This window comes from Moschus berezovskii, chromosome 9, assembly GCF_049115385.1.
Source record: "Moschus berezovskii isolate FMDL1 chromosome 9, NW_MosBer_1.0, whole genome shotgun sequence".
NCBI lineage: Eukaryota > Metazoa > Chordata > Mammalia > Artiodactyla > Moschidae > Moschus > Moschus berezovskii.
Window position 1 is genome coordinate 92044889 of NC_142468.1, and position 72089 is coordinate 92116977.

Here is a 72089-nt window from a genome sequence, read left to right on the forward strand (position 1 = left end):
AAAATAAAAAAAAAGGGTAGCAACATTTTGTGACATTTTCTCCCCAGTGAGCAGTTACATGCCTTTACTTACACACACTCTGTTATATGGAGATCTTCCATGTTCTTTTTCATAGCTATTATTACTCCATTGAATTAATTTATGAATTCCCCATAGATCATATTCAGGTATTGTCTGTAACCATGAAAAATTAAACATCACTGCAGCTAGCATCTTAGCAGGCGTAACTCAGTGCCTTTGCATGGTTGTAGGACGCCTTCCTAGAAGTAAAACTGCTAGAGGAAAGGTAAAAATATCTTATATTTAGTCTATGTTGCCCATCTGGTTCTCAAAATGTATTACTTGGAGTCAGCCCTCAGTATCTTTGGGGAGTTGAGGTTCCAGGACCCGCCCCCACAAAGATGCCAAAACCCATGGATGCTCAAGTCCCTCATATAAAATGCTGTCCTACAGTCAGCTCTCACGCCCATGGGCTCTGTATCTGTGGGTTCCCCTCATCTGTGGATTCAACCTGCTGCAGGTTGAAATCAGCTGAATCTGCGTCTGCGCAACACACAGGTAGGAAGTGCTAACCTTACCAACTTATTTTCCCACTATTCTCTAAGTGGCTTTTTCTCCATACATCACTCCCAGCCCCCACCAACTCTAGATACTATTCACTCTTTGCCAAACAGGTAGACGAAAACATCTTTCATTAGTTCCTTTGAAGCACCAGTGGTAAGGAATCCACCTGCCATGCAGGAGACATGGGTTCAATCCCTGGACTGAGAAGATGCAGGAAATGGCAACCCACTCCAGTATTCTTTCCTGAGAAATCCCATGGACAGAGGGGCCTGGAGGGCTACAGTCCATGGGGCCACACAGAGTTGGACGTGACTGATCACACATGTACAATTATTAGTGAGATCTCTCTGTTTGGGACTTAACTTTTCAAGTAGTTTTAGAAAAGAATGTAAGGCATTTGTTGGCATGATTAAAAAATGCAGTGGTGTAATAGGACTTGAAATGAGCATGGGAGCCCCCACCCTGGGCCCGAATCCGTCCCCAGTCTCATGTCTGAACAAATTAGCACATAGCGCTGGCTTTGAGAGGAGTGAAACCTTGAGGAGTGCTGATGTCTGCCTAAACTGAGTTCTGTCTGCCTCGAACTTCCGCCAGGGCTGTCTGTCTCTCCACACAGAAGCACATTCACAGGGTGCCGCCCTCCTGGTGGGCACACTTCTTCCAGGCCCTAACTGTGGCCAGAGCCCCGAGAAGGGGTGACCGTGGGGTATGTGAGCTAGGCAGCAGGGAGGCAGCCGGGGCACGAGTCCCAGTTTCGCAGTCAACTCTCTGTCTGAGTACCTGTGGCTCTTGGCCTACCTGCTTGCAAAAGGAAAGAGTGATATTAACTTCAAGGGCCTCTTGTGAGGCTCAAACCTGCTGCTGCTGCTGCTACTAAGTCGCTTCAGTCATGTCCGACTCTGTGCGACCCCATAGACAGCAGCCCACCAGGCTCCCCCGTCCCTGGGATTCTCCAGGCAGGAACATTGGAGTGGGTTGCCATTTCCTTCTCCAATGCGTGAAAATGAAAAGTGAAAGTGAAGTCGCTCAGTCATGTCTGACTGGTAGCGACCCCATGGACTACAACCTGACTGCACAAATAAAACTGGAGCCTTGCTGTGAGTCCTGGAGGTTGATGACTGAAATTCCGTCTATAGATCACCTTCCCTCACAGCTTGTATACGGCTCAATGCAGATGGCCTAGTGCAGGGGCCACGTTTTGCTAGTTGTTCCATATGTAACACAGTGGTTAGCAACATGGGCCTCGGTATTGAAAAGAGCTGGGATCAGTATGCTTGGCGGCTGTGTGACTTTGGGCAGGTTACTTAACCTCTCTGAGCCACAGTGTCCTATGTCAAGTGGGCATCTCTACTTCTTGGTTTATTGTGAAGAGTTAATCAGCTGTGTTGAAAGGCTAGTAGAAAGTAAGAGTTCAATCAATGTTAGATATGTTATTATCATCCTCAATCAATTATTAACAACCCTGACCTTAACCAAGAGTAGAGCAGACTCACAGAGAACCAGATCTTGCTGACTCCACTCCGCTTTCCCTTTCCTCTATCACTGTCTGGGTTGAGTAGAGTCAAGGTCTCCTGTGCCATCACCTGACTACTCTGCCAGTGTTTTTCCTGCTTTGCTTTCCCTCGGCTCCCTGTGGGCTGGCACAGGTCTGGCTGTGAAGGAGAAGGCAGAAGAGGTCCCTTTCATGGCATGACTTGACTCATTCTACAAAGTCTTGTGTCTCTTCATCTGCTGTCTGTAGTGGTGACAAATCCCGCCATTTATGGACAGCCTTACATTGGGGTTGATGCTTTTGAGATTAGGAAACTGCTCAGGGCTCTGAGCTGTGAGGTGGCCCCTGTACCCACCTGTTTTCTTGCTGGAAGACCTTGGGGGACGTATTTCATCTGTCTCAGTTTCTGCATCTGTGACATGGGACATAGTGACGCTGACCTCAGAGAGGTGAGGGTTCACGAGATAAAGGGGCCAGCATGGCCTTGCACACAGGCACACTCAATGACAGCACTGGGGAGCCTCACCTCCCAGGGGTGGGGTCCACCCTCTCCGGTGGATGCTCAGTCTACAGAAGTCCCTCTCTCTGACTTCTGATGCCTCAGAGCCAACCCCCCATCCTCGATCCCTTGAGGGGGTCAGATGGCCTTAAAACCTCAGCACAGGAACGGGGTGGGGGTGGGCGTGTGCTCAGGTTGGACCTTGGGGAACCACCTTGCAGGGTTGTCTGTGACATCTCTTCAGCAGGCAGTGCTTTGGGGAGGCTAAGAAGCCAGAGGCAGGGCAGCTTCCAGAGGAGAATGTTGGAGTTGGGGCAGCACCAGGAGGGCGAGTGTTCTGGAAGGAAAGGAGAGGAGAGATGGTTGGAAAACCCTGCAGTCACAGAATGGCCTCTCACCCAGCTCTCCCAGCAAAGCTGTGGGCCTCTGGCTTCATGACTTTCTGGACCTCAGTTGCCCAGTCTGTGGAATGGGAACATTGGTGCTAGGAGATGGTTTCTGCTCATAATGGATGAGGGGACTCGCAGGGGAGGTGATGGGACCATGGTGCAAGATGGCTGCAGGGAAGGGAGGCGTTGATGAGCGGGTGGGGGAGACTCTCCACTCCTGCCCACTGCCTCCTAGCTACTCTGTGTCCAAGTCAGGTCCACCCCTGCCTCGGGTCCTTTGCACTGGGCTCTCCCCTCTCCCCACAACTCCCCTCTGTGCATTTTCTTAACACAAAGACTTCTATTATTTATCTCATAGTTTTGAGACATTCAGGCAAGGCTCAGTGGGTGGCTCTTCTGTCTTACAGGCTCTAGGTCTTTAGCAGGTGGCTGGAAGGGGACATCTGAGCCGCCTGCATGCCTGCCAGCTGCTTTGGAACAGCATGCGAAGGCATGCTGCACCTGATGAGCTCATGCATGTGGCCTTGACAGCATGTTTAGAGTTGCACTTTTCCTCTGGAGGCCCAGGGCCCCTGGATTGAGTGCTTTAAGTGGAAGCTGTAAGACCTCTTTAGATCCTGCCTGAGAACATCACTTCTGCCTCACTTTATATCACCAAGGCCAACCTGGATTCCAGGAGGGGAACTGATCCCATCTCTCAGTGGGAGAGGCGTCATCTTCAATCCGGCAGCACATGCTTCCCAAGAGTAGGGTCCATAGGCTGTTTTGTTCACTGCTATACTCCAATAAACTGTGGAAAATTCTGAAAGAGATGGGAATACCAGACCACCTGACCTGCCTCTTGAGAAATCTGTATGCAGGTTGGGAAGCAACAGTTAGAATTGGACATGGAACAACAGACTGGTTCCAAATAGGAAAAGCTGTATGTCAAGGCTGTATATTTTCACCCTGCTTATTTAACTTATGTGCAGAGTACATCATGAGAAATGCTGGGCTGGAGGAAGCACAAGCTGGAATCAAGATTGCCAGGAGAAATATCAATAACCTCAGATATGCAGATGACACCACCCTTATGGCAGAAAGTGAGGAAGAATTAAAGAAGCTCTTGATGAAAGTGAAAGAGGAGAATGAAAAAGTTGGCTTAAAGCTCAACATTCAGAAAATTAAGATCATGGCATTTGGTCCCATTACTTCATGGGAAATAGATGGGGAAACAGAGGAAACAGTGGCTGACTTTATTTTTGGGGGCTCCAAAATCACTGCAGATGGTGACTGCAACCATGAAATTAAAAGACACTTACTCCTTAGACGGAAAGTTATGACAAACCTAGACAGCATATTAAAAAGCAGAGACGTTACTTTGCCAACAAAGGTCCATCTTGTCAAGGCTATGGTTTTTCCAGTAGTCATGTATGGATGTGAGAGTTGGACTATAAAGAAACCTGAGCACCAAAGAATTAATGCCTTTGAACTGTGGTGTTGGAGAAGACTCTTGCGAGTCCCTTGGAGCGCAAGGAGATCCAACCAGTCCATCCTAATAGAGATCAGTCCTGAGTCTTCATTGGAAGAACTGATGTTGAGGCTGAAACTCCAATACTTTAGCCACCTGATGTGAAGAGCTGACTCATTTGAAAAGACCCTGATGCTGGGAAAGATTGAAAGCAGGAGGAGAAGGAGACGACAGAGGTTGAAATGGTTGGATGGCATCACTGACTCAATGGAAATGAGTTTGAGTGAACTCCGGGAGTTGGTAAAGGACAGGGAGGCCTGGTGTGCTGTGGTCCGTGGGGTTGCAAAGAGTCGGACACGACTGAGAGACTGAACACTCCAAGTGCCTGGCACATAGTAGGTACTCAATAATTATGTACCGAGTAAGCGAAAGAAGAGGCAAAATCTTTGTAGTCCAGCCAGGCCTGCCTCTGCCAGGAAGCCCTCTACCCCTTCCCCTTGGACTGTGGTTTCCTCTGCTTCCTCAGCCTCCCTTTCTACCTGCTTTCTGCCCTCCTCTCTCCTCGGTGGATGACCCTACAAACCAGGCGTTGAGCTCCAGAAGGGCAAGCTTGGGCTCCATATCATGCAGAGAGGATTTCAGCAGTTAGGAACTCCTAACTGCACATATGATATACATACATGTTTTCTACACATCGTTTCATGAATCACAACCACTCTTGAGGTGAATGCTGTTATCCCATTTTACAGACGGGAACACTGAGGCCTTGACCAACTGAATCATTTGCCTCAGGGCACACAGCCAGTCTGGCCTGCATCTAGTCTGGTGTCTCCACAAAAGCAGAAGACACACTGCCTCCGTAGACGGATTGGGCCAGCCCCCAAATAGAGATATGAAAATGAGGTGCCCAAGTCTTCTGCTTGGGTTCCAGGGCACTAAAGATGGGGTTTGGGGTCCCCACTCCTCTCTCCCTACCCCGGAGGCTGTGGCTTCCCACCACTGAGATGCTCTGGCAGGGGAGCTGGGTTTAATATTCATGAGTCAGCCAGGCATGAGTGATTAGCGGCTGCGTGCTGGAGGTGGAGGAGGAAGAATAATTGAATAAGGTATTTACATAACAAGTTAATGCTGTCGCCTGCGGGGCTCCTTGGCAGCCCCCTCCCACTCCCAACTCTGCTCTCCCACCCTGAGCTTTTTTCCCTTGCCTCAGCCCCTCTGCACCCCTCAGCAACTGGGCCTGACATCTAAATTATAATATTAGAGGAAGAAAATTCAAGTGTCTGAAAGAGGCCAGTAATAAGCTGGTAGGCAGCCCATGTAGAGGCCTGGACCCCCCAAACAAACAAAACCCTCTGCAGATCCTGAGAGTTGGTAAGGCCCAGAGGCCCACAGGTGGATGGTGAAGTTTTTCTTCCTGGCTTGCCTGCCACAAATCCTTGGGGACCTTGGCCCACCCCATCCCATCTCAGGGCTCGTCTCCTTTTCGGCAACAGGCGGGGCCCCAGTGGGACCCTCTGTGGTCTTGGACTCTTCCAGCCGCTGGTAGTGACAGCAGGCCAGGATAGGAGCCAGGGCACCCTGCCATTAATAAGAGAATTATTCTGTGGCTTCAAAGTCGAGGTGAGTCCCTGGCTCCCACGCCTCCCCGGGACCTGCCTTTGGGGTTACCCTTGGTCAGTGCTCACTTTGGGGTTCTGGAACCAGAGGTTATTAGCTTATAATCACCTTGTTCGAGGCTGACTGGGAGGTGTGAAACGCGTCTGACCCCGGGCAAGGGGATCGCAGCCAAGTTCTCTGACTGCAGTTAAGAGGGTTCACTAGCCTCTCCCTGAAGGTGAGCTGCAAAAGTCAGGGTGGGGATTTTAGAGGCAAAGAGGAGGCATTAACCATTGTGAGAGAAAGCATCCCTACCCCCACCCTGCAAATGCAACAAGCTGGCATCATTCAAAGCCTTGGGTTTGGACGGTGTCCTGTGAGGGCCAGAATAGTCCAGTTTTTCTCAACCCAAGTACAGAAGGGTGGACCTAGGCAAGCTGGCATCTTTTGGTCATGGAACATGGGCATCCTTTGTGACTTCCTGTGCTGAGGCCCTCACCTGCGGAACAGGGAAGACGGCAGTGGTCGCCTCACAGAGCTCAGATAAAGAGTTGCTGCATTAAACCATTACTGGGGTTTCTTCTAGAAAGATTGTGGAGTACAATATTAAGACTTGAATTCTCCTTGGTGACTAAATCATAAGAAACCTCAGGTAACTTTCATGGCTCTGAACTTTCATTTTCCCAACTGTATGATGGGGATACTGAGCCCTGTCTGGTGAGCTGGCTGGGAGGATTATATGGCAGACACACTGTGTAGAGATGTCAGACTCTGTGCCTGGCACATAGTGGGTGCTCAGTAAGCACCCACAGATGCAGTATACAGTCTACCAGGACCTGCTGGAGGCTGGGGCTGTGGGTTCTAGAGAGAGGAAGACCTAGGGGCCCAGGTCAGCTGGGTTCAAATGGTTCAAGGGCCAGCTTCCCAGACGGAGAGAGCCTCGACTTGTGTATCTCAGGAGGGCTGAACTGGGTCCAGGGACTAAGTGTTGCAACTAGAAGTATTTTATAAAATACTAGATGTATTTTAACCCAAAGTGAAGAGGAGCCAGAGTGCTTGATGGTCAGGCAGCTGTGGTGGGCATGAGTGTCCCGTCATAGGATGTATCCAACATGAGGCTCATCACTGTGTTCGAGAGGCTCGGGTACCAGGGAGGGTGGAGGCTCACTGGTTGATTTCTAAGGTTCCTTCTGTGATCACGAGTTGGGAGGAAGTGCCCTTCTAGGAGTCCAACCTGGAGGGTGTGCAGTGGGTTCCTGGCTCCTTTTGCCCTAGGGGTGCTCTGACCTGGGATGCGAGGGGCCGGAGTGGGGAGGGTGTTGCAGATTGGCTTCGCATAGGCTCAGGTATAAGGCAGAGGCAAGGTGGACTTGCAGGAGCCTCCTCCCCTTCATCCCAACGTCCAGACTCAGACTGGAAGTTCCTGCCCAAGACTGCACTGGGGAAGGGCTGCAATTGGCTGGGGTGCTCCCTGTGTGGGGCTCTGGGAAGCTAAGTGGAGTGTTCAGTGGGGTCAAGGCCCCTGCCTCTCCTGTCACACCCCTGCTCTTATGGCAGCGAAGACTCCAGACAGTGCAGAGGTGCAGGCCAGATGGTGAATGCAGGAAGGGCGGAAACCAGGAAGCAGCAACTCTCCTGACTGTCCACCCCTCAGCCCTCCACACCTGCTCTGTGCCAGGGCTGCGCACAGCCTTCTGGTTTTCACACACATCATATTGCTTGCGAGGAAGGGCTGGAGTGTCATCATTCCCATTGTACAGATGAGGAAACTGAGGCTTGGAGAGGAGCAGATTCTTGGGCTACAGGACCCATCCGCGACCTGAGCCCACCTTCAGCCCACTCCAAGCTGCTTTCTCTCACCTTCTTTAGGCTGCCTGTGCATTCCAGCCCCCTTCCAACCCCCTCATGGCTGGCCCCAAACCATCACTGCCACCTTTTTCCCTCCCCTCTTAACTTCCCTGAAGTGAATATCATTATTAATATTATTTGCCTAATTAACACGTTGGCTGAATGACAGAAAACATGCAAACAGGTTTTGCCAAGGAAACTCATTCTGATTAAAACTGCAGCCTGTCTAATTAGATGGAGATTCCTTCATTAGTTTCCCCATTTCAGATGAGCACGCTCCCGCCCCCACCACAGCCGCCTTTCTCTGCTCTAGACCATCGTCTTTCTTCATAGTCTGCTAGCACCCTCTTTTCCTAAGGCAGCTGGTAGCAGGGCTGACCCGATTCAGTCAGAAGCTGGCCAGAGGGCACTGCATGGGTCAGACTGTGCAGATCTTGGAGAAGAAAGGGCTGAGCCTCCGCCTGGGCTGAAGGAGTCATCTGTGCCTGAGATCTGACTTGGGGCTGGGGCTCCTGGGAGGTTTCTGAAACTCCAGGTTAACAAACAAAGCAAAGCCAGACAAGGACCCCAGTTAGAGGCCATGAGCAACAAAATGCATTTAATAAACAATAGGAAAACTATCATAGCAACTGAATAACCACCACCACCAATGCTAAGTCGTGTCTGACTCTGCGACCCCATGGATGGCAGCATGACAGCCTTCCCTGTCCTTCCCCATCTCCCAGAGTTTGCTCAGACTCATGTTTATTGAGCCAGTGATGCCATCCAACCATCTCATCCTCTGTCACCCTCTTCTCCTTCTGCTCTCAATCTTTCTCAGCATTAGAATTTTTTCTGAGTCAGCTCTTCATATCAAGTGGCCAAAGTACTGAAGCTTCAGCAGCGGTCCTCCCAATGAATATTCAGGGTTGATTTCCTTTAGGATTGATTGGTTTGATCTCTTTGCTGTCCAAGGGACTCAAAAGTCCTCTTTCACACCACAGTTCGAAAGCTTCAATTCTTCGGCGCTCAGCCTTATGGTCCAACTCTCACATCTGTACATGACTCCGGTAAAGACTGTAGCTCTGACTAGTTGGACCTACTAAGTGTCAGACCCCTGCAAATGGTCTCCTTAAGAAACCTACAAATGAAGAGTTATCACCACTTTACAGATGAGGAAACCGAGGCCCAGAGCAGGCTGACAAGGAATAGACTGGACTCAAATCCAGCACAGTCTGGCCCCACCCCCTGGTGTCCCCCTCTTGGGGGCTTCCCCCATTTGGTCCCTAAAAGCCCCACCCTTTCATTCTTTTTCCCCAGTACAGTCCTCTAGAAAGCAGCAACGGCTGGCAGGCAGGTCCTGAGTGAGCCAGGGCAGCCCAATGATGCCCTGCATTAGGATGTCTGAGCCTCTGGACTGGCTGGGGAAGAGGGGCCAAGATGAGGAGTGGGCACTGGGCACCGTGACAGTGAGGCCACTCACAAGTGGGGGCTGGGTGTTTGGTTACCTGAAGGAGGCAGTCCATAATGTGCTAAATGGTTGTGTGTACCTGTATCTACCTTTAAAGAAAAAAAAAACCAGCAAGGTGTTGCGACCTCCACGTTTTATAGATGAGAAAACTGAGGCTCAGAGAGGTTGAGAAATGTGGGTGGAATCGCACAACCAGGACGTGGCTGGGCTGTCTCCTGTGGGTACTGGCTCTGTTGACTCTTAGGGTGCAGGGGCACAGAGGGTGATGGCAAAAGGGATGGGATTCAGCTCAGGGTACGAAAAAGGCACTAACCGCTGTGGGTGGGCACCACGGGATTCAGTGAGCTCTTTGTCATTGGAGAGGTGCACGCAGGGGTGGATTTGAGCATCTCTACGGAGTCTGAGGGCTTCTCTTGTGGCTCAGCTGGTAAAGAATCTGTCTGCAATGCGGGAGACCTGGGCTCGATCGCTGGGTTCGGAAGATCTCCTGGAGAAGGGAAAGGCTACCTACTCCAGTATTCTGGCCTGGAGAATTCCATGGACTGTACAGTCCATGGGGTCGCAAAGAGTTGGACACGACTGAATGACTTTCAAGTCAGGCTGCTCTCCTCTGACATGCCAGTCACTCCACTGGTATTTATTGAGCACCCATTTTATGCCAGGTGCTGTGTCAGGCACTGGGGTGAACAGGACAGACATGGTCCCTCCACGTGGAGCTGGCTATGCTTGAGAGCCTCCTATCTCCTTTGGGTTATTCTTCCCTCTCTTCTCCCAGGTGGGCCCATCTGCTCCATGTCCCTCCCTTAGGACCCACTTCCTTGGAACCCAAGACTCCTGACACTGCCTGCCAGAGTCTGCACAACTCCACCTGAATTCCAGGATTCTTACCCTGGGGGCAGAAGAGAGTGTAGGTGGGACGAGGTGCCCCTTCCTCCCTCTCCTCCCCTTAAACCACACCAGCCCTCAAATGATCATCAGGAGTAATTAACCCTGTAGGTGTCTCTGGAAAGTCTCTTCCTGGGCAAGAGCACTGGGAAGGGCAGGAGGCCTGGTGGTCCTGGGGACAGACATGTGGGCACAGCTGATTAGCTAATACAGAAGCCTGACTTGGTGACTCGGGTCCTTGAGAGACTTCTCCAGGATTTGGGGCTTGAGCCCTGTGTCTGTGTGCAAGGAAGGCTGCCTGCCCTCAAGGAGTTTTAGTTTAAGCAGGAAAACAGCTCAATGCCTGGGGGTCCTTTCCACCCCTGTTTCCATAAAGTGTGAATCCCAGCTCTGCTCTTGATAGCTCAGTGACCTTGGGCGCCTTTCCTAACCTCTCTGAACCTTTGTTGCTTTGTCAGTGGGATGTGTAAACAGTAATACTTCAAGATGGTTGCAAAGATTAAATAACTCCATGTGAACAAAGCACCTCTTATAATCCCTGGCACGGGGACAGTTCCATTCCAAGGCTCTTCCAGTAGACGAGTGAAAGTTCATTCACAGATGCAGCAGCAATGTTCTGAGCTCAGAGCAAGGTCTTTATCACCAAGGATGGGAGGATGTCAGCTTTGACCTGTGTTGGCTGAAGTCCCTTCCTAGAACGCCAGTTTCCATCCAGCTCTAACTCGCCTGTCTGCCCCTGGATGGGCCTTCAGGGAATCCCAGAGTCAGCCTCAGCCTACGGGCCCGACAATGCCCCGGGGGCTTCTCTAAGCCCTCAGTAAGTTCCTCTGACAAACGGGCATGGACCCGGCACTTCCAAGGTGGTTCAAGGCCTGTTGCCAATTTCCCCAACAAGCCCAAGACCTGCAGGAAACATGATCAGAGGGCAGGGAAGACACACCTCATTAGACAGGCCCAAGCCTGGCCGCCTCGGGTCCCGTCACCATGGCAGCCAGCCCTCCGAAGACCAGGTGGTTTTTATTACTGAACTTGGAAAAGTTTACGGCGGCGCCAACAATGAATCTTTATTCTGTTGTTAATAGCATGTCTCTTATTAGCATGTATCTTTCCCCCTTCTTAATAACCTTTCCATTTCCAAGCCGCATTTATAATTAAGGCATTAATCCCTTACTGGAACTTCTTGTTTTTCCGAAGCTGCCAACCAGAGGCCCCGTCTGGCTGGCGTGAATCGGAGGGCAGACGCTCCCGCGTGTTGCTCCAGGAATGTCATTCTAATTACTGGATCCTGACCCAGCAGCGCACTGATAAGCTCTGGGTTGGAGACGCCCTATCTCGCAGAAGCTCAAAGCCTGTTCAAGGCCTTTTCTCCCCCTGTAGCATCCCTGCCAAGCAATTAGCCTCTTGGCTGCCTGAGACACGGCACCTGGAAGGGGCGGGTCCCTGCAGGGATGTGGTGGGGAGCGCGGAAGGGTCAGGAATGTCCTCTGGTTGTGGCCCCATCGGAAGCAGCCCCGGCTTGTCTGGATTCCCCTTGGCTTTCCCAGTGGAGGCACCGGGTTCCAGTCTACATAATGGGCCTCAAGGGGTGAGGTATCTACATGTTGATCCCCATCTTCTGTGATGGACTGACTCATGTCTCCCTAAGTTCACACGTTGAAGGCCTAACCCCCAAGACTTCAGGTTGTGACCATAGTTGGAGATAGGGTCTTTAAAGAGGTAATTACATGAAAGCAAATTGATGAGGATGGCCACTGATCCGATGTGATTGCTGTCTTTCTAAGGAGAAATTAGGACCCATGTGCAGAAAGAGGGGGCTCCCAAGGTAGTGCTAGTGGTGAAGAGCCCACCTGCCGATGCAGGAGACATAATAAGAATGCGGGTTCGATCCCTGGGTTGGGAAGTTCTCTTGGAGACCATAGTAACCCATTCCAGGGTTCTTACCTGGAGAATTCCATGGACAGGGGAGACTGGCAGGCTACCATCCATAGGGTCACAAAGGGTCGGACACGACAGCCACTTTCACTTTCACCCTCACGTAAGGGGCTTTGTTATAGCAGCCTGGGTGGCCTAGGACTGGTCAGCCCACTGTAACATGTTCACTGATAGGCCTTGCGAAGCTCCGAGGCTCAGGGGGAGAGGAAGCCAAGCCTCCTGGCTCCTGCTGTGCGCCAGCCACAGTGCTTACCCGGACACACTGAGAAGTGCAGAGAGGTCTCCCTTCCACAATTTCCACTAGTTCCGGCCTCCAGGGTGGGCTTCTGGAGGCAAGGACTGGGCCAAGGCCTTGGAAGTAGGTCCAGGCCGGAACCCTGCAGGCAGAGCCAAAGCCCTGTGCGCCAGCCTAGGGGCCAACATGCAGTTAAGAGCCGGGTAGAGCAGGGCAGGTGCAGGCCAGGCTTGGGCAGGGTCTGTCAGTTTTGGGGGTCTGCCATGCCCCAGTCAGTCACACTCAGCCTGGCATGGGGTGGATGGACAAACACCTGGGGAGCTGCAGTCCACATCGCCTTGCTGTCTCCTGGCCGTCACCTTCCCTCTTGTTGTTTAGTTACGAAGTTGTGTCTGACTCTTTTGCAACTTCATGAACTGGGGCCCACCAGCCTCCTCTGTCCATGGATTTCTCAGGCAAGAATACTGGAGAGGGTTGCCATTTCCTTCTTCAGGGGATCTTCCCGACCCAGGGATCGAACCTTGCGTCTCCTACTTTAGCAGGCAGATTCTTTCCCACTGAGCCACCAGGGAAGCTGCACCTCCTCTCTGCCCCGGTCCTAAATAAACTCATTAATCTCTTCCCTAAGAGCCTTCACAGTGTCTCTGCTCTGCTCTTGGCGTGGCTTTCCGGCCAGTGTCCAGTCTGCCCTACTTTACCCTTCAGGGTCACGTGCCCTTCCCTCCTGTCATGCTGTGCTTCTCACTGTCCCTATCACGACATGTTCTTTCACACCTCATTGATTCAGCCAGCCATTCAAGTATCTGCTCAATCTCTGCCACTGAGTACTGTGCAAGGCTCTGACTATGCAATAGGGAGCCAATATCTGCAGCCTCGCCCTGCAGATAAAGCTCACAGTCTAGTGGGGGGCAGGGGCTAGACAGCAACCCCATTAAATGACTTACACCCAAGGTTATAAACAAGAAGCACCATGAAGGGAAAGACGGGGGAGTGGTGAACCTACAGAACTACGGGGTTGACTGGGTTGGTGTGGAGATGGGCTCTGAGAGGAAGAGGTCTGTGCGCTGAGACCTGGACCTCAAGTGGGAGTCAACCAGGAGGAGGGAAGGGAAAAGCATTCTCATCAGAGGGAGCAGCACTGCAAAGTCCCCGAGGCAGCAGGGAGCTGGAAGAAAGCCCAAGTGAGAGGGGCACAGAGCCAGGGGGAAAGTGGCAAAGCTGAGATTAGAGAGACAGGGGTTGGTGCTGGACCGGGAGCTCCAGAAGGTCAGGTCTGGATGCATAAGTCTTCTTGTTCCTAGGACACTGCCTAGTTCAAGCTGCAAGCCAAGTATCCGAGAAATGCCTGAGGCTGTCACTAGCCATCCCCGGTATGGGGAAGTTCTCGATCTTCTGTTGCACACGACCAGAGCCCTCTCCTACACACTACCTTCAAGGGGTGCTATTTAACCTCATCTGTCTACTGTGGGCTCCAGAATCCTTTCCCCTGCTCTTCCACCATGACTGTTTTGAAAGGTTTTGTCCACATGTACTGGGTCACTCAGATTTCCGCAGGCCACCCCACCTCAAGGAGTCACTTTGTTTCTCTGGCTCTACTTGTCAAATCATACACAGACACTTGTGCACACACACACAGACCACACCCTTCTTGGAATCCCACAGAGGTATCTAGCACATGGTCACAGCCCAGGCTGGCCTGCTACCATCCCGCATCCGCAGTGTAACAGTGCTGCCCTGGGAGAGGCCTCCTTGGGGCCACGGGGCCTCATCCCCGCTCCGACACCTCCAGGTGCTCAGGGAGGCTGCAGCCAGCCGGCACGAAGCTGCCACATGGGTTTCTGCCCAGAGGCAGAGAATGTGCTTGCTCTGTATTCTACATGACAGCACCCGATGTCCCCAACCCATGCAGCTCTCCCTCCTTGGGGCTTAGTCTGCAGAGCAGTTTACTGAAGGCAGGTGATGCTGGGTCCCTGGGGTCCTGCACCGCTGGGGCGCACACACTCACAGGCATGCCTACCTCCCTCCAGCCTTCGTGCATGCCAGCAAGTGCTGATGCAGTCCTGGGCGCCCACCCCCACCAGATGACCAAGCTTGCTTTAAAGTACCTGGATTCTCACGCAGACATGACTCAGGCTCAGGCTTCACTGTAGCATGTAGCTTTTTTTTTTTTTTTTTAAAGATCGCTATCAGCGTGCATTCAATTTCCAGTGTTCCCCACCCCACTCTACATGGTAGGAATGTCCACGTTATCACAGTCCTCATAAGCATAACTCCGAACAGCTGATGGTCCCTTAAAGTGTCCTCCCCCATTACCTGAGCACTCCCCTATTGCTGGGTATTTATCTTGTTCCCAGACTGTTATAAATGTCATAACCCTTGCTATAATGTTATAAATGATATGAATGCAATGTCTCCCTATATTGATTAGTGTATAGTTTTGGAAAAGAATGGCCAGATTAGGAAGTTTGAAAGGCTTTGATCCATGGAGTTCAACTGTAATTCAGCTGGCTCATGGCCACTCACATCTCTGCCACCAGTTTTCATGGGTAAGCACCAAGTTGTGAACTGGAATTGCTGTAGAGTCTGCCTGGTTGGATTCCTGTCCCATGATAATGCCAGGAATGATTGTTGGCTTTCTAGAAAGTAAAAGCAATTGGCCAAGGGCTGAATACAGACTATAGAGTCACTGTGTAGAATTTCTACCAAGGATTTAAGCATAAATATGGATCAAAAATAAGTTATAGGGACTTCCTAGTGGTAAAGTGGTTAAGACTCTGCCTTCTAATGCAGGAGACATGGTTTTGATCGCTGGTCGGGGTGCATCAAAAATAAACAAACAAAGCTATCTTGCATTGAAGGCAGTCTTGCCTCTCAGGTTGCCTGAGTAGGGAGGAACCCCTTATGCAGTTGGGTCAGGTAAGGCCCTGGGTTGTCTTTTGTCATCTAGAGCAAGGGTCATCCCCTACTTCTCTTCTCACCTGGCCCAAGTTTGGACTGTCTACACTGTACCAGTGAATGTACCACAGGGCTGGCCTGAGTGGGGCAGAAGAGTTCTGATGCTAAAATGAGGCAAAACCCATATGTCAAGGGCAGAGTCTTCCTCAGCTGCATATCCAAAGTCTCGCTTATTTTTGCTCCTATTTTAACCTGCTGCAAGAGCTGGAGGTGCGCCTTTCTTCCAGTGTGGTACTTACCTTTCCTATAGGTGTTGGTATAAAATGGTTGTCTCTACTTGCATTGTGGTGGTGGGTGGGGCTTATGAGCCTTCTAGACTTTTCACATGGAAAGAAAATCTACTCCCTATACAGGATCCCTTAATTTATACTTTGGCCATTTTCTAGTTTTGTAAGTAAGTACACTTGCTCTCCCACCCCACCCCATACAGAAGCCATGGTGGAAGTTTCCACTTGTGTCCTTGTGTGTCTGAGGAGGGATGTTTTAACTCTTTCATATAACACTTTCACTATTAAACGAAGTTGATACCTTCTGAGTTAACAAGAGCACCCTTTTCCATGGGGCTATTTGTCTATTTGAATGGGACAATTCTTATAATCTTTAAGAACAAAAAGCAAAGCTATCATGGGAGAATGACAGGCAGAGAGAAAAGGGTCTAAATCACCCTATGGGGTACCCTCCTTTTCGGTCATCCTTGAAGAAACTCCTTCCTATTTGGTTGGAGAAGGAAATGGCAACCCACTCCAGTACTCTTGCCTGGAGAATCCCACGGACGGAGGAGCCTGGTAGGCAACAGTCCACGGGGTCGCAAAGAGTCAGACACGACTGAGTGACTTCACTTCACTTCATCAGAGACAGCAGCTATCTGTCAAAGACTCAGGAACAGGTGGGTATCTTATTATAGTGACCAAGTCAGGCTGCCTGGGCTCAAATCCTGGCTCCTCTGAGTATAGCTGTGTGACTTTTGTAGAGTCACTTAACCTTTCTGGGCTTCAACTTATCTCACATGTAAATCTCAGATAATAGCAATACTTACTCAATAATACTGTAAGAATGAAATGAGATGACTCATGTAAAGTGCCTAACGCCACACCCGGCACAGAGTGGGCCTTAGTGCTGCTTGCTGTTCTTGTAATTCTGAGCTCTTCATTTTCAAAATCCCCTCCTGGGAGACAGATTATGTACAGTGTCTCCCAACTCCGGGATGATGCTCTTTCTATTAACCCTTTGAATTCTCACAATTATTAACAGGGCAGGAGAGTCATTTTTCCTGCTCTAGACATATCATCATCATCACTAAAACGTGAACAATTCCTCCTCCACACCCTCCTTTTACAGGGCTGCAGCGAGAATCCCACAAGAATGTCAGTTAGAAAATGCTGTGATCACCACAAAAAACTGGAAATAGAACTGCCATATGATCCAGCAATCGCACTCCTGGGCATACACACCAAGGAAACCAGAATTGAAAGAGACACATGTACTCCAATGTTCATTGCAGCACTGTTTATAATAGCCAGGACATGGAAGTAACCTAGATGTCCATCTGCAGACGAATGGATAAGAAAGCTTTGGTACATATACACAATGGAGTATTACTCAGCCATTAAAAAGAATGCATTTGAACCAGTTCTAATGAGGTGGATGAAACTAGAGCCTATTATACAGAGTGAAGTAAGCCAGAAAGAAAAACACCAATACAATATACTAATGCATATATATGGAATCTAGAAAGATGCAAATGATAACCATGTATATGAGACAGCAAAAGAGACACAGATGTATAAAACAGTCTTTGGGACTCTGTGGGAGAGGGTGAGGGTGGGATGATTTGGGAGAATGACATTGAAACATGTGTGTTGTCATATGTGAAACGAATCACCAGTTCAGGGTTGATGCATGTTACAGGATGCTTGGGGCTTTTATGCGGGGATGACCCAGAGGGAGGATAAGGGGAGGAGGGAGGTGGGAGGGGGGTTCGGGAAGGGGAACTCATGTACACCCGGGGCGGATTCATGTCAATGTATGGCAAAACCAACCAATATAATATTGTAAAATAATTAGCCTCCAATAAAAATTTAAAGAAAAAATAAAATAAAATAGACTATAAAAAAAAAGAGAAAAGAAAATGCTGTGATCACCACAAGACCACACAAATGGAAGCTCTGTGACCACTTGCGCCTGTGCTTTTGCAAAGCTAAATCTCTTATCTAACCGCGTAATAAGTTTCTCAGACACACTCTGCAGCCCTTTGTCCACGGTCTGCCACTTAAAGGCTGCAAGGCAGACTGGAACAAGGAGGGGCACTGTGGTCAGACAGACTTGGGTTTATTCCTCCGTGACTTTAGGCAAGTTACTAAACCTGAGACTCAGCTTCCTCTGCTTTACAATCAGGTGATTCTGTCTCCCAGAGGTGTAAAAATTCAGTGAAATAATTTAGATAAAACACCATTTATTCAACTAACAGCATGTCTCTGTGCTAGACATGACTGTAGGATGATACGAATAGGTGCTGAGCAGAGACGAAAGACCTGCCCTCTTAGATTGGAGAAAGCGTACCCAAACCACATACAGTCATGGAGCCAGTAATGTAAAATTGGCCTCCAAACAGCTTCAACAAACCAGGTATTGAAACATCCTACATAATGTATCCAAAGACAGGACTATCCCAGAGTACTTATTCACAACCCCTGCATAATCAAGGCTAATTTTTCCTACCTTCCTGCTCTGCCATCCTCAACATACTGACATTTTTCTCCAGTCCCCGGCCCTCATGGTCACAAGATGGCTGCTGAGGCTCCAGATTGGCAACCTCATTTGACACTAGGAAAAGGCCAAGAAGGCAAAAGTTCCTCCTTGGTGTCCTTTTTGACATGAAATCCACATGACAGAATTAACCATTTTGAATTATTCCAGGCAGTAGTATAATACACTCAATATTGTCCAGTATCAGGTTCCAAAACATTTATACTGCCCTAAAAGAGAATCTTTGTGTCCATTTTTAAAGAAACCTTTCTCAGAAGCTCAAAAGATGTGCCTGCAAGTCTCATCAACACAAACTGAGTTACACGATCATTCTTAAACCAGTCATTGGCAAGGAGAGTGGAATTATGCTGCTTAGCCAATCAGAAGGCCCTGCAGTTCAGCAACCCTTAAAACACAGGACCACAACCGTGACATTCCTGAATAAAGGAATAAATGAATAAAATTGTGGGCACAGGGTGGAGTACAGTAAGTAGATGTCCAGCAGTTGCTCCTTTCCCGTATTAGTGGCTGTTGGACGAGTGCACAGAGCACAGCCCAGCACTTCCAACTTGCCAAAATAAAAAGACTAATGACAACAACAAAGAACAATAGACGCAGCCAATACAGGCCTGCCAAGGGGATGCCCAGTTTCTTTTCGGTGCCTGGGGAAGGCATCTTTGCAATCAGAGAGCAGCGCTCTCTGTTTCAGAGATGGCAGAGGAACCGGCATCTGGAGCCTGGATGCCTTGCCAGCCTCTCGTGAATTACCCAATTACACTGCTTTTCTGATCTTTTTCACTACCCCAAACCGACTGCTCTTCTTTTCTTTTTTAAAAATGTTACTCAGAAACAGTAGACCATATTATGCGTTTTTGAGACACCTGTTTGCAATCACATTGCCTTTTATGGGGCTATTTTGAAACTTGTCTTCAGGAGCTACCAACAAACCAGAATGGCATAGCCGACACCTGCGTGGAGCATGCCGCTCTGTGGGGCCTGCTGGAGGGCACGCTTCCCGCTTCTCCTGGCGTCGCAGTGACTCGTCAGGATGGCGGCACCCTTACGCATCTGATAGTGCCTCGGGTTTAGGGAGGATCCCACATCACCCCTTATGGCTCCCACCAGGATGAAGGGCTAGTTAAACTGGCACCTTCTCTCTCTCCCATCTCTTCCAGGGTGAGGCCACCCACCCCTGGTTGTTCCAGCTCACAGGGTGGGCCAGAGATGCCCATCACAGGCAAGCAAAGGGTTGCCAGCACGGATTGGTGACTCATTTCACGTCTCAGAGAGTCAGTCCTTCATTCAAGTAACCAACACTGATGGAGGTCAGATATGGCCCAACGCTGTGATTGACACTTAGATAGCGCAAAGCTGCTGTGTGGACTGTACCTCCGGGGAGCATAAAGGACCAAATAATCTTCCAAATACAGTTACACACTGCAGAAACTCTTCATGTTTGCAACATCCAACTGGCCCAGCCCATTACCAAGAAAAGACATGAGGGTGATAATAGTTTTACTGTCAGGCAATTCCAAACACACATGCAGCCCCAGACAAAGTGAGGAAAGGGACCATTTAACCTTATCTTTGGACTTTTCACATCCCTTCAAGGCCTCCTCAAAGAGTCCAGACATTCCTTCTCAACTTATTCTGCGTATGAATCTTTTGCTAGTATCTGCTTTGCAAATCTTTTTCAATAGCTGGATTCGTAATAAAGCGTGTGCAGTAAAATATGAGTTGTGGAATCTGAGGCAACACTTTCTTAAAGGGCCAGAGTATTTTCCCACATCCCAGATACGGTCTCTTTTGTAAATACTTGGCTCTGCAGTTGTATCATGAAAGCAAATACACACATTTGTAAATGAATGGACCCATTTCCAATAAAGTTTTATTTAGGGATGTTGACAATCTGGATTTTCATGTGTCATAAAAACACTTTTAGTGTTCTTCAGCCATTCTAAAAGCATAAAAATCACTCTTAGATTGAAAGCCGTACAAAAAAGGAGACAGACTAGATTTGGCCTCTGGGCCATAGTTTGCCCTTCCCTAATCTAGGTACTAGAATTTAAGTATTCTTTCAACTTCAAGGGATATTGGAAAGTTTCCACGTAATAAGATAATTTCTCAATATTTTCAGTCAATGGCTTGTCTGTTTTGTTTTGGTGTTTTAATTTAGTTTCGTTGGCCATACTGAAGTAATTTATAACTAGATTAGTCAGTCTTTTGTGGACTGTGATTTTTGTACCTCGTTAAGGAATCATTCCCCACCCTGACATTATATAGATATGCTGTGTGATGACACCGTAGAAGTGTGTGATCTGTCTGGTAGCCTATATTTTCTATCCTTTAACCCAGCTGGACACGGTTGTGTGTGATGAGAGCTGCTTGTGAGGCCGTGGAGCCTCCAGGTGCCCTTGACCACTGCTCATCCCTTCCTGACGACTGGAGGTGACCTCAGTCACCTGCCACGCTCCCCTCATGGCAGGCCAGTTTCTGGCCGTTTCCATTGCCCTTTGCCCGTCCCTGAGACAGGTCTCCTTCCTGTTTCCCCTTCTCCGATGGGCCTCTGAGTGGTGACAATGGCCTTCCTGATTCTGGACAATGGTCCTCACAGTTCACCCTGAGATCCATTTCAGGGAAGGCTCCCCACATCTTTGCTGCAATATTGCTTGGATATTTTCTTTAGCTGACGAAGTGTCTGTCTTCACTTTACTTTGCCTTACCCAGGACCCCTCCCCGCTCACCAGGGCCAAGGAGGAGGAAAAGAAAGGGACTTGAGGTAGGAGGACAAATTTCCAGTCCCTCCCTCGGAAGGAAGCGCGCAAGCAGGGAGGTCCCACCCTTCCCAGCAGCCTCATGAGACCTGGAGGAGGCCCGGCCTCCAGCCTGAGTTTGCCTCCCACAGAGGGATCCCGGGCAGGTTGCTTTCTCAAGGCTCCCGTGTCCTCATCAGTGAGAGGGAGGGACAGGCCTGGGCTTAACTCAGAGCCCACCCCTCACGTTTGCCCTGGACCGATTGAAAATGCCCCCTTCTAGTCACCGGCCTCACTCCATAGCCTCCCCAGGAGTTCCCAGACTTCAGTCTCCCTCTCAAGGGCAGAGAGTCGACCTGACAGGCACCTGCGAAGTGATGGCTTTATTTCCTCTTTTCTGGCTACTCTGCTTCCTCTTTGTCCCCTTGAGTTCCACGTTCCCTGCCTTGCATCCTCACCATACTCCTTGTTTCCTCCAGCAGCACCCAAGTCCTTAAGTTTATAAACTGCTCCCCTCAGTTGGAGGGGTTCTCAGGGGAAACAGCAGGCCCTGGCATTATTAAAGCACCCTATGACCTTGGGCAAGACCCTTTCCCCTCTTTTGGTTAGAGAGGATTTTTCACCCAGATGATGTAAAATTCCAGGTCTCAAATGGTCCTCTTTGCAAACCTGAGCTTGTAGCCACCCAATCTCATATGGAGCCCATTTTGCCTTCAGACAAGCTGACTTCCTGCACCATCACATACTGGGGCGGGGCCCGGGAGTTTCCATGGACCCCTGAGGTTGTATTGCCCAGCCTCCTCCTGACAAGGCTACACATTTCTCCTGGCTTTGTCTCTAAAAGAGGTGCCTCAGCCCCTACGAACATCTGGGCAGCGTCTAGTTGGGGCACAATGAAGGCAGGCAGCCCTTCCTCACCCAGAGGGTCCCCTATGCTGTCTCCTTGGCTCTTCCATTTAATTTGAAGTAGGGTTGCTGCCACCAACCCAGCTCTTCAGAGTTAAGACTCATCAAAACATCTGCTCATTAAGCTGCAAAGAGAATGTAGTGGAGAGAAGCAGTCATAGTCTGGGAGCTCAGGGGAACAGCTTCCTGCCCCGCCCCCCCACCCAGTTTAGCCGAGATCCCAGTGGCTCCCGGACTCACCCCTTACCTGCCTCCCCCTTGGGGCCCCAGCTTGTGCCCACTGCCCCCTCCCAGAGCATCCCTCACATGGGAAGGCCGACCTTCATGTCCTGGAAGCCAGTGGGGCCGGCCTCCGCTACAGCAAGGCTGGGAGCTGGACTCAGGCGACCCTATTTTTCAGTGAAATCAGTGGATTCCAGCTTTTGATGCCACTCTTTCTCAGAGGCAGGAGGGAGACCATGCAGCTGGATGGAACATGGGAGGGAAAGTGGTTTTGGCAGGCCCATACAGATCCCCTGGAGGCAGCCCTGGCCAGAACAGGGGGAGAGGGAAGCCTTCTCTGGGGGGGTTGTACTCAAGGTTAGACAATCTTAAAAAAAGTAGAACCTGGAGGAGTTGTTGAGGTGTGATCAAGACAGACCTGAATTCAGCTCCAGCTCTGCCCTTAACAAGACGGGAGACTTTAACGTTTTAGACTTTAATAGGGGTAAGTCACTTAAGTTTTAAGCTCAGTTTTTTCATCTGTGGAGATGCTGTTCACCTCATAGGGCTTCAGTGGGGGGTTGAAATGGTAACATGTAAGCCACGGTTCTACTAGTGGCTTATTTCCCAGTCTAACCCAGGTTCTCTGCAAGGGACAATGAGAAGAGCTTGATTTTGAGAGTAACAAGGAAACCGAGTGGAGTTGCCCCACTTAGGGATGTGACCCAGGTCATGAACACTTCTTCAAGTCTAAGAGGGTGGACCCAGAAGGTCTAGCCCTGGGCAACACACACAAGGCTGGGCCCTGGGTCAAGGCTTCCTGCCCTGCAAGGACCCCTGCCCTTCACGTAGCCTGGAGGCAGAAAGTGTCTGGGTGCTGGGGTCATAGGAGCTCACCCAGCCTAGAATGTGGGGATGCCTGCCCTGGCCACACAAAACCTCCTGGAACCCAAGGCTCCCTGGTGGGGTGAGGGAAGGGTAGATAAGGATTTCCACCCCCATCCCACCCTGGATGACATATTTCCGACCCACATTTAAGAAGACGGAGAGGAACATGATGTTTCTTGTGTGTCTGCCCTGTGGGCGCAGACCCCACAGTTAACCTGGGTGAATAAGCCAGTAGCTGGTGTGGCACCACTTCCAGCAAATGGGAACTGTCCTCAGTGTTCCTCTCTCAACTGGGGATCATCAGGGTTTTTGGGAGGATTAAGTGAGTGAAGTCGCTCAGTCGTGTCTGACTCTTTGCGATCCTGTGGACTGTAGCCTGCCAGGCTCCTCTGTCTGTGGGATTCTCCAGGCAAGAATACTGGAGCAGGTTGCTATTCCAGTGCTTAGAGCGGCAGGACACAGAAATGAGCACCACCCCATTTAATAGCTGAAGTCTAACTTGCTTTCTCCCGCACGGGGAGGGTCTGAAGATGGAGGACCGGCTTTGTGGAGATCAAAGGCGTATGGCTGAGGGACCCGCAGCACTGTGTCACCACCACAGGGGCAATGCCATCATTCCAGGTTCATCGAGGGGGTGGCGCCGGTGAAGGTCAGCAGGCATCTTTGGCAGCTGCCCACATGCCTGGGAGGCAAGAAAAGTTATAAGCGACTAAGGATAAATTTTTAAACAGGCTGAGTTTGTCTCCCAAAGTGGCCTAACAGTTGATTCTCTTGTTAGGTGAATGAGTTCAGAGAGTGATTAAGTTCATTTGCCCTGCAAGCCGCTGGCTGAGTACTGAACCATTAAGACTTGAACAGAGAAGGGGTTTGCTTAGGAGACACAGAAGCAAGAAGACAGAAGAGCAAATCTCAGGCCGCCTCCCAGAAGGCCAGGGATATTTACGAGATGAGGGAGCGGGGTGGTCTTAGGCATGAGGAGTGCAGGGGCTAGTTGATAGGAAATAAGAAAAAGCTGAGGTAATCGTAGTTCCGTGCAGGTGTAACTACGCTGCAGGTGTCTTCGCGGAATGCACTTTCAGAAGGTGGTGGTGAGCATGATCTGAGGGTGGACGTTTGATCCTCTGATGTCAGAAGGTCACGGAGAGGACTCTTGCACATGCCCAGTTGGAGGGTCCATGGTCACAACCAATCTTAATTGCTCTCGCTCAAACTGGACACAGTTGACTCTGAGTTTCTAAATAAACAACTCAGGCAAGTGTCTGGTTTAGGCTCCGTGCAGCTTGGAGGACACCCAGGTTCTTGTAGTAACAAGTACAGTGGCCTTGATTAGCCGAGGTGCTCCAGGTGCAATGGCCGTGACTGCTGGCTCCCTGGGTTTCGGGAGCGTGGCCTGCCGTTACAGGGGTTCTCATGCCTTGGCCACTCAGTGCCATCTGTCAGTCCACACAGGCACAGGTGGTGCTTGAGTCACACCAGCCAAGATGAGGCCTAGAGTGACAAGGAGACCAGGGGAGCGCAGGGGCCACTTTGACTGTGCAAAGATGCTGAGGAGACACGAAGGGCATTTGGGCGACAGGGAGACACAATGTGAGCCAACAGAAGCCCTGGAGTGTTTGAACCACAACCAGCTGGGAGCCTGGGGGGGAGAGGTGGGAAAGTGGTGGTCAGGGGACTTCCCTGGTGGTCTAGTGGCTAAGAATCTACCTCGCAAGGCAGGGGACACAGGTTCAATCCCTGGTTGGGGAACTAAGATCCCACATGCTGAGGAGCAACTAAATCCACGTGCCACAACTGGAGAGTCTGTGTCCCCAAAAGAAGATCCCGCATGATGCAAGGATGATGCCGTCTGCTGGACTAAGACCTGACACAGCCAAGTAAAACAAATTTTTAAGTTAAAGCTATAGTTCTGAATTGAAGAAAAAGGTCTGTGTAGTCACAGCTATGGCTTTCCCAGTAGTCACGTATGGATGTGAGTTGGACTATAAAGAAAGCTGAGTGCCAAAGAATTGATGCTTTTGAACTGTGGTGTTGGAGAAGACTCTTGAGAGTCCCTTGGACTGCAAGGAGATCAAACCGGTCAGTCCTAAAGGAAATCAGTCCTGATACTCTTTGAAAGGACTGATGCTAAAGCTGAAACTCCAATACTTTGGCCACCTCATGCGAAGAGTTGACTCACTGGAAAAACCCTGATGCTGGGAGGGATTGAAGGCAAACGAGAAGGGAGTGGCAGAGGATGAGATGGTTAGAGAGCATCACTGACTCAATGGACATGAGTTTGAGCAAGCTCTGAGAGACAGTGAAGGACAGGGAGCCTGGCGTGCTGCAGCCCATGGGGTCGCAAAGAGTCAGACACGACTGAGAGACTGAACAGCAAAAATAAAAGAAAGTGAGGATTAGGCCTGCTGCGGAAGACATCAGTCCAGGGGTCATGAAGAATGGGAACCCAGAGACAGGCAGAGCCAGCCTTTGGGAAACAGTCCTGAGTCCGTCCCAGTTCTCAGCTCCGGGCCCCTCCACGGCTCAGCTGAGTCTCCGGCTCTTCTTAGAGTCAGCTCTCTCCCCAGCCCTTCTGTCCCAGGACGCTTTTGCAGGTCTCATTCCTGGGGAGTCCTGCCAGTCACCACATTGCCCAGCCTTGGCTTGAGGTTTCACAGACCAGTGGCTTTCCAAATGTAGATGTAACAGAAAGTCAACATAAGGGGCAGGATGCTTCCTTGGCTATGCAAAAACTCAGTTATTCTCACCATTCCAGAAAGTAAGGTGTTTTCTCTTTTTTAAACTACCTAAACATTGGAAAGATAAAACCCTGAAGTCAGCATTGACCACCCTTCTCTTGCACCCACACCCAAGCTGCCAACAGGACTCAGCTGCTCTGCTCAGGAAGAAAAAGAATATTAAGTTCCAAATACAAAGTCAGGTATCAGAATGAGTGGTATTTAGAATGAGAAATCACAACAAATCACAAATCACATCTTAGAAAGCCAACAAATACCCACAAATATGAACAAATTCAGGGGAAAAAACCTCACATTATTTAACAGTTAACTGCCTGACATGCCTTAAAGATATTTTTTTTCTACATATTCTTCAATCCTCTCTTCACATGTTAACAGCTGTGTCATTTTCTATAGATATTGTCAACTGGATTATTATTATTATTATTGTTGATCACTTAGAGAAATTTCACCTGGTTTCATAACTAGTTGCTATTAGATTATTTAAATTTTCAAACTGTTGCCAAATTTGGGGAAAACCTCTACCCAGTTTCCTGTACAGATGAGCTGTCAGTGTATCCTGTGTTCATAATTGTATACACGGGATTATCAAGGATATTCCAGACAGGAAGGAACTTCTGTTTTGACCAGACGTGATGAGAAACAGATTCTCCACTTAGAAGGGTACACAGCTGACGACAGGCAGAAGTTACCTTAGACTAGCTTCTAGCTCTATTTGTTCAAGCCTTCTTTCTCCTCCACGATCCACGGACAGAGTCTGGTTAGATCCCAAACTTCCTACATCCTTATTTCTCTCACTTCGCTGCGGGCTGGCTGTTAAAGGACCTTCATTGACCATTTGGAGACCCTGAGTACCAGCTGGCACCCCTGAGATCCTGCCAGTTAATCTGGGCATGCTAGACTATCTCTCCAAGGTAATCACCTTTCAACAAGGGCGGCGGGGGGTGGGGAGGGGGAAACTGTCCCTATGAATTCTGAGCATAGAAAGTCTGGTGGAGGAGAGAGTTCTGAAACAGAAGGATCCTGACCACCCGCATCCCAGCTTGCAGATGCCCCCTGGCTCCAGCTGGAAACCGTCATAGTGATTGTCCCAAGAACAGAAACCCCTAATGAGGCAGCCATGGATGGACACCCTTCCCCCACCTCCACCCCAAAATTTTGGAGATTGATTTCTGAGCCTGTTCTTTTCTCTATAAAAGCAATACCAAGGCATTCTCACTTGGGGGGAAAAGATGATTAAATTTCAAATTACTCTGCCTGCCAGATAAGATTGAAATCTTGGGATCCAGTCAGGCCAGAGACTCGCTCTGCACACAGGAAGCTCTCCTGGCAACTTCTCTGCCGCATTTCGGGGTGACTGAAACAGAGCAGCATGTTTAAAGTGACGTTAAGGGCCGCAAGCATGGTAATTAGGGCATTTTTTATTACTGTAAGGAGCTTTCCAGAACATGGAAATTATGAACATGGCGATTATGGTTGTGAACTTGGTGAGGGAAATTGGATCCCCCACAACCAACCATTGCCCTCCCCCGCAGCCCCACCAGGGCCCTTCTCCTCATATGAAAAGGCAGAGGGAAGATGGAGGAGGAAAAGGGGGCTTTTCAGGGTCTTGCTGAGGGAGGGTCGTGGAAAGTTATTAAACACTTTAATAATGCCGGGAGTTGTGGCTTCAGCTCAGGTTTGTGGAGGCTTTGATCAAATCCAGCTCACAGGCAGGGCCTGCTTCCCTTGGGGAGGCCCACGGAGGAAAACCACAGGCGGGCAGCGCTGGGAGCCCAGACTCAGATTTCAAAGCTGCACTGGCGACGCCTGGTAACTGGCCGGCGGGTCTCGTTTTCTTCCGAATGCCTTGCAGGCAGGTCCGGGCATCTGCTTTGCCATTCAGGCTTATCATCACATTCAGACTAGAAGCAGGTGTGTGTGTGTGTGTGTGTGTGCACACGCGCGTGCATGCACAGCCAGCATCTACAATGGGTGTAAATTGTGAGCTTTCTGTGCAGACAGGCTGGCGTGTGACACCCTTACACAAACATGAAAACTAGGCCGTCAAGGGTGCCCCCAAGCCCACTGAGCTCAGAGTTGGGAAAACTGACACTCAATCATGACAGTCACACTAAGCTTAATACACATGTTACCTTTGGGCCCCGGTTTGTGCTCAGTCGCTCAGCCACGTCTGACTCTTCGGGACCCCATGAGCTGTGGCCTGCCAGGCTCCTCTGTCCATGGGATTTTCCAGGCAAGAGTACTGGAGTGCCTTGCCACTTCCTTCTCCAGGGCCTTGGTTTACCCATCTGTAACTTTATCTCCCTCCCTCAGGGAAACCTCTGACCCCTGGCACTGAGACCTCCATTAACAAGTCTGCACTTCTCTTTAAATAACACCTCGTCCCTCATGCCCTTCCTTGCACACTGCCATCCTCCTCAAGCAGATCCAAGCTCCAGGCGGCCAGCACCCCACAGGACCAGTCCTCTGTCAACGGTTGAGTGAGTCCCTGATCTGTGAGCGCTATTTTTTTTTTTTAATTAAAAAAGTCTACTTTAAGCTGGAGTGTTTCAAAAGTCTAGTTTAATGAATTGATCAAAACGGAGCAGTCAGTATGTTGATAATCAGCAGGGGTGCGAAGGCATCTTCTGTCACCTTCCTGTCCTTTATATCAGGATGGGAGACCCCTAACGTTTGCAGTGCCCAGAGCAAGAATAGAAAGAACAGCCTCACCTGCTTCTCGGGCCAGCCCCACACTGTGAGAAGCCTTGGAGCTATGCCTGTGATTGCTCTGCTTCCCATCAACCCTCCTCTTCCTAAATAGACCCCCAAAACCAGATCACCTCTTGGGCCCACCCTGGCAGTGTGGTCAGACCTCAGGAGAGAAGGACACCAGAAAAGAAAAATTTCAGACTCTAGAGAAGGAAATGGCAACCCACTCCAGTGTTCTTGCCTGGAGAATCCCAGGGACGGGGGAGCCTGGTAGGCTTCCGTCTATGGGGTCACCCAGAGTCGGACACGACTAAAGTGACTTAGCAGCAGCAGCAGCAGCAGAGCACAGTCAGGACCATTTGGACAGCGAACTGTGGGGTCTTGGAAGGAGAGGGCCATCAGCTTGCAATGGGCATGGCCCCTTTGCCTTGTGGCCCGCTTGCCCCCAGGGTGGATCATAGCCAGAGAAGGTCGTTGACCCATTTCCCAGGTCTAAGGACAGAGCAGATTTGAGTACAGGGAAGGACACAGGTCCATCCCACCCCTTTGTCCAGAAATGGTCTGTGAACCCAGCCCTCTGCTGTTGTAGGTCATCCCTTTGGGTCCAGCATGGCCTCCAGAAAGCCTCCATTTTCAAGTCCAGCTCTCTCCTTTTCTTCCACCCAGCCCATGCCTGCCCATGCTGGAAACAGAGAGTCCCCAACCCCACCACCACCATGGAAGAAGACCCAAGCCTGCTTCTTGGCAGGAACTGAAAATGGAACTGGTGACGTTGGGAGGCAGAATAAGGACAGAATGTTTTTTCCTGATGCTGACCTTAGCTCTGAGCAGTGACTGGGGAGTTGTATGGCGGGGGTGGGTGGCCAGTGTGGTGGAGCACATTGAACAAACTGGTCACAGAATTTCAGAGCTAAAAAGGAGCCAGGCATCTTTCTTGCAAAGTGGAGTTTCTAGCTAGACGGGAGAGGCTCCACTCAGATCTGGGGCCCTTGCTGGATGCCTGTCCTTGCCTGGGAGCTTTCACTGTGGAAGTTATGAGGATCATTTAAAGTGTCCACACTTGACCTGGCACAGCGAAGGAGTTCAAAAACTGCCTGTTAAACAGAGAAACACATAAACCGTGTGCAGTCTAGTGTGTGTTTCTCTTTCTAGATGGAGCTTCTGTTCCAAACCAGCCTAGCATCCACATGTGAGGGACCCTTGGTTGTAACCCAGCTTCCTGTTGTAAAGATAAAAGGCTATTAAAATTTCCGGTAAATTGCACTTGGGCTCCAGATCAAAGGGCCTGCAGGGACCGCTATTGCAAACCTCAGTCCTCTTCATGGAGAGCTCCCATGGCTTGGGTGGTCGATACTGACAGAGGGAAGCCACAGAGCCTCCCTCTGCTGCTGGTATTGGCCTTGGCCCATGGTAGGAGCTGAAGAATAAGTCTTAATGGATTATGCAGCTGATTCAATGCCCTGTTTGGGTCGCTTGGACTCGTACTTTGCACACGCCTCTAATGAGCGAGTTGAAGGTTTGTTGGTCTTGTGGCCCTTTGTTGTTCAGTTGCCAGTCATGTCTGACACTATGCAACCCTGTGGACTGCAGCACGCCAGGCTTCCCTGTTCTGATCTGGTATCTCCATCTCCTGGAGTTTGCTCAAACTCACATCATTTGAGTCAGTGATGCCGTCCAACCATCTCATCCTCTCCTGCCCCTTCTCAACCTGCCCTCAATCTTTCCTTCCCCGCTCTTTTCCAATGAATTGGCCACATGAGGTGGCCAGAGTATTGGAGCTTCAGTTTCAACATCAGTCCTTTTTAGGATTGACTAGTTTGGTCTCCTTGCAGTTTAGGGGACTCTCAAGAGTCTTCTCCAAGTAGAGGGTGGGATTGAGTTGAGAGAATAGCATCGAGACATATACATTACCGTATGTAAAGTAGTCAGTCAGTGGGAGCTTGTTGTATGACACAGGGCATCCAAAGCTGGTGCTCTGTGACAACCTGGAGGGATGGGGTGGAGAGGGAGGTGGGATGGGGATTTAGGATGGAGGGGTTTCAGGATGGAGGGGACATATGCATACCTATGGCCTATCCATATTGATGTATGGCAAAAACCACCACAATATTGCAATTGTCCTCCAGTTAAAATAAATAAACTTAAAAAAGAAAACAACTAGACTTCTTTGTCAATAAAGACAATCTTTCAAGCCTCAAAAAACAGAGGGTCTTCAGATCACAGTTTGAAAGCATCAATTCTTCAGCACTCAGCCTTCTTTATGGTCCAACTCTCACGTCCATACATGACTAATGGAAAAACCATAGCTTTGACTATATGGACCTTTGTCAGCAAAGTGATGTCTCTGCTTTTTAGCATGTTGTCTGGATTTGTCATCGCTTTCCTTCCAAGGAGCAAGTGTCTTTTAAATTTGTGGCTGTAGTCACCATTCACAGTGATTTTGGAGCCCAAGAAAATAAAATCTGTCATTGTTTCCACTTTTCCCCCATCTATTTGCCATGAAGTAATGGGACAAGATGCCATGATCTTAGTTTTCTGAATGTTGAGTTTTAAGCCAGCTTTTTCACTCTCCTTGTTCACCCTCATCAAGAGACCCTTTAGTTCCTCTTCACTTTCTGCCATTAGAGTAGCATCATCTGCATATCTGAGGTTATTGATACTTCTCCCAGCAATCTTGATTCCAGCTTGGGATTCATCCAGCCTATCATTTCACATGGTGCACTCTGCATATAAGTTAAATAAGCAGGATGACAATATACAGTCTTGTACTCCTTTCCCAATTTTGAACTAGTCAGTTTTTCCATGTCCAGTTCTAATTCTTGCTTCTTAACCCTCATACAGGTTTCTCAGGAGTAAGGTAAGGCAGTCTGGTATTCCCATCTCTTTAAGAATTTTCCACAGTTTGTTGTCATCCAAAGTCTTTAGCATAGTCAATGAACTAGATGTTTTTCTGGAAATCCTTTGCTTTCTCCATGATCCAATGAATGTTGGCAGTTTGATCTCTGGTTGCTCTGTCTTTTCTAAACCCAGATTGTACTTCTGGAAGTTCTCAGTTCACATACTGCTGAAACCTAGCTTGAATGATTTTGAGCATAACCTTGCATGTGAAATGAGTACAATAGTATTATAATTTGAACATTTTTTGGCGTTGTGATTCTTCGGGATTGAAAGGAAAACTGAACTTTTCCAGTCCTGTGGCGACTGTTGAGTTTTCCAAATTTGCTGACATGTTTTTGAGTGAACTCTGGGAGTTGGTGATAGACAGGGAGGCCTGGCGTGCTGTGATTCATGGGGTCGCAGAGAGTTGGACACGACTGAGCGACTGAACTGAACTGAGTACAGAACTTTAACAGTATCATCTTTTAGAATTTGAAATAGCTCTGCTGGAATTTCATCACCTCCACAAGCTTTGCTGGTAGTAATTCTTCCTAAGGCCCATTTGACTTCACACTCCTGGATATCTGGCTCTAGGTGAGTGACCACACCATTGTAGTTATCCGAGTCATTAAGACTTTGTAATATAGTTTTTCGGTGTATTCTTGCCACCTCTTCTTAGTGTCTCTGCTTCTGTCAAGTTCTTACCATTTCTGTCCTTTATCGTGCCCATCCTTGCATGAAATGTTCCCTTGATATCTCCAGTTTTCTTGAAGAGATCTCAAGTCTTTCCCATTCTATTGTTTTCCTCTATTTCTTTGCACTGTTCATTTAAGAAGGCCTTCTTATCTCTCCTTGCAATTCTCTGGAACTCTGCATTCAACTGGGTATATCTTTCCCTTTCTCTGTGGACTTTTACTTCTCTTTCCTCAGCTATTTGTAAAACCTCCTCAATCACTTTGCCTTCTTGTGTTTCCTTTTCTTTGGGATTGTTTTCGTCACTGCCTCCTATACATTGTTATAAACTCTGTCCATAGTTTTGCAGGCACTCTACCAGATCTAATCCCTTGAATCTATTTGTCACCTCTACTGTCTATTCTAAGGGATTTTATTTAAGTCACACCTAAATGACCTAGTGATTTTCCCTACTTTCTTCAATTTAAGCCTGAATTTTGCAATACGGAGCTTATTATGATCAGAGACACAGTCAGCTTCAGGTCTTGCTTTTGCTGACTGTATAGAACTTCTCCATCTCTGGCTGCAAATGACACAATCAATCTGATTGCAATATTGACCATCTGGTGATGACCAGGTGTAGAGTCGTCTTTGGTTGTTGGGAAAGGGTATTTACTATGACCAATGTATTCTCTTGACAAAACCCTGCTAGCCTTTGCCCTGCTTCCTTTTGTACTCTAAGGCCAAACTTGTCTGTTATTCTGGGTATCTCTTGACTTTCAGACGCAAGAGACGCCGGTCCTGGCGGCGCAGATGCGAGAGATGCCGGCCCCGGCCCAACCGACCATGCAAAGAGGTGCGGCCGTGAGGAGCTACCCCACGTCCAATAGGCGGTGGCTGTGCGGGCGCAGGAGGGCCGAGAGGAGCTACTCCACGTTCAAGGTCAGGAGGGGCGGCCTTGAGGAGATACCCCTCATCCAAGGTAAGGTGCAGCGGCTGCGCTTTCTTGGAGCAGCTGTGAAGAGATATCCCACGCCCAAGGTAAGAGAAACCCAAAGAAGATGGTAGGTGTTGCGAGGGGGCATCAGAGGGCAGACACACTGAAATCATAATCACAGGAAACTAGTCGATCTGATCACATGGACCACAGCCGAATGTGGTCCACTGGAGAAGGGAATGGCAAACCACTTCAGTATACTTGCCTTGAGATCCCCATGAACAGTATCAAAAGGCAAAATGATAGGATACTGAATGAGGAATTCCCCAGGTTGGTAGGTGCCCAGTATGCTACTGGAGCTCAGTGGAGAAATAACTCTAGAAGGAATAAAGGGATGGAGCAAAAGCAAAACCAATACCCAGTTGTGGATGTGACTGGTCATAGAAGCAAGGTCCGATGCTGTAAAGAGCAATATTGCATAGGAACCTGGACTGTTAGGTCCATGAATCAAGGCAAAGTGGAAGTGGTCAAACAGGAGATGGCAAGAGTGAACATAGACATTCTAGGAATCAGTGAACTAAAATGGACTGGAATGGGTGAATTTAACTCAGATGACCATTATATCTACTACTGTGGGCAGGAATCCCTTAGAAGAAATGGAGTCGCCATCATGGTCAACAAAAGAGTCCGAAATGCAGTACTTGGATGCAATCTTAAAAACGACAGAATGATTTCTGTTCGTTTCCAAGGCAAACCATTCAATATTACAGTAATCCAGGCCTATGCCCCAACCAGTAACGCTGAAGAAGCCGAAGTTGAACGGTTCTATGAAGACCTACAAGACCTTTTAGAACTAACACCCAAAAATAATGTCCTTTTTATTATAGGGGACTGGAATGCAAAAGTAGGAAGTCAGGAAACACCTGGAGTAACAGGCAAATTTGGCCTTGGAGCACAGAATGAAGCAGGGCAAAGGCTAATAGAGTTTTGTAAAGAGAACGCACTGGTCATAGCAAACACCCTCTTCCAACAACACAAGAGAAGACTCTACACATGGACATCACCAGATGGTCAACACCGAAATCAGATTGATTATATTCTTTGCAGCCAAAGATGGAGAAGCTGTATACAGTCAGCAAAAACAAGACCAGGAGCTGACTGTGGCTCAGATCATGAACTCCTTATTGCCAAATTCAGACTGAAATTGAAGAAAGTAGGGAAAACCACTAGACCATTCAGATATGACCTAAATCAAATCCCTTATGATTATACAGTGGAAGTAAGAAATAGATTTAAGGGACTAGATCTGATTGATAGAGTGCCTAATGAACTCTGGACGGAGGTTCGTGACATTGTACAGGAGACAGGGACCAAGACCATCCCCATGGAAAAGAAATGCAAAAAAGTAAAATGGCTGTCTGAGGAGGCCTCACAAATAGCTGTGAAAAGAAGAGAAGTGAAAAGCAAAGGAGAAAAGGAAAGATATAAGCATCTGAATGCAGAGTTCCAAAGAATATCAAGGAGAGATAAGAAAGCTTTCCTCAGCAATCAACGCAAAGAAATAGAGGAAAACAACAGACTAGGAAAAACAAGAGATCTCTTCAAGAAAATTAGAGATTCCAAGGGAACATTTCATGCAAAGATGGGCTCAATAAAGGACAGAAATGGTATGGACCTAACAGAAGCAGAAGATATTAAGAAGAGGTGGCAAGAATACACAGAAGAACTGTACAAAAAAGATCTTCACGACCAAGATAGTCACGATAACGTGATCACTGACCTAGAGCCAGACATCTTGGAATGTGAAGTCAAGTGGGCCTTAGAAAGCATCACTACGAACAAAGCTAGTGGAGGTGTTGGAATTCCAGTTGAGCTATTTCAAATCTTGAAAGATGATGCTGTGAAAGTGCTGCACTCAATATGCCAGCAAATTTGGAAAACTCAGCAGTGGCCACAGGATTGGAAAAGGTCAGTCTTCATTCCAATCCCAAAGAAAGGCAATGCCAAAGAATGCTCAAACTACCACACAATTGCACTCATCTCACACGCTAGTCAAGTCATGCTCAAAATTCTCCAAGCCAGGCTTCAGCAATATGTGAACCGTGAACTCCCAGATGTTCAAGCAGGTTTTAGAAAAGACAGAGGCACCAGAGATCAAATTGCCAACATCCGCTGGATCATGGAGAAAGCAAGAGAGTTCCAGAAAAACATCTATTTCTGCTTCATTGACTATGCCAAAGCCTTTGACTGTGTGGATCACAATAAACTGTGGAACATTCTGAAAGAGATGGGAATCCCAGACCACCTGACCTGCCTCTTGAGAAACCTGTATGCAGGTCAGGAAGCAACAGTTAGAACTGGACATGGAACAACAGACTGGTTCCAAATAGGAAAAGGAGTACGTCAAGGCTATACGTTGTCACCTTGCTTATTTAACTTATATGCAGAGTACATCATGAGGAACGCTGGGCTGGAAGAAGCACAAGCTGGAATCAAGATTGCTGGGAGAAATATCAAGATATGCAGATGAGACTACCCTTATGGCAGAAAGTGAAGAGGAACTAAAAAGTCTCTTGATGAAAGTGAAAGAGGAGAGTGAAAAGGTTGGCTTGAAGCTCAACATTCAGAAAACAAAGATCGTGGTATCTGGTCCCATCACTTCATGGGAAATAGATGGAAAAACAGTGGAAACAGTGTCAGACTTTATTTTTTTGGGCTCCAAAATCACTGCAGATGCTGATTGCAGCCATGAAATTAAAGGACGCTTACTCCTTGGAAGGAAAGTTATGACCAACCTTGATAGTATATTGAAAAGCAGAGACATTACTTTGCCAACCAAGGTCCGTCTAGTCAAGGCTATGGTTTTTCCCGTGGTCATGTATGGATGTGAGAGTTGGACTGTGAAGAAAGCTGATTGCTGAAGAACTGATGCTTTTGAACTGTGGTGTTGGAGAAGACTCTTGAGAGTCCCTTGTACTGCGAGGAGATCCAACCAGTCCATTCTAAAGGAGATCAGTCCTGGGTGTTCATTGGAAGGACTGATGCTAAAGCTGAAACTGCAATACTTTGGCCACCTCATGCGACGAGTTGACTCACTGGAAAAGACTCTGATGCTGGGAAAGGTTGGGGTGGGAGGAGAAGGGGATGACAGAGAATGAGATGGCTGGATGGCATCACCGACTCTGTGGACATGAGTTTGAGTGAACTCCGGGAGTTGGTGATGGACAGGGAGGCCTGGCGTGCTGTGATTCATGGGGTCACGGAGAGTCGGACACAACTGAGCGTCTGAACTGAACTGAACTGAACTTGACTTTCTACTTTGTCATTTCAATCTCCTATGATGAAAAGGACATCATTTTTGGTGTTAGTTCTGGGAGGTCTTGTACGTTTTCATAGAAGCAGTCAACAGCTCCTTCAGTATCAGTGGTTGGGACATAGACCTGGATTACTGTCATGTTGAATGGTTTGCTTGGAAACAAAACAAGATCATTCTGTCGTTTTTGAGGTTGCACCCAGGTACACCCAGACCGCCATGATCTCAGATCAGGAGGGGAGAGCTTCTGAAGGGCAGGATGCTGATGGCAGGTCAAGAAAGTGCCAGGATAACCAGTGACAAGGGAGGACACAGCAACATTTGATTCAGAAACATTAGTTGCAAACCACAGAATAGCTCTGGACCACTAGGTGAGGCAGGGCCCTTATTAGTGGGATGGTAGGGAGCTCACAGAGGGGAACCAGTCTGGGAAATAACCAGTGTGTCCTGGGTGTCAGGCTGCAGGAACGGTGGGCAAAGATGCTCTTGCACCTTCCCTACTTTCTCACCTGTTCCAGCAGCAAAGCCCTGGGAGGGATTGTGGCATGGGATAGCCTGGGCCATGGGTCTGCTCCTAGCTAGGGTAGCTACCCCTCTCTTGAAAGTCTCTCTAAATCTATACCCAAAGGGAGAGCCTAGGCAAGAAGGGTGTTTACTGGGCAGCTTGGAAATCATTAGAGGTGAGACTCAGGCAGGGCTCTCACTGGGAGCCTCTTGATTGACTGCAAACTGAACAAAAAGCATAAGCACCACCCCCATCCCCAATCTGTTTATTTTATGGGCAAATGGTGCGCAGTTTCATCAACCAGCATTTTGGGGACTGTTCAGTGCCTGCTTCTAGGTAATCCAACACATCCAAGTTAGCCAGGGGTCCTCAAGATAGGTACAATTTTTATTACTTTACCTTTCCAATTATTATTGTTATTATTTTTATATTATTATTGTTAATATTAATAATTTATTATTAATAAATCATTGTTATTATTAATCAGGCAGATGAGTCATGGACTTTGCCCACCCAAGCAGGACAAGGTCAGAAAACTACAAAGCCCTTCACATTCCAGGTACCCCCATTTCTATAGACAAACACATTGGGTCCCCCAAATGCCACTTGTTAGAGCAGGAAAGAATGATGTTTTAGAATGATTTCCATATGAAATGGTTAATACTTTTTAAAATCAATGTAGTCCTTAAAGTGAGAAACTGCAATTGACTGGAAGTTGGGTTTTTGGTCAGTTTCCTTGGATTCATGGTGACTCCAAACTGAGGTCTGCTAAAGGCAGGCATGGACCTTCCTGTTCTTCTATCAGACCAAGGGCTATCAGCAAGAGAGTACCAGACAGGGATCTGAGGGGACCTGAAAACTGGTGTCATTTCTGCCAGTAAGAACTGACAGGGGACTGCACACAAGTAACTTCAACCGTCTAGCCTTCAGTTGCTACATCTGCAAGTCGGGATGAAGAAACGCTGGGCAGACTGAAAGTGGGATGGAGACAAATAACTTGCTATTAGCTGTGGGGCTTCGTAGAGAATTAAATGAGATACAGTGTGGAAATCACGTCCCGGAAGGCCTGCTATAGGGGAGGTACCAATGAGTTTCATTGGACTGGAAGGTGGGGGAGAAGGAAGAGGACAATCTGGCTGCATCGCTGCGTTGTGACAGCATCCCAGCTGCAACCAGACTTGCCAGCTGCTAACTGGAATCCCGCCATTAAAACCTTCTCCTTCCAGCCTGAAGCACTGACCCCAATTAAAATGCTAATTATCTCCAAGGGCTCTACTTTTGACTTTTTCTTTTAACTAGTCTGCCATTGACCCCAAAGTGTGAGTGAGGAATTTGAGAGTGTCATTTCATGGACGGAGGGCAGAGAAGATGGCCCAGCCCCCATGCCCCTGTCTCCGCTCCCCTTTCTCCATCATTTCCTGGGTGGCTCGTACTCCAGTCAGATGCTCTTCTCACCGCCACCTGCATCTCCCAGGCCCATCCCTGCTGCTATGCCTTAGGTCTTGTCCTGCTCTCTGCCTGCAAGGTCCTTGTTGGGACTCTCTGTCCCTCCATCCAAGGCCCAGGTCACATCCCACCTCCTCCAGCTCACACGGCTTTCTCTTCTCTCTTCTCCTCCAGGGTTGCCTCAGTCCCGTACACTTCAACCCTTAGTGAAGGATAAATGTGTGCTGGGATGGCGACTCTGGGAAAGGCTTGCATGTGGACAGGACTCTCAGGTTTTACAGGCAGTCCATGCGATGGAGACAATGCAACCTGGAAGGGAGAACAAGGTCCTCCGCATTAGGCAGACGGGCTCACATCCCAATTCCACCACCATGGGAGCATGAGCATTCATCAACATCTCTAAGCCTCAGTCTCCTCCTCTGTGGAACAGAGGAATCTGCACAAAGGACAGCACAATGATGTACTGATACGTAAAAGTGAAGCGAAGTCGCTCAGCCGTGTCCGACTCTGCGACCCTGTGGACTGTAGCCTACCAGGCTCCTCCATGGGATTTTCCAAGCAAGAGTACTGGAGTGGGCTTCCATTTCCTTCTCCAGGGGATCTTCCTGACCCAGGGATTGAACCCAGGTCTCCCACATTGTAGGGAGATGCTTTACCGTCTGAGCCACTAGGCTCCTGGTATATGATAGGGTCTCAGGCATATTAGCCTTGTCTTCTGTCTTGTTCTTCCATTTCCATTGATTTTCTATTAACTCTATGAGGTAGTCTAAGCATTATCACCCCATTGTACAGATGGATAAACTGAAGCCCAGACTGATAAGGAGGCTCGTGCAAGGTCACATGGCAATGAGGGCCATCCTGGTTCCCAGATCACCTGATTTCCAGGCTGATGCCTCACATAGTCCCTACCTAGCTCCTGCCACAGGGGCTCAGGCTCCTGCTCTTACTCGAGAGGAGTTGTCTGGGGCAAATCAGCTAGCCTAGAGGATGGTGATGACAAGAAAGAAGCAGCTGGAAGGGTACAAATCCACAGCCCTGAAGAGAAAGCTCTTCTCTGAGAAGTAATTAAACTGTGATTGTCATTTCTAGCAGGCATTTCAGTAAGCAGGCATTTCAACAAGGTTCTCCGGCTCCCGCGGTTTTTCTGGAGTGGAGTTAATCTTAGTTTCTTGCTGCACTTCAGCTGTTGACGAAGCGGGCAGCTGTCACTTTGGAAGAGTGGGAGCTTGGGTCAGAATGAGGTCAGCCCTGGAAGGGTCTGTGCTCCTTCTATTACAGGTGGGGAAACTGAGTCTGGAAGGGACCAACTAGAGCCCTCTTGGCAAAGAGCTGTGCCTGCCTACTATCCAGGAGCCAACTCAGGCAGGGGAAAGAAAGAGCAGGACAGAAAAGAAAGAATACGTGAGTGACCGTATCTATTCCTGGTCTCTCATTCATTCCTGTGGCCAACCCTCTGCTGGCCTGGGAACCCAGCTGGGCCCAGCAAGCTAGGAGCCTTCCTTCAGCTGGTGTGCTCCTTGTTGAGTTTTGGAGGGCAAGCGCTGGTCACCTAGAAATTCTCAGCCTGGGCACTGTTGACCTTCAGGCTGGATGCCTCCTGTGCAGGCCGTCCTGTGCATAACAGATGTCTGGCAGCATCCTTGGCCTCTTTCCTCTGGATGCCAGCAGCAACTCCAGCCCCGACTAAGTGGTGACAACCACAAATGTCTCTAGATGTTACTGAATGTCCCCTGGGGAACAAATTTGCCTCCACTGAGAACTACTAGAGGAAGAAAGGAGAGGCATCCTAGGAAGAAAGTCCCCTGGACAAGGTTGGACACATTTGAGTACCTTACACCAAGTGGGATGTCCTCCGGGAATGGGGATAGATGAGGCTGCGTTCATACTCAGGGCCCTGATGAAAGGCTCCATATGCTCAGCTCAGGCTTCTGAAAATCATTCCAGAAGTTACCATTCTGCTCACTCGAGCCCTCCCAGTGGCTGCAGATTTCTCACCTTATCCACCTGTATTGAGGCCTCAGCAACACCCTGGGGTGGAACTTCGGCCCGGGTAGCCCCTCTGGGCTCTGTTGTCTCTGCGGGAACGGCACTCAGAGTCAGCAGGCTCATCTTCGCCTTGAGAGCAGCACAGATGCTCCCAGGTCCTTTAGCGTCCCTTTCCTGACTTGGTCAGTGTGAACAGAAAGCTGATTTACTCAAGAGATACGACAAGATGAGGCACAGACGAGAGAAGGGAAGGGTGCAGAAGCCACTCACGGCATCCAGGCGTGAGGAAGGGAGTGCGCCGTGCTTAACCTGCAGATCCTCTCTTCAGGCAGAGCAGCCATCAGAGAGCCGCCTGTACCAAACGGATAAAGGAGACAGGCTTGTTTCATCAGTTTTTATTGGCGTGTAATTGCTTTACAATGTTGCATTAATTTTTGCTGTACAACAAAGTTAAACGGCTTTATGTCCACATATATGCTCTCCCTTTTGAACCTCCCTCCCATCTGCCATCCCACCCATCCAGGCCATCACAGAGCATTGAGTAGAGTCCCCTGTGTTACACAGCATATTCCCACTAGCTATCTGTTTTACACATAGCAGGATATATATATACATACATATATATGTCAATCTTAATCTCCCAATTCATTCCACCCTCCCCTTCTTCCCGTATTGTATACTATCTCATATATGTGGAAGTGGAATCTAGAAAAATGGTACAGAAGAATATATTTGTAGGGCAGGAACAGAGGCACACGTAGAGAATGGACATGAGACAGATGTTTTTAAACCTCAACAAAAGATCACTCCTTAGAGTTCTTTAATGGATGCCTGCCTGAACGCATATAAAATGATGCTCACTCTACAAGGGGCCAGCTTGCCCGCGATGTTTCCAGGCAAAGTTATTGCTGAAAGAAACTTACCTCATGCTTATTTGTACCTAATTCCCAGCCCAAATACACTTGACTATTTTGGTCTAGACCACACTTGATCATCATAAACAGCCACCAAAGCCCTCTCCTCTCCTATTTATGGATAGAAGCAGCTGCTGTATTTGCCTGCCCTGCTCCTGAGTATAAACACGAGTCTGATTTCCTAACTTTCTTTGGGGAATTTCTCCTAGGCGCCCATGTTTATTTATGAAGCTGGTTTGGAAACACAGCAGGCATGACTAATTTCTGGGCTTTAGTGTATGTTAGCTGGGGAGAGCTGGATGAAGATCAAGCAAACGGTGAGGCGGTGAGTCCCACCCCTGAAGTATCAAGCCTGGCCCCACCTCCAGGCAAGGGTCAGATTTTCCTCTACAAGGATTCCCAGATTGCCCATTCGTTACCTTCCTTTGACTACTTCATTTTGCTTTGGCTGCCAGGAGTCTCAGAAGTAAATCAGATCTTATTCCAGGCTCCTGAAGGGTTCTTCTTTCCAGTTCTCTAAATGGCTCTAGAAATCTCTTTTTGGTTTTACTTTTGGCTACCTTATTATACGTTTGAATATTGTAAACTCCCTGGAATATTTGCAGAAAGTAGGTGGGGTATAAGTCATAAGAAATAAACCCCAAATGCACCAAAGCTTTCCTTCCACCTCCATTAAAATGCCTCTGTGTCTCTTTTGCTGGAAGATTTCTCTGTATTATATGATTTAAAAAAAATAACCACCAGCACTGTTGAGACTGGGTGAGTTGGAGCCGAAATGGACCACAGGTCTCAGAAAAAGGAAGGAATTAATATTATTAACGATCCCAAGTCCTCTCCTAATATTTGCAACCTAAGGATGAGAACGCCAACACCTCGAGAGAAAGGAAAAGGCATTTTCAGAGGCTGAATCTCCCAGCCCCTCCCAGCCTGGTACTCCTTGCATAGTTGGTCTGCTGCATCCTTGAGGCTGAAGAGAGCAAGCCAGCCAGTCAACAGCAGCTTTCTCAGGCCAGCATCTTGTTTCAGAGGCGAGTCTCTACCAGTGGGAATGTCAATGGGAAATCTGAGATTTCAGTGGCCCTGTTTGCTGTCTAGGTTCTGAGCTCAGGGGAGAGCCTCCGTAGTGGTACCCAGACAGCTCATGTTGGTCCTGGGTTATGATCCACAGGGCAAGCTGGAAGAGGAGAGGCCCACACATTCAACTTAGCAGGAGCGAGCAGCAGCTTCTAAAGGTCAAGTGAGGTCAAGAGTCAAGACCAGAAAGGACAATCATGGCTTTTTCGGTTGAAACATCTGGCCTTACCTTCTACATGATGCTTGAATTTAATCCTGCAGCAGGGCTTCTCTGGTGCCTCAGTGGTAACAAATCTGCCTGCTAATGCAGGAGGCACAGGTTCCATCCCTGATCCAGGAAGATCCCACGTTCCACAGAACAACTAAAGCCCGTGTGCCACAGCTACTGAGCCTGTGCTCTAGAGCCCGTGTTCGTCAAAGAGAGAAGCCACCACAATGAGAAGCCCGCACGTGAAACAAAGAGTAGCCCCCCTCACCACAACTAGAGAAAAGCCCATGCAGCAACGAAGACCCAGCAGAGCCAAAATAAATAAATAAAATTAAAAAAACAAAACCCTGCAGTAACTTGGCCATGTGTCTGTTCAGCCTGACCTTGAATTATCTGCAGGGATGAAGGATTCATTACCTACAGAGCTAGTGAAACAGGGAGGAAAAGACAGATGCTAAATGCAGTAACTCATGGCATTCAGGCTCCCAGAGGTCTAAAAGATGTGATAAGCGAGTATAAAGGTGGTGTAAAATTCTGGAATGGGGGCAGCTCCTTGACGGTCTTCAGGGAATCTTGTAGATCACACAGGAACTGGGAAGAGCTGGAAGGGGGCCCACAGGCAGGTGAATGGTCCCTCTGAAGAAGGTAGTCAGGGATACTTGATCACCTCTCTGGGGAGTCCCCTGTGCAATAATGTCTGGCCTTCCTTGAGAGGTGACAGTAGGATGCCAGTGGCTGTAGCCCTGAAGATTCAAGACAGGCTGGAAAATAAGGCTGCTTTCTCCTGAGCATTTTGTCTGTGAGAGGTGAATCTGAGTGAGATTGGGCTCATTTCCATGGGGTAAATACTCCACCAGAGTCAGTCTCCAACTGGTTAAGCTGCTTATACAGGGTCATTGAGTCAGGGTTGGGAGAAATACTAACAGTCATCTTATAAGTTGCCCTCACCTCACAGGGGAAGAGCATTACCTGGTCTAAGTTGCTGCTCTGAGTCTAACCTGCCCTATAACTTCAGACCTCAGTTTCCTCATCTGTGTAATGGGGTGAAGAATAACTGTTTCCACATGCCCCACCAGGGTTATCAGAAAGAAACTGAGTAAAAGGACTTTGCTGTTTTGTTAGAGAACTCTTAGAAAAGAGTCAAAGGCTTTAAATTATCACCAATTTTGATCTTCTGAGGCTAAAAAGAGAAAATGCATAAGCCCAGGACTGGTACAACGAAATAGAGAGGCCTGAATTTTGAATCCAAAACCGCAGGCTGGAGTTCCAGTTTTGCAGGCTGTGTAACCTCAAGTCTCGGTTTCTCCACCTGTGAGATGTGGTCCAATTTTACACCCTGGCACCTCCTGGGGTGTGGTGAAACCCAGGGGTATTAAAAAAAAACACATACTTCCAGGAGCCCCACACAGAAGGAGACGGTGTATTACTGTGACAGAAACGACAAAAAAGAGGGCCAGCCCAGTCATCAAAGGGACAAATTATGCTCCAGAAAACTAATCCCTAATTATTCCTTTCAGTCCTAAGGAGACAGGGGCCCAGAAGAGAAGCCGGCAGCTCATCCTTCAAGTAACTATTTAAGCCCAAACCAGGAAGAGGAACAACTGTACATACACAGGCTAGAATTTGAATACCTAATTTGATGAGGCATATAATTTGGCAGTTATTCAAATGAGTACATTTACATATATAGGGTTTAAGGCTACATCATTCCTTAATATTTCTTCCATAATGCAGAGTAAGGACTTTAAATCTTTCTCCCTCTTTTCAAGGGTTTTAGGAAGGGATTACAAAGGCAGCTGAAGAGACCAGGCTCTGAGTGTGCCAGGATGTGGGTGTGGGGTGAGCATCCAGGGGTGCTGAGAGTCCTCCTCAGGGGTGAACAAGGTGGTGTCGCTTTTCTAGGCATCTGATCACAGCTGTCCATCTTGGCAGTGCCAGCCAGGGGCACCTCCCCTGCCTCTGAAGGGTGGCCGAGGCTCCAGGATGGCTGCCCTAGGTTCCAGAAGGGCAAGCCCCTCAGAGTGTGACCCCCTGACCAGCACCATCAGCAGCACCTGGGAGCCTGTTAGAAATGCAGATCCCCAGTCCTGTCCCAACTCTACCTATAAATCAGAAACTGCATGGGTAGAGCCTGCAATCTGTGTTTTAACAAGCCCTCCAGGAAATCCCGATGTCCACTCAAGTTGGAGAATTGTTACCCTGGGACATCCCCGCCTGGGGAATCTGTGTCACTTATACTGAGTTTAGGATTGCAGGATTTGGGGGATTTATTTCCCAAGGCCACTCCAGGCTCTCATCCAGTGCTCTTCAGGGACAGTTCTGATTTCTGGTGAAGGAGGAGGGAAGGTCCTGATTTCCTCTAGGAACAGAAGGAGACACCATTCCTCCAATGTGCAAGCGCCTGGCCATCAGCAGGCAGTGGGGGGCACCTCCAAGCCCCAGTGCCTGTGCCACCTTCCTCACCAGCAGGGTTGCTTAACCCCAGGCTGGGCTGCTGTCTCAGATGGATAGAGGCAGCACAAGGTCACAACTGAGGGACCCAGAAGCTGCTGGAATATCTCAGCCCTCTCTGCTGGATCCAGGCTCTGGCTTGTGCCCTCTATCACTCAACAAAGAGCTTCTGAAGCCCACCCTGGGCCAGGGGCTCAGTCAGATGGTGGGTACAGGGTGCAGCCGGCAGGCTGAGCCCCTCTCCAGAGTGTGTGCACAGCAAGGGGGCACCTGACAATGACAGCAGGGATGTACACGGGGTGTTGGGACCCAGCGCCAGGAAAATTCCACCTGGTCCAGAGGTTAGGGAAGGTTCCCTGAGGATGGTGGGAGGGAGAAGGGCAGTCAGGATAGACGGAGCTTGACACATAACCAGGCGACAAAGCCCCAGAAGCCGGAGAGTTTAGAAGGCACTAAGCAAAGAAGGAAGACAATCTGATTTATGTTTTGCAAAAGCCACACTGACTGCAGAGTGGAGCTTGCGTTGGAGACAAGTAAGGTTGCAGGGAGATATCTCAGGGAGGGGCAATTAGGACAATCCAGAGAGAGAGGGCAGCAGCCTGACCAGGAAGTGGCAACAGGATGGAACAATGTAATGCCTTTTGGGACTGGTTAGCAGTTGGAGTCACTTACATATGGTGGTCCTTTGAATGGTGTGGTGGGAGGTGGAGGGTGGTAAGAGAGGGGCTTTCTCCCCAGTGTCTGGCTTGGGCATCTGGGAAGCCACATGAGAAAGCCCTGGGCTAGTATCAGTTTGGGGATCCCAAATTTGTGCTCCAGGACCAGGATCATGCCTAACAGCCTTCACAACTGGGTTTGTGGATGTGGTTCTAGCTCTCAGTACAGGGATCTTGTTGGCATCCAACCTGGGGTGGATGTGCCAAGCAGGAAGGATGGGCTGTCTCCAAGGATGAAGAATGGAGTTAGTCAAGGAGGGGAGTGGCAGCCAGGAAAGAAGATTCAATGGAACGAAAAAGGATGCTTCTGGAGTCTTGTGGGTAGATCCCAGAGAGGAAAGCATCTGGATACAGGTCAGAATAAAGGAGCTGGTACTGAGGTTCCCCAGCCTATACCTGAGGTAGAGTTGGTAGGCCCAGGTAGGCCAGAGTGAGACATTTGCTGACTGTTTAGCATGGTCCATGAGTTCATCAGGGACCCAAGCTCCTTACAGCTTTCTGCTCCACCAGCCCGAAAATGTGAGTCGATCTTATTCACAAAATGGCTGCTGTAGCTCCAGCCATTATGCCCATGTTCCAGACAGGAAGATCCTAGGAGAAAGGAAGGAAGAAAATCACCTGCCAGTCTAGTCAGCTCCCTTTATGGGACTTCCCTGGAGGTCCACCCAATGATTTCCACTTTCAGCTCGTACAGCCACTGGTAGCTGCAAGATAGTTTGGGATATGTACCTTTATAGTTGGTCATATTGGCACCACCAAAATATAGGAATTCTATTATGAAAAGAGGAAAACTAATATTGGGTAGGTAACTAGAAATTTCTATTGCTAAAGAAATAAATAGGAGAAATTAGCATCGTAATCCTTCTTCCATTATTTTCCTTTGAATTTTTTTTTTTTAAATTGTACACATCAATAAATGAGGTCAAGTTATTAAGAAAATGATGAGTGTCTTAGGTAGAAATCCATTGCAAGGAATAGAAAGCTACTTGAAGGCCTTGAGTAAAGCAGAGATTTTATTGAAAGGATTCATGGAACTCTCCCAGGGCCAAGTGCAGAAAGCTTTTGGGCCACTGAGGGAAACTGGCCCTAGAATTTCTCTTCCTTTTCCCCTTCTCAGGGTCCTAATCATCTCCTTTCTCCAGTTCCCTCTGATTTTTTCATCTGCTTCAGTTCTCTCTCTGTCTGATATTTGCCTTTCTCTTCTTTATGTAATAGCAGGAAACGGTCACCCTGACTTACCAGTTCAAGTGCCAACAGGAACAACCCAAAGTCTTCATGACCCAATGCCAACATCCCTGAGATGTCATGAGTCAGCCTGAGCTTGGGTCAGATGCCCACTCACTCTGATGGGTGGGTGCAGCCAGGGGAGGCCCCTTGGGGCAATCACCTGGAGAGCTCAGATGAGCAGTCAGGCATCTGGGTCATATGTCCCTACGAATGCCCAAAGACAGCATTGCTCTTTTCTCACCATCCTTCATGCAACCCTAGCTTTCTGTGCAGACATGTGGGGAAAGCTCCCTCCAGTCTCTATATGACAAGGCTTCCCTGGTGTCTCAGTGGTAAAGAATCCACCTGCCAATGCAGAAGCCGCAGGAGGCTCAAGTTCGATCCCTGGGTCAGAGCGATCCCCTGGAGAAGGAAAGGGCAACCCACTCCAGTATTGTTGCCTGGGAAATCCCATTGACAGAGGAGCTCGGCAGGCCACAGATCAAGGGGTTGCAAAGAGTCAGACACGACTGAAGTGACTGAGCACCTAACACCTAGCACTAGTCTCTAAACGAGGTGCCCTCTTTCCAGAAATGCTCTGAGGTTCAATGCCAGACAACGTAGAAACTCTCCTTGACACTTGTTGCTGTATTTTCTTCTCCCAAAGGCTGGAAAGTCAAAGATGAGCAGAACTGTGCTTGGCCCTAGTGGGTCATCATCTGGAAAAGAATGACCGACATGTAAACCCATGACTTCCCAAATCACATGGTGGGCTAGCCTACTGCATCACGTGCCCAGGTGGAGTCTGAGCGTGTTGAGCATTTGGAGAACTGAGAAGAGTCTCCTTAACAACTTCTGGATGCATGAGATAGCAACAAGAGCAAGGTGAGAGATGTTGCGTCTAGCCAAGAAGAATAGGCTAGAGCTGATAAAATTAAGAAAACTGGCTGAAACATGGGTAGGGGACTGTGAGGGTGGGCGGGGGGGAGGTCCTAGCAAATGACATGACAGAATTTAAAAAGATCATTTGGACTTCAATTTCCCAATATCTGAGGGAGTTCCCTGATGGTTCAGTGGTTAAGACTCTGTGCTCCCAATGCAGGGAGCCGGGGTTTGAACCCTGGTCAGGGAACTAGATCCCATGTGCCACAGCTAAGTGTTTGCATGCCACAACTAAGGATCCTATAGGTCACAACTGAGACTCAGCATAGCCAAAATAAATATTAAAAAAAAGTTTCCTAACATCTGAGAGTAAATAAGACATGATAGCCCCAAAGCCAAGAAGAGGCCTGAAGCCTCTAAAGACAGCTGAATAAACCACGCCAAGCTTAGAAAGGGAATTTCATCTCACTGAAATACCACTATATGCTCTTTGCCCTTAGAAGGATTTCTTAAAAATGAATTTGCATAATAGGTAATATATGTAAGTCATTTCAAATTATTTATAAATAGAATGAATTACTGGTTTATTTTTCCAAATAATTCAAATTCTTTACAAAAATTTTAAGGAGTGAAGGCATATCTGTGTTCAGCCTTTTTTTTTTTAAGTTATTTTTCTTTATAGAAGGAAATTGTTCATCTATCTACTTTACCCTATGGAAGTACAGATGACAGCTTCATGACCAGCAGAAACCAGGAGGCAGAGTAAGAACTCCTAGCTTCCCATCTGCCACATCCATGATGGAAACGTTGCAAAACCTTCCATGTCCCCTTCAACACACATTAAACTAGTAATACACAATGCTGATGAAGTTGTGGAGAAACACACATCCTTATCCAATTGGGTAGGCCCAGCATAAATTCCTCTGGAGAGAATTTTAACAACGCACCCTGAGAGTCATAAGAATGCTTTTTCTTTTCAACTCTAGGAATTTATCCTAAGGAAATAATATCCCACCATCACCAAAAGAAAAAAAAATGAGAAAGTATCTATTTTAAATAACTACATTTATTAGAATGGAATTTGGAATTTCTTTTTAATTTAGGCCAAGTAGAAGGCATTATTTCCCCCCCATGGTTGGAATCTACCAGGTCATAGAATTGGTATTAACTGAATGCCAACTGTGTACCCAGTGCTTCACTTTTCTGAGCTCAGCGACTCCCCTCCCCGCACCTGTTAGGTGGGTAGCATTGTCCCCTTACAAATGAAGACTCCCTGTGCAAGTTACTGGGAGTGGCAGGATTGATTTCCGGCCCAGTGTTTTTCAAAGACCTGCAAGCCACTCCTTTATTCTTGGAAACTCTGCCCTTGGCATTGAGGCATCCCATCTGGGATTCCACTCAGTTTTGAAAGGAGAGAGCATAATATCATTTGATACTTTACCAAAGCGTACTTTACAAAGTAAGAAATCCCAAGTTCAAACGCACAGTTTTTCTTTTTCTTCCCTCCCTTCTTCTGCTATGCACTTCATATTCTCTAAGAAGTTGGGACTCATTAATTACGGCGGTGGCAATTATAAACCACTTGTACTTCTGCAGAGTCCTTCTGAGGAGCTGAGAGTCCTTTATAAACACGAACTCATTAGTTGTCCCAGCAGCCTGGCAGGTAGAAGGCAGCCACTGTCTTAAGAGGATGGGGCTCTGAAGCTGCCCAGACTGGCACTGCAGGTGCTGTGGTGCCAGGGGCCTGGGCTGCCTTGAGCCCTTTGCAGGGACAGTTATCTGCCTGAGACACCAAAGTCTAAAAGCTGCCTGGTCACTGGCTTTAGGGCATCTAACTATCTTGGAGTTCCACAACAAAACCCCTTGGAGTTCCACAACAAAGACCTCCAGGCCCCTTTCACAGGGCAGGACTAGACACCCAAGTCTGCATGCCACAGCCTGGCCCCAGAGCCATGTGAGGCTTCCCAACCTCTGTACCTTCGCTTGTGCTCTGTGATGCGCTCGCTATGCTTCCCTCCTCTTTTCTAAATTAGCCCACCCTTCAGCTGAGGTTCTACTGGTTCTACAGCATCTCTCTCTCCCTGACCTCAACAAAACCGTACAGTCTGGGCCATTTGTTTTTCTGGTAACTCCAAGTAGCATGGCATCTCTTCAATTGCTTTCTTGCATTGCCCATCCTTTTCTGAATCACTCTTTGGTAGCCCTTTAATGCATACTCTGGGCTTTCTCTTGACTGAGAGCCTCTTGGGATACCTCTTCTCCATGTATCTGGGACTTTTGGTGCCTAGAACAGGCTTTGGTATACAGTAGGGGGTCAAGAAATGTTGACTAATGGACAGATGGGATCCTGAGTGGCTGTCCTCCAGGGAGCACCTACAGAGGAGATGAATGTTACTTTTACCTCCCCTGCCTCCATCCCCTCATTGGGCCAAAATCCTGAGCCAGAGAAGCACACTTGCTGCCTCCCAGGTGCCTGAATTGCACAGCTCCACATCTTACTTAGGCTGCTCCTTACCTCTTCTGCCAGGTCTGCCTATAATACCAAAGCATGCTCATCCTTCTAACCTTTGCTCAAATGTCACTTCTGAATGAAATCTTCCCGAAATCATCCTTCCTCTATGAAAAGTCATCACCTTCTTCTCTGGGCCCCACAACATATTGCATAAGAAATGATCCAAACTGTGGCTCTGTCAATTCCTAGCTGCCTGACCTTGGACAGGTCCCCACCTCCCCAAGCCTCTGTGACCTTGTCCCTTGATGGTAGCCATATGTGAACTGGATAAGTGTGTCATGAGAATAAAAGGGGAGAGCTTAGTGCTTGGTGCTTAGTATGCCATCAGTGCTCAAATTTCTCTTTTTGCTGCTCTACAGAGGGTAGTGGTGCCACCTATTTCATTGTTGGGAGTTGGTGACCCCCAAATTCCTTGTTTTTAAAAAGCTTATAAAGTGATGTACTTTGGGATCAGAGTTATATTCGGGAACCACAAGCCTAAACTTGACTCTCCTGTGAGATGGGGAACCAGGTTCCAGAAAGTGGAGGCAGAGCATGGGTTGGAAAGAAACTTCCACATCACCAAAACAACAAAACATACCTGATGCTTAAATCCTACCAAGTATTTGCTAAGCCTGATCACTCTTTTTTCTTTTTCTTTCTCTGAGTGAGTGAAGTCGCTCAGTCGTGTCCGACTCTTTGCGATCCCGTGGACTGTAGACCACCAGGCTCCTCCGTCCATGGGATTCTCCAGGCAAGAATACTGGAGTAGGTTGCTATTTCCTTCTCCAGGGGATCTTCCCAAGCCAGGGATCAAACCCAGGTCCCCCACATTGCAGGCAGACGCTTTAACCTCTGAGCCACCAGGGAAGACCTTAGTTCTATTCAAATAAGGTCTGATGACATCCTCATTATAGAATAACCATCCCAAAGGAAAATTTCCCCTTGATGCCCATCCTGGTCCCTCCCCGTGAGTAACGAGTTTTCTGTGTATCCTTCCAGAACTTTTTCTGGATGTTCAACTATTTTTTACTTTATTCCAAAGGTATATGAAAGACTTTATAAACATTATGCTATACAATGAATTTTATTCTCAAGTTAATATTAAACCTGATTTCTTGGTCTATATCAGGTGATGGGGGAAGTTACTGACTGGGGTGGGGATCCCAGTCAGTCACAGCCACAGCTATTGCTACATTGACACTCTGTTTGGGAAGTGATGCTGAGTGTCTTGAGGACCAGGCACTGGGCATTAATCACACTAAACTCAGGTTCCCAAAGTTCCTGCTTGCATTTCTCCATCTCATTCATTAGGATGTCCTGAGAGTCCATGACAATTACTGTATGGAAATTTAGATCTATTACATTTATTGTGTTTTTGATTACCTTTCCAGTAACTTTGTCAAAGAGTGCTGCTTTGACATAGGCTTATTTTGATTCAGCTATTCATTGTAAAGCCACCTTGAGCTGATGATCACCATGCCATTTTTCAATTACTAATAAATCATGGCATTAATCACTCATGCTACCATCCCTCCCTGGATCAATAGTAGGCTAATGAATACATAATACTCCTATTACCATTCAAGTTGTCTCATCCCCATGATTCTCCTAAGATCACCACTAGCTGTTTGATGATCTTCTTTGCTAGGAGCTCTCAGGATCCAGGGCATAGCTCACTGGCCTTGGGAGACTGGACTAGGTTCAGGGTCCTGACCTTCTCCCTCCATCACAGCTGTACCACCAGCTCAGGGAATTCTTTCCTTTCTAGTCTGAAGCTCACTTTTCTGGCCTGAGCAGAAATTAGCAGTAGAAAACATCCATTTCCTCTTCTTACTCTGACATCAATATGAGGTATAGTGGGAAGGTCATAGACCTTGGGAATCTGACAGAGATCTTGTTCAAATCCTAGCTCCACAAGTGGCCAGCTCTATGACTTGGAGCAAGTTGTTGAACCTTGATCTCCAGTTCTGTAAAATGGGTAGAGTTAGCTTAAAATTGGAAGTAATGTACTTATTCCATGAATGATAGTTACAATTACCATTATCATCCCAATTGACTTGAACAACCATCTCTTGAAGCCAAGAAGTAATACTTTTTCCTAAGTTAAGCCACTTACCAAAGCAATTAGCCATCACCCACGTAGGTCCTCCCCAAGCATGGGTTGTGACTAGTGGAGAACAGAGATGGAGTTCTGAACTTCTGTAATAAACACCAAGAGAAGAACAAAGTGACTCAGGGCACTTTGGAGCTGAGGGTCATTCTCCTCCTGAGTCCTTTTATGGAAGCTTCTCTCCTGGTCCCTGGATAGGGGGACACTGTGGTTTGTCCAGCTTGCCTTACTTTTCTGTCCTTCATGGAGACGACCCTAGCCACAGCTTACTTCAAATCCTGCTATCATTCATCAGGACTTGATGAGATCTTTGCTATCACTATTTAGTCAAACTCTTTTCAGGTGAGGAAACTGAGGCTCGGAGATGGTGATTTAGTTAAGGTTCTCAAAAAATTTACTTGTGGGGTTGAACCCAGTACCCAGGAATTCTGAGACAACATCTCTTTCCCTGGGTTCACTCACCTTTAATCCAGTTCCTTCTAACTGACAGAGAGCTTTCTTTAATCCTGAAGGCTTACCAATCCTTAACACAAACCAGTCTCCATCACTTGCCCCTGCTCCTTCTCCTTCATTCCCCAAGGGATGTGCTGGGAGACTGGCCTATGCATCAGGAACCCTATCTCTGCTGTGTGACCTTGGGTAAGTCACTGCCCTCTCTGGGCCTCTTAATGAAGAAGATTCCCGTTCTCCACAGTCTATGCTGATAGTCTCAGATTTCTAGCAGGTGAGGTCCACCGCCAGGTTTGAATGATCCCCACACTCACCCAAGTCCACAGTGATATGTGAGCATTCCTTTCCAGTTTGTATGCAGGTGTCAGATCCCAGTCACTGAACTCAAGGGGTGTGGGGTAGCTGTGGGGACCCCTCAATGCAACGATGTGCATACCGTGAGCTTACGTCTCAGTCAACTAACCAAACTCTCTGCAATGCAGAGTTTAGTAGGAAAGACCCCAGTCTTCCTGCTGCTGCTAAGTCACTTCAGTCGTGTCCGACTCTGTGTGACCCCATAGACGGAAGCCCACCAGGCTCCCCCGTCCCTGGGATTCTCCAGGCAAGAACACTGGAGCGGGTTGCCATTTCCTTCTCCAATGTGTGAAAGTGAAAAGTGAGAGTGAAGTCGCTCAGTCATGTCTGACCCTTAGCGACCCCATGGACTGCAGCCCACCAGGCTCCTCCATCCATGGGATTTTCTAGGCAAGAGTACTGGAGTGGCTTGCCACTGCCAGTCTTCCAAGGGATACCTGAATGCACTGCCCAATTCCCCCTAAAACCGCCTGGGCTCCTTTGGGGGACCCTCAGAAAGGCCATTCAAGAACTGGGGCTTCCTTGGCAAGATCAGCATCTGGTCACTTGCTGTTAAGAGCCAACTCTGGAAGACGGCCCCAGCCTCTCTGCACACACAAACCTCCTTGGGCATCTTCCCCACAACTCCACTTCTTCTCCTTCCTGATTAGCATTTGGAAAGTAACAGAAGCAGCTCCTACTGGGGCCCAAGTGACTCCCTGCCCAGGAAACCATATCCCGCCAGCACCTCCCACGCTCCCCTGGGGCCACACCTGCAGAAGGATGATAAGGGAATCGGATTCTCCAGCAACACCAGAGGCACAGTCCAAAGATCCAGAATATTTAGCTGTGTTTACCCACAATAATCAGCTTCTCAAAGACATGTCGCTGGGCAGCTCTTGCTACATTGATTATGCCGCCTCATATTTTTGGCCCCCAGGGGCAAACAGCTCTGATTAATATTTCACAACACAGGTTTTTTTTTTTTTTTCATATTCCTTTCTTCATGTTGTTGCTTTTCTCTTTTTTTTATTTTTTTTCTTCCTCCTGAGCCCCTGAGAGCTTGATAGAGAGACACGGAATATTTTACTGTCTCTTGTGTCTGCCTGCTCCAGTAATCAGCGGACTCAATCACGCTTGCAGTGTTTTTATGAATTAATAACAGGCACTTTGGAGGGCTGGCGGGGGAGGCAGGAAATGCAATCTATGGAAGCTTAATGAGCGCCGTGGGGAACAGCTACCTCTCCGCCTCCAGCCCTGCCACGCCATGCTCTAAATCATCCTTCCTGAGATTGCCCCCTTCCAGAGCAGCCTCGACAGCTTGCGTGGGGCTTCCGAGTGCCCCTCAGTCCCTGCCAGGTCCTCCCAGGAAGAGGGCTCTGGGAGGGGCAGCCATAGCACATCTCCATTTTAATTGGAAAAAAGAAAGGGAGAGCGGGGATCTGGCTTGGCTGGAGAAAGCATCCTGCCCTTGCAGACTCTTTGCATTAGTTGTTCTTCGACAAATTGGGTAACCAGGGGTGAGGGTAGGGTGTAAGGATGGGCAGACGGCCCAGGCTGGCCCCCATAATGGATCCACAACCCAGACCACGCTCTTTGCAGAGGGTCTTTGCAAAGGGTCTTCTTCTTGCTGGTCTAGAAATTTGATCTTATCACAGCTGTGCAGTGTGTGCTCAGTCGCGTCCAACTCTTTTTGGCCCCATGGACTGTAGCCTGCCAGGCTCCTCTATCCATGGGATTTCCCAGGCAAGAATACAGGACTGGGGTGCCATTTCCTTCTCCAGGGTATCTGTCTCACCCAGGATTTGAAATTGGCAGGCGCATTCTTTACCATTAGCACCACCCGGGAAGCCCCTTTATTAGGGCTATCCTCAACTAGATTCTAAAGGACTGAGTGATGCCACCGGCAAGCCCAAGGACTTAAGCTGTATGTTGTGACACATCACTAAAAAGTTCGACATCCACTCCATCATGGTCTGATGTATGGTCCCACTGTGCATGATCAAGCCCCAGTTCACACCACATGACATTCACCACTTGAACTTACTACCTTCAAGCCCTGTTCACAAGACCTATTCACTGACCCTGATCTTGGATGGTAGGGCAAAGTCAATGGCTACAGAAGTTTCTAAATATTCACTCTCGATGACCTTGTATTCTGGTAACAATTCACACACAAGCTCTGATCCTCATCCCACACTCAGAGCAGTGCTGATCCAAACCTGAAGGCCACAAGCTTCATTTGCAAAGGGAAATACAATCGCCAAGTAGACCAGGACCATGCGGCCGGGGTCAGAGCTGCCTTTACCAGCAGAGAAACGGGCAGTCAGGTTGCAATCAGAGGGTCATATGGGAAGCATTGATCTTTCTTTTCTCTCTCTTTCTCCTTTCCTTTCCTTTAAAACTTATTGTTAGCTGTGCTGGGTCTCGTTGCTGTACGAGGGCTTTCTCTAGTTGCGGTGCAGGGACTTCCCATTGTGGTGACCTCTCTTATTGTGGAGCACAGGCTTCAGAGCGCAGTTTCAGTAACTGCAGCACGTGGCCTTAGCTGCCTCATGGCATGTGGGATTTTCCCGGACCAGGGATCGAACCTGTGTTCCCTGCATTGGCAGACAGGATTCTCAACCACCGGACCACCAGGGAAGCCCTTTCCTTTCCTTTTTATCTTGGCAAGTACCATCTACACAAAAACAGAGAGGATAGTATGATGAGCCCTCATGCACCCATCGCTGAGCTCCGAAAGGCAAGCATTTGCAGCTGCACCTTCCTTGTAAGGGCAGGTCTCCCCTCATCAGGTACCATGTGCCCAGGATGCTGGGAGACCAATGTCTCAAGCAGTGGGGGGGAACAAAGGGAGCATTTAGCCCCCTCTTCAGAGGTACCATGGAGCTCACTCCCTTCTGGTGGCCCAGGTTTCCCCCTGGCATTAGCCTCACCCCAGTCATTCTATCTGCAGAAAGCACCAGCCATGCAGGTGGGAGAGATCCTTCAAGCACACATCTGCAGATAATCAGCTGGGCTCCCACTGTCATAGATGACTTCATTTTGGAGTTTTCAGTTGGAGTCTTCCTTATTCATCCTTGAGTGGTAACTTCCATTATCTGGGAAAACAAGCAAGCCAGAGTTTGGGAGCACTGTCCAGTTCTCCTGGGGCTCGGAGCTGCCTGTTGTGAGACCTGCACGCCCATCTCCACAGGCAGCTGTTACAAGTAGTGGGAAAGCTGTCAGACCTCTTGGTCCATGCCTGGCTAGCACCGTGGAGCTCCAAACAGAGAACACCTGCGTCATCCCTCAGGGGCTCATCATCCAGTGCTCAAATGCCCAGGATTGCAGGGGAGTAAGCACTGATCACCTGGTGAGTTGATGCATCACCCATCCTCTGGGAACCAGCTCTGGAGAGGAAACACGGAGACAATGATTTGATGAGGAGGCGGAGGAAGAGGGCAGGGGAGACGCAGGGAGAGGAAGAGGGAACGATTGATACGGATGGAAATATCTGTATACAGGCACAGACCACGCAGCATGCACAGGCAGGTTAGAGCCCAGAGGCTTAAGAAAGCCTGAGCTGGGGGCAGGTGACAAAGCTCGGGTGGGGGAGAGTGGGGCAGGCGGGGAGGGTAGGCAGGGAGATTCAGTTCTCACTGGACTGCCAGGTGGGAGGGTGGAGCCCGACAAGGTCTCAACACCCACCCTCCATGTGCATCTTAGTTCTCAAGAGCACAGCTCACTAACCAAGTCCACGTGAAACTGTAGATTCAAATTAACAAACAGCATCCTCGTGTCTCAGTCATTCTCCTCTCCGAGTGGAGAGGTGTTCTTGGGAGAGCTGGACTTGCTGTTATTTTTAGTTATTTTTGGTATTCGTATACTTGTACTCCAAATGTGGACCTCAGACTAGCAGCATCAGCGTCATCTGGACACTTGTGAGAAGCATCGGTAGATCCTCGGGCCCCTCAAGGCTGCCTAAATCAGAATCTGCATCTTAACTCCATCCCCAGGTCATTTGTTAGCACAGTCAAGGGTAAGAAGCCCCTAGTCTGTCACACTCTTGGGGACCCCTTCCTGGAACACCAACTTCTCTTTATCACCTCTCCACACCACCACTACCCCCCCCTCCGCCCAGTTTGCTGCCAGCCTGGACAAGGCCATCTCTTTGGCCGGGCTCCCAGGGACCCAGAGATAATGGCTTCCTATTGATGCCTCCCAAATGCATTTTAGTGAAAATGTCTTAAAGATCTAAAAGCCTTTAACATCCCAGGGAATGCATTTCTAATGATCCAATTTCAAGCCCCTTGACAAGCCTTGACAAAAGATATTTCAAGATAGGCAAGGAGGCCTTCCTGACATTGTTTAAATGCTGCTATAATAATAACTGGCATTTGTGTGGCATCTTAATTTTACATGTGTTTATTCCATTACTACTTTAATGCTTCTGACACCTGAGATAAACAAGGTAGCTTTCAGGATCCTTTTTTTTATGGTGAGAAAACTAAAGTTCAGAGAGGTTAAAAGACTTGCCTGTGGCCACTCAGCTGCAGAGAAGCAGAGGGAGGCATGGGCCCCCAAGTCACCTCCCCAACCCGAGGTTCTTCCGGACAGCACCACGAAGTGTAGGGCAATCCTGTCAGAAAGAACCATGTGTGAGGTAAGGATTACTGACTTATTTCTCTAGAACTCCTTCTTGAAAGACAGGAGTCAGATGTCCAGTTCAGTGGAACTATTTCCCTTAGATCAGAGGTCCCCAGCCTCTGGCAGGTATGCCTGATGATCTGAGGTGGGGCTGAGGTAACAGTGCAGAAATGAAGTGTACAATGAATGCAGTGTGCCTGAATCATCCCAAAACCACCCCTCCCCTGGCCTGTGGGAAAACTGCTTTCCAAGAAGCTAGCCTCTAGTACCAAAAAGACTGGTGACCACTGCCTTAGATCCTCAGCCTAAACTAGCAGGCAGGCAATAGAGATCCAGCCCCTGCCTTTGGGAGCTAGCACGTTCAGTTCAGTTCAGTCACTCAGTCGTGTCCGACTCTCCGCGACCCCATGAATCACAGCACGCCAGGTCTCCCTGTCCATCACCAACTCCCGGAGTACACTCAAACTTATGTCCACAGAGTTGGTGATGCCATCCAGCCATCTCATTCTCGGTCGTCCCCGTCTCCTCCCGCCCCTAACCTTTCCCAGCACGTTAGGATTTCATTAAAACAAAACAAAACAACCCTTTGATGGAGCAGAAATGTGTTCTCAAATCATGGCATCATTCCCCCACTGCTCAAAAAACAAAATATTTTTTTCCAAAACAGAAATTTCTCTCATCTTAAAAATGAGTAAAAAGAAGATTAATGTTTGAAAATATGATTTGTAGGATTGCTTTCAAGCTATCACACAGAGACATTTTGTGTGGCTAAGGAAGAGATTGATAAAACAACGTAACCCTACAGATAATAAATACTAGAGTGATAGAAGAAAATTCCAGCGGTGCAATTTTACTTCCTTTCAAATGTGTTGGGAAGTGCGTGTGGGGGCAGGAGTCTTTGTAGAACCCGTGAAACCACAGAGCACAGACAGCATGCTCTGTCACTCAGCCTGAGGTTTGATCTCTGCCCAGTGAACCCCAAAGTACAGTCTTGAAATGAGAGCCTTTCCCATGACATTGAGGCCAAGGACCCTCTTGAGGGAGGGGAAGTTGGCAGGTGCATCCTGGGCTTCTGTGTGAATAAATAAACATTAAAAATGTGTACAAACTTCAAAAAAACAAAACAAAACACAATTCAGCTCCCTGTTCCACTTCCCCCTCCCCCCATGCCCAGCCAACAGATGTTTCCCATGATGCCTCTGGTCACGTGTTGCTTGCAGGGACATGGGCCCCTAGAGCAATGGGTCAGCTCCTATATAGCTCAGCTGAAGAGTTCCTGGTGTCAAATCTAACTTCTCCAAAACATGAAACCTCTTTTGTTTTTTTTCAGCAACATATTTAAATAAGCGTTTCTCAAGTTGGTTGTAAGGTGGTTTCACTTCCCTCTGCTCTTCTTCTAATCAAAATTTACCTCTGCTGTGTCCCATTTCCTCTGAGCCTTCCAGATGATTTAAAGCTAAATTTTTCAAACCATCTTGCATTCTGGAGGATTGAACCAATATTGGTATAATATTTTACTCCTCCCCACAGAAACATACTTTTCTAAACACATCACTGTCACAATCTAGTATTTTACCAAGGGTGTGTCTACAGACCCCTATTAAGGACTTGGTGAACTTATTTCCCTAGTCTGTGGGGCTGGGAAATCCTAAAGGCTACAACTGATGCCCCCACAGCACATCTTAGATCATTAGCACATTAAAGGCTCTGAGAAGTCCTGCAAGGTAGAAAAGTCTATGTTTGTTTAAATCAGCATTTCCGAAACTTTTTTGGGCACAGAGCCTTTTCACCCTTTACATATCCTGAGAATCTCATGCTCCACCACCTTCAGGAAATTTTATCAAAACCCAATGCCTGACTCTCCCCAGAAGAATTTCAGGTCTCCAAATGGGTGAAGCAAGACCTCCTCAGTCCCTCATTAACCTGAGCCCACGCCATTCCCTTCAGACTCTCTTCAGGGTCTGTTGCCTTTGTTCCAGAAAGGCTCCAAAGCTCCTTCCCACTTCAGCTGGCTGTTTGATGGTGGTCCAGTGCTGCGGCCTCTCTGGCACCCTCCTGTGAAATGGGAGGACAGTGCCTGTCTGTTGTATCTCATGGGGCTCAGACACAAGTCATGCTTCTGGAACATCCCAATACACATGACTCTGGATTCCACAGGGTCCCCAGTAGCTGGTTTCTCAACCACTAAACAGTGAGGGATAGATCGGGCCTTTCCACAGATTGGCTGCTCCAACTCCCCAAACTCAGGAGGAAATTTATGTGCCCTGGTCTCTCCTACAGAGGCCAGTCTTAGAGCTACAACACTGCCTGGAATCCCAGATTTTGGCCATAGGCTGGCAGTTGTGCCTTGTGCTCGGTCTGGGAGGGGGACCTGGCCGGGCCGTGGGAGGGCGGGTGGCGCATGCTCCCTGCAGTCTTTCCACCAGCTTCTTCTGCACAGTCATCCCACCTGTCCCTGGCTGTGTCCTCCCCCTGAGTCACACCTGTTGGCAATCTGCACTGACATGTGTCGTGCCTGTGTGCACGAAAGCCTGGCTGGAGAGATCCTGGGGGATTTATTTTTGTCACATACATACATACCTTGTGTGCAGTCAGACGGGGGTGGTGTTTATGTCTCAGTTCTCTTTTGCAAAGGGGAAAAAATACAGTGGAGCTATAAATGTGTACATTTTGAACAGCCGCCCTCATGCACTGTGTATATAACTCGGTTGCAAGAAATTTAAACATAAACTTGAGTTTTGCTGAGATGGGATGGAGGAAAATTTGGCCATTGGCATCTCAGAACTATTTTTCTGCACCCAGTGCCAAAATCAGGCATTAAAATGCAACACTTCCGCCCCCGGAAAAAAACCAGAAAAACACATACACATATATACAACCTAATTTTCTCTGGGGAAAAGGTTGCTGTTGTTGATATGACATGTTTTTGTAGCACAAATGTTGGCTCTTCAGCTCATTTTGCTCTTTTATAGACACTCAAAATGGGAAACATCTGAGCATATAGGCACCAGAAGTTCAGAGCACTTGCCCCTAGCCCTGCTGTGCGGTTTCCTTACAGGAGAATCTGCTCCAGATTCCAAGGCAAGCTCTCCAGCAGTGGAGACTGTACAGGAGGGCTTATTAATTGGCACAGAAGGGGAAGAATCTTGTGTTCACGTAGGGTCTGAGAGCAGGCAGTCAGGAAAAACTGTAAAATGTGGAGGTATGAATGGGACAGTGGAGGTGAAGGAACATGACTATTACATGGGCAGAGGAGAAGTCAACGAAGCTGAGGCCAAGTGTGTAGGGACTGAGAACCGTCACTGTGTACAGGAAAGGGATTTGGTATGGATCAGGCCAGCAGCCTTTAGACACAGATGGACCTGCATTAGAACTCTGACCTAGGGAAGGTTCTTCCTGGGGAGTTGCCTCCTTTCTCCTGGGAGCCTGTGAAGATGCTGAGGCAGCAGTGTAGCCAGGAGTCTGGGAGATCTCCTACTGGGAGCCCCTATGCCTTCTTCCTAGTGTTCTCTGATGCTATTTTGGCTTCTTTCCTCTTTCATAAATAGCTCAAAGGCCCTGGTACTCCTTGCTGACCCAGTCATTTGCCCCTGGGACAGGCTCTGTCTTCTCCATCTTCCTGGCTATACACGTGTAATAAACACTGTTAGGGCCAGGCCCCTAACAAGGCACAGTGGGGAAACAGGGCAGGGTCAGCCTTGGTCCTCAGCCGAAAGAGTTGCTCCAGGGGAAGGGGCAGGGAGGCACACACCCACAGAGCTGCAGCCACGGCATGTGGACCTTCTGTCCAAGTTTGCATTTCTATCATCACGGATGTTGCTGGCTCTCCTGCCCTCCTTCATGAGACAGCACGTCTGCACTGCCAAATATTTCCGACGAGGCCCAGGGCAGTTTCCCGTGCACCTCTAAACCAGGACAGCAGGTCCTCTGTACAGTGAGTGGACCCACTCCCTATGGGTTCGTGGATCTGGCAAGTACCACGGCCTTTGTCTTCAGTCGTTGCCAATTCCTACCCACGCTGAGAGTCAGTTCTCTTGAGGTCCCTTGCTGTTCTTCCATCTACCACGGCTGAGACCTGGGAAGTTCAGAAGCCCAGGCTGCTCTTATGGCATGAAGAAGAACTTCACTTTTCATTACAGCCTGGCCAAAAAGCCCAAAGCATGACTGCCTGCACCCAGAGTCTCATGAAGCTTAGCAAAACTGCTTCGCCAGCAGCCACTGTGCCTCAGGTGTGAATTCTTGAGGGGAAGGGCCCAGCTGGCAGGTGGGCCATTTATTCTTTCACAAGGGTGTCTTCCAGAAGCTTCTGAACTGACCAACCAACAGCAACACCTGCCAGTCATAAGGCTGGCACTGGATGCCCAGTGTTCGGTAGGTTCTCAGGAACTGTGTGTCAAATGGGCCGTGGGGCATCACTGTCAGAACTGGGGGTGGGGGCGGGTAGGGGAAACATGTTAGAAAGGTTATTCTCTTAAATTCTGTCAACTTTTATCATATACATTTGTTAAAGTTTGGAAGCTACCAAAAAGTAGGGGAAATATTAAGACAACCCACTTAGAACCCCATTGCCCAAAGGCAACAATTGTGAGTGTTTTTCTGTATTTCCTTTTAGCCCTTGAGGACCAGTTTTTCAGGAAGATCCTTCTGCAGGGGCATCAGGCTTGTGTTGTGAGCCTGGCAAACACACCAGAGGGACACAGGAAAAGCCTGAACAGGAATCCAGCAGGGAATGGAGAGGAAGGAAGGGTTGGGGTCAGATTGCCTCCCTCTAGTCCTCAGAGACCAAGTGAGTGAGTTTTCTGGAGGAACAGAGGTCAACTGGGAGATGGGAGGCTCTCGAAGCACCAAAGCCAGCGTGCAGGATTCGGGTTGTGGGAGAACTGCATGGTAGCCTCCTGGCTGGGGTCCAGGAGCAGGCGGGGAGGCACATGTGGGCAGCGCCTGCATATCCCTGCCCTGTGAGAGCAGGTCAGCCTGCCAGGAGCATGGCGAACTGCTCAGACAGTCTGGAAGCTAATGGCAGATGCCTCCTATTAAGTGCTTGCTCACCTGTCTTTCTCTCCTTTTACCCCCTTGCTCTCTGTACAGACCCAGTCACTCAGCCCCCGAGGGTCTCCCTGAAGACTGGAGGGTCTGTGTGATCACCCAGAGTGCCCACCTCCCATGGAGGAGCCTATCAGAACTCGAGACCAACTCCCTGATCCTGTCTGTGACCCCAAAGAAGAAACTCGCTAAAGCTTGGCCTGCACAGGGTGATTTGAGGGAGATCAAGTGTTCCCTTCCTTGCCCGAGGCCCCCATGCCTGTACAGCTGCTGCCAACCAAATGTTTTAAGGGGCAGTGAGATGATCTGAGAGCCCAGGGGGCAGGACACAGGGTCCTTGTTAGGGTCTGTTTTTGACCCTCTGAATTATGACCTGAAGACGTTCTTTCATATCTGGGTTTGCTTTTCCCATTTGGTTGAAAAAAAAAAGGAAGAAGACTGGTATGAGGCAAACCAGAAAATTCAACTCAAAAGATGCAGTCCGGTAGTCAAAGGCGATCCCGCCGGACCCCAGTGGGTCAAGGCCCCTTTGGAGTGAGCATTGTCCCCTCTCCCACCCTCTCTGGGTCTGTTGAGCCACTGGGAGCATCTGTTCTCAGACCTGAGTGTGGATGAGTGTATCAGACCCTGCCTCAGAGCCAAGGAGCCTGGAGGAAGGGAAACTGTGCTCAGAACAAGCTGAGCTCAGGAACAGGAAAAGGTGATGGGGAAAGTGGGGTGGGGTGCCTCAGCCTCGGGGAAAGAAACCCACCCAGGCCCAGGGTGCACCAGATAGACAGCTTCAGCATCCCGTTTGATCTTCAAAAAAACCCTGCAAAGTATTATTATTCCCATTTTGCCCTTGGAGCCCTTCCAAGGCTCAGAGAGGGAGAGTGACTCATCAGAGGTCACAAAGCAGGAGGAGCCAGCTCTCAAAACTGGTTGCTGCTGCTAAGTCACTTCAGTTGTGTCCGACTCTGTGTGACCCCATAGACGGCAGCCAACAGGCTCCACCATCCCTGGGATTCTCCAGGCAAGAACACTGGAGTGGGTTGCCATTTCCTTCTCCAATGCATGAAAGTGAAAAGTGAAAGTGAAGTCGCTCAGTCAAGTCCGACTCGTTGCGACCCCATGGACTGTAGCCTACCAGGCTCCTCCGTCCATGGGATTTTCCAGGCAAGAGTACTGGAGTGGGGTGCCATTGCCTTCTCCCCAAAACTGGTTACCTGACTCCAGACTCCAGGTTTCTTCCAAATCTCTGTACTGTGGGAACCCAGGGGCGGGCGGGGAGACACCTAGGAGCCTGAAGTGTGCACATGACCCCCACCCTCTCCCATCCTCTCTCAAGTTAGCCGCATCGTGACCCCATAGCTGTCACCAGGAGCTAAAACTGATCTGAAATTGCCATTTGTGGAAAGGCTTTGGGGAAATCTCTGGGCAGAGGAGTCATTTTCCTTTCTGCAGGGGCAAGGGAAGGAATTACGGCTGCCTTCAGTGGTGCAAAACAGAAAAAAAGAAAATCAAGTTGCTGGCTAATGAGAGATGGACGCAGTGTCCTGGGAGCTGGATGGGGAAGACCGGTCTCCCATCCACAGGGAGAAGCTGAGGCTTGGGACCCCTCACCCAGACTTTGTGTCTGGACTTCAGAGCCCACCCCTTAACACCCAACCCCTACCACATCCTCCCCTGGCCCCCATAACATTCTTCAACACCCCTTTATAAATTAAGGGTGAGGCAGAGGTGGGGGCAGCTCCTGAAACAGATAAGAGGTAATTGCCTGCCTCTGACTCCTCTTGATGTGAAAATGGGATTGGAATGACTCACTCTGGTTGAAAGGTTAGTTGAAGGTTATTACAGGAAAATTGTTATTCATACATTTTTTCTGTGCGGCCGGATAGCCTAAAAGATTAAATTCACAGAGTGCATAATGACCCATCAGGGCGGACAATGGTAGGGGCGTCCCCGGGGAGGGGAGATAACGGAACAGAGACTTCTCTGAATAATTCATGCTCCAGCAGACGCGGCACTAACAGATTACACGAGGGTTTTCATTAGGAAGGAGAGGAGAGAAAGGCACTTTGAAAGCATCTGGGTGTGTTGCTCAGTGTGACGGGCAGTGCCAGCCCAGTTTGCTGTGGCTTCAATCAATGCCAGTCCCTACACCTCGGGGGCCCCAGGCAGCGGGTGGGGCCAAGTAAGGTGAGGAGCATCATTGTTGTCACAGGGCAGACAGGCGACAGACAGGTGGAGCTCCCGAGAGGCCGAGGCCAGGTTCATCTTGTGGGGCTCTGGATGCATTTAAAGTGAAGAGATGGGTACGGTGCTGAGACAGATGTCTCCCCACTGTCCCATCCGTATCTCTGAGCATAACCTCATCTGCAGATGGAGCCAAAAGTCAGAACTAGAGGCTTTGGGGGAATGAGGGGGTTGGGTCAGAACGTCATCCCTCGGGGAAGCCCCGAGTCCTGGATGTGACCCTAACTGCAGGTGCAGCCTGGGCCTAGACCCTTTCTCAGACCAATCAGAAAATAAAATGCCAGAGCTGTCAGTGGCAGAGCTCTCCACCGAGGTGCAGCCGCTGTCTCCGCAGTGAACCAGAGCTGCAGACCCCCTTCCTGGGCAACCCCCAGGCCCTCAGGCAGTGCACTTGGCTTCCCCAGCCTCCAATTCCAACAAGCCCCTGGGGAAAGTCATGCAGGTAAATTTCGACCTTTTTTTTTTTTGACCACACCCCGCAGCCTGTGGGATCTTAGTTCCCTGACTGGGGATAGGAACCAAGTCCCCTTCAGTGGAAGTGTGGAGTCCCAACCACTGGACCACCAAGACCTTTTAAAAGCAGGTGTACCATTCTCTCTGCCACATGAAGGCTCATGTGGGAAGAACTGTGAAATAACCCAGAGGAAGGCAGGTGCTGGGGGAGGGGCTGGGCTGGGCTGGGCTGAAAGCCCATGCTTACCTCTGCAGAGCTGGCTTCGCATTACCCACTGCTCTCTCCAGCCCGGAGTCAGGGGTCCACTCCACAGTTCGGGGGGGCAGGCAGGAGCCTGGGACACAGAATTCTGAGGCTCATCTCACCAGACCCCAGACGCAGGGCCACTGTCACCTGAGGACCCAACCAGACTCTGTGTCCCCAAATGCTCACCTGATGTCACACATGCTCTGACTCTGGTGCTCAGTGTCCTCACTGTCCCCACACAGCCTGGGTCAGCAGTCAGGCCGCCTGCAGCACATGTGCTATGGCCTTGCTTCCCCACCTCAAGGCACCAAGTCAATGCCTTTGCCTGAGTCAGCGCCATGCATCTCTTGGGGCCTCCCAACTGTGCGGGGCCAGGTACACAAGAGACCCTCCCTCCATCTGGGGAAACACAGAACACCAAGATCAAGGGGAATCACACAGGGTGCCCGAGTCTCAGTTCTACCCCTCATCAACTGTGTCACCTTCCTTGATCTGGTCACTGCATCCCTATGTGTCTCAGTTTCTCGGTCTGTAAAATGACGTGAAATGCCATGGTTACCCTACAGAGGGGCATGTCAAAACAAGCTGTCCTGAACCAAGCAGTCATTGCATTGCTGCTTATTAGCAGGCATGGATCACACCCTGGGTAAAACTCTCTCCATGGTGGTTTAGGTGGTTTAGTCGCTAAGTCATGTCCGACTCTTGCGACCCCATGGACTGTAGCCTGCCAGGGTCCTCTGTCCATGGGATTCTCCAGGCAAGAATACTAGAGTGGGTTGCCACTTCCTTCTCCAGAGGATCTTCCCCACCCAGGGATTGAACCCAGGTCTCTTGGATGGCAGGCAGATTCTTTACCAACTGAGCTATGAGGGAAGCCCAAAACACCCTCCATGGCTGATTTCTAATCAAGCAGTGGACAGCTTTATCCCTGTTTTACACCAGAGGAAACAGAGACTCAGAGAGGCTAAGGGACTTGGCCAAGATCACACAGCTGACAAGTGGAAGAGCTGGAATTAAAACCCAGTTTTATCTCATTCCAAATCAGGTATCCCTCCCTCTTCCCTAAGGGTACGGGGCAGCCCCCAATCATTTCTGCTCAGTTGTTGGTATGGGCAGGGGCTTTCCAGGCCACATCAGCAGAAAGGATGCTGTTGATGAAGACAAGGGGTGCAGAGGCAGTGAAGGTACAGCCCCGTTTCCCTCAGTGGGGGCAGGGGGGTGGGGTGGCGCGGATCAAGGTGCTGGCTTGGGTGGGTCAGGATCTGACCCCGGCTGTGTGGCCCTGGGCACTTGGCATTTGTGTTCCCTGCTTAGTGGAATGGGATGGAACAACTGCGCCTGCTCCAGAGAAGCTGTTGGGAGGATGGTGGTGGGGGAAAAGGCTGCACCCAGTGCTACCTCTCAGCAAACAGGACCTCAGGCATGTGGGCACTCGTTCTCAGGAAAAGGCAGACCTTCTGGGGCCCCTGGGGTTTGGGGCTTCTTTTCCTGAGAGTTATGATCTCTCATTTGTTCCTTGCCTGTTTGTTATTTCATCTACTCCTTAACCCTCCCTTCCCTGAGATGCCCACTCCCTGCCTGCCCTCGGGTGGACACTGGTCACAGAGGACACAGCCCCACGTGGGTCTGTTCTCATGGAGCTGTGAGCATGAGGCAGACACAGACAAGGAGCCGGCATGTGCCTCTCCCTCCTCGAGCCATAAAACCCAGAGTGGCCAGCGAGAGACCAGAAAGGGCCAAGAGAGCATGGGAGAGGCTACTTTGGGGAGCTCACATGGCTTTGAACGAAAGTGAAAGTGAAGTTGCTCAGTTCGTGTTCGACTCTTTGCGACCCCATGAAGCCTACCAAGCTTCTCCATCCATGGGATTTTCTAGGTAAGAGTACTGGACTGGGTTGCCATTTCCTTCTCCAGGGGCTCTTCCTGACCCAGGGACTGAACCCGGGTTTCCCGCATTGCAGGCAGATGCTTTACCCTCTAGACCTCAATCACCACTTCTCAGATGAGGCCATGGAGAACTTGGAAGGGGAACTTACTCAAGGTCACACAGCTAATAAACCACCAAGACCCGATGCCTGGTCTCCAGACTCCCAGTCTTAGCAAATTTTGCTTCTGCTCTGTTTTCCATCTCCAGCCTCATCCAAAGGTGTGCGATATTAGCAATCTTTTGCTTAGGGTTTGGAGAGATTGCTCCTGCCATTTAAATACAGTTTATCATGCATCTTCAGTTTCTGGAAGCTTATCTTAAATGGGTGCAGCATCTCAGATAGGTAACTGTGGATCATGAGCTGTCATCTGCAGTTGGCACTCAAGATAACACAGTTGTTTAAAGCCCTAATTAAATCCTAACTCAAGCAATTAATTTAGCCCCTAATGCTCAGGATCTGAGTATACGGATTCAGAAGATCTTTTGCTCCCCCTTCCCTCCCTTCCTTCCACGACTATGTAAGATGCAGCTTCATTACATCAACCACTGTGCAGGCGCATTTAGTGATCTGAAGGCAATCATAGTTCTTATCCAAAACAACCACATTTCTGTGGTTGGGAGGATAAGCAGGACTGGAGCCTGTCCCCCCCATCCTCCGCATCCGCCCACCCCTGACCTTGATGGAAGCAGACTTTGGAGACCAGCAAGACGTGGGCAGGATCCCCCTGCCAGTCCTTGGCAGTTCTGTGTCCTCAGCCTCAGTGCAGTTTCTCAGAGCCTCTGGCAGTGGAAAGGAGCTCGGAGAATCACATGATGTGTCACCTGACCTCACGCAGGATCCCCTGAAAATCTCCTCAGAGTTGGAGAGGTAACATCTATAAAATCTCGTAAACCAAAAATGAAACCTTGGCAGGTTGATTCTCTCCAATCCACCCCCACCTTCTGCCAAACATAGCCAAACCCAAAGAAAAGATCATTCACACTCCAGAGAGACCAAGCCACTCAGCCTGTTCCATCAGTTCCTCAAAATGAAGGGTGCAGAAACAAAGCTCATATACGTGCAATGTAGGTTTCCTGGCTGTGTCCTGACACAGATAAAGATCAGTAGAGGGTATGAACACACACACACACACACACACACACATACACCCCACACACACACAGCCAAGTGCAAAGGCCTGACCATTCTCCAACTCGTCTGCATCTCCTCAGTGTATCCCTTTCTCTTGATTTCCACAGCTTTGCCTCAGGCCTTGGCTGCCTCTCATCTTAAGCAGCACTTTTGCTTGCTAGGTGTCTTCCTTCCTCCAGCCTCCCTCCCTCCGAAGCCACCCTAAACTCTGCTGCAAAGTGTGAAATACTGCCCTTGTATCTCCTCTGTACCTGCTCTTGTTGTTCAGTCACCAAGTCATGTCCAACTCTTCATGACCCCATGGACTGCAGCACGCCAGGCTTCCCTGTCCCTCACCATCTCCCGGAGTTTGCCCAAGTTCATGTCCATTGAATTGCTAATGCTGTTCAACTATCTCATCCTCTGTTGCTCTCTTCTCCTTTTGCCTTCAATCTTTCCCAGCATCAGGTGGCCAAAGTAATGGAGCTTCAGCTTCAGCATCAGTCCTTCCAAAGAGTATTCAGGGTTGCTGTACCTGCTGGGTACATCCAAATCAGTGCCAGTTGGGAACCTAAAACTTGGTGTAATTTACAGACACGGACAGCCTATTTATATTTGGTCACAGAGATCGTCTCCACTCTCCCTTCAAGGTGTGATATAACCGGATTCCAGAGGATTATAGGAAGGTGTCTGGACACAGAAACTTAGGAAATATTGCTCTCATAATGAGCATCAACATCAAGCTCAGCTCAAAGAAGTAACTGTAGAGAAAAATGTATACAGATTATAAGCCAGTCTTCAAATGAGTGCAGGTAAAACTGGTGAAATCAGAGTAAGATCCACGGGTTGTATCGGTGTCAGCTTCCTAGTAGTGGCACCATACTGTAGTTATACAGGGTATTGGGTTGTTGTTGTTCAGTCTCTAAGTCATGCCTGACTCTTTGCGACTCAACGGACTGCAGCATGCAGGCTTCTCTGTCCTCCACTATTTTCCAAGTTCGCTCAAATTCATGTCCATTGAGTCAGTGATGCTATTTAATCCTTATCTCATCCTCTGCCTCCCCTATCCTTGGGGAAACTGGGCAAAGGGTATAAAGATCTCTCTCTATTATTTCTTACAGTGGCCTGTGAATCCACAATTATCTCAAAGAATTAAAAAGAAACACACACAAACAAAACATCTTTCCCACAGAAACATTTCCCCCCACAGTTCCCTATTAGTCCCCTCTTTTCTGTTTTCCATTATCCTAACAAACTATATCCCATGACAAAAACCGAGGATATTTTCAGGAGAGATCAGAGGAAAGAGCCTATAAAGCCACTATTAACCTTAACCTTGGAGGTTTATTATCAGAGACCCATTTAGTAATTCCACATGCTTCTAAGCTCTTAGCATCTTCTGGCAGGGTGCCAAGAGCCCATGAGCACTGGAAACATTGCCAGATGGATTCTTGGAGTCCCAGTATCTTGGCACTCCCGAAATGTGCCTCTTCAATGTCCAATAGGAAAGATGAACACCCACAGTGGTCGGATGTTGTGTGCACACAGCCTTTCTTTGGGGGGGGGACTATCCCTTTCACACACCACGTGGTCCAGGAGGTACCACAACGTGGTGCCCTAGACTCTCCGGCTCCATAGAGGTAGAAGCTGACCCAGGCTAGTCCTCGTTGCAGTGATTGGTTCAGGTACGTACACATGACTCAAGCTCAGCCAATCAGAATCTTGCAAGGATGCTTCCGCTGGATCTGCTTTTTGCTGAGTCTTGGTGCCAGGGAGGTTTGACGCTGAGGCTGCCAGCAGTCATCTTCCTTGACCACAGAGGTAAATTTCAGCCTCAGCAGGGGTGAATGGAGCCAACACACAGAGGACATTAGTTGAGATAAGGAGGGTAAGAGAGTCTCGTCAAGACACTGGATTTCCTCTAGACACGGCCATGTCTGCCCTGACCCTCCAAGCGCTTGTCAGTTACAGTGTAGCGTGACATGGCCCCCCTTTTAACAAGAAAGTCTGAATTGATTTCTGTCACACATAACTCAAGAGTTGTGACTTCTACAGTACCCTAATTAGATAATTCCTTCATAGCAATAAAAGAAAGGCAAAAGAATTCAGGACTCCTAAACCTTTTATGCCAAAGGGTTATGTAGATTGTCCAGAAAGGGAAATGCAGGATGTAAAAGAACCATAAAATGCAGGAAAATGAAGGAAAGGATGATACAGTCTAGGGAAGGTTGCAAAGAACTGCTAAATTCTGATTTCTGCTCTTTAAGCTTCCTCTACATAACTCAGCACAGCTATCACTAAATCTCCCTCAATATTTTCTTTAGCTAAAAAATAAGTTATTCTCCAACAATGTCCTACTGTGTAGCATAGGAAACTCTGTTCAATGTTATGTGGCAGCCTGGATGGGAGGGGAGTTTGGGGAGAATGGTTACATGTTTGTGTATGGCTGGGTCCCTTTGCTGTTCACCTGAAACTCTCACAATATTGTTAATTGGGTATATGCCAATACAGAATAAAAAGTTAAAAAAATAAGTTATTCTCTTTGTAGTACAACTTTTTTGTATAATCTTTCCTGCCATTGAATCCCTTATTGTTATTTAGTTCATTAGTCATGTCTGACTCTTTGCAACCCCATGAACTGCAGCCCACAGGCTCCTCTGTCCATGGGATTTCCCAGGCAAGAATACTGGAGTGGGTTGCCATTTCCTTCTCTAGGGATTGAACCTGTGTCTCCTGCTTTGGCAGGCAGATTCTTTACCTCTGAGTCACCAGGGAAGCCCTTGTTGTGGTTTAGTGGCTAAATTGTATCCGACACTTTGTGACCATTGAACCCCCCAGTTCAGTTCAGTCGCTCAGTCGTGTCCAACTCTTTGCGACCCCATGAATCACAGCACGCCAGGCCTCCCTGTCCATCACCAACTCCCGGAGTACACTCAAACTCATGTCCATCGAGTTGGTGATGCCATCCAGCCATCTCATTCTCTGTCGTCCCCGTCTCTTCCTACCCCCAATCCCTCCCAGCATCAGACTCTTTTCCAGTGAGTCAACTTGTCGCATGAGGTGGCCAAAGTATTGCAGTTTCAGCTTTAGCATCAGTCCTTCCAATGAACACCCAGGATTGATCTCCTTTAGAATGGACTGGTTGAATCTCCTTGCAGTCCAAGGGACTCTCAAGAGTCTTCTCCAGCACCACAGTTCAAAAGCATCAATTCTTCAGTGATCAGCTTTCTTCACAGTCCAACTCACATCCATACATGACCACGGGAAAAACCATAGCCTTGACTAGACGGACCTTGGTTGGCAAAGTAATGTCTCTGCTTTTTAATATGCTATCTAGGTTGGTCATTGGAGAAGGAAATGGCAACCCACTCCAGTGTTCTTGCCTGGAGAATCCCAGGGATGGGGGAGCCTGGTGGGCTTCTGTCTATGGGGTCACACAGAGTCGGACACAACTGAAGTGACTTAGCAGCAGCAGCAGCAGGTTGGTCATAACTTTCCTTCCAAGGAGTAAGCGTCTTTTAATTTCATGGCTGCAATCAGCATCTGCAGTGATTTTGGAGCCCAAACAAATAAAGTCTGACACTGTTTCCACTGTTTCCCCATCTATTTCCCATGAGGTGATGGGACCAGATGCCGTGATCTTCATTTTCTGAA